The following is a 72089-nucleotide window of genomic DNA, read 5'->3' as shown; positions in this document are numbered from 1 at the left end:
AGTGATAGCACAATAGGTAGAGCATTTGTCTTTCATGCAGCTGCCCCAGGTTTAATCTGTGGCACCACCTATAGTCCCAGAAGTCTTCCCAGAGTGATCCCTAAGTGAAGAGCCCATAGATATGGTAAAAAGTAGTTTAGGACCAAGAGATAATGCAGTCAGTAGAGTGTTTTCCTTGCATGAGGCAGAATTGGGTTTCATCCTCTTGGCATCCCATAGCTTCCCATCTAAAAAATATTATATGATACATCATTGCGGTTCTACTCAATCATTGTGTTTATGGCAGACTCATTCTGGTGTGGTTGAAGAATAGTAGCAAGATGGGTCAACTATATCTAGACCTAGCTCAAATTTAAAAAAAAAAATGGTTACACTGTCTTTATTTTATCCTTCAATGTCATTGCCTGACTTCCTGTTTCCCAGGATTTGGCTTCTTTCTTTTAAGGAGTGTTGATCTACTACGTTATTAGCAAATAATGATCTAAGTGTTGATCCTGCTAAGGACATGAGATAGCACCTACAGAAATAAAATAAAGTGATAAGATTTGACCTTACTTAATATAATTTAGTACTTGGCAAGCCAACAAAGAAAGTTTTTTTTTCATGATTGAAAGTGAAGATAACAGATACTTCTAATTCCCCTTCAGAGTATATTCTGATACCAGATGTTTTAGTGCACAATAACAGCTTTTCTTATAGCAGTGAACATCTGTAGTCCTTAGACCATTAAGCATCACTTTCCCTCTGACTGGGCTAGGAGAGTTTGGACTAAGGATTTTTAAATGCAGTATACATGATATAAGACTCTTTTCCTCCTGATAATACATAAAACAAAGGAACTTTGCCATCTGACACTTTACTACAATTTGAATATCAATTCTCTAAATTAATTTATACAAAAATTAACCAAAAATTAAAATGAATTATCAATGCCCTTTTGTTCTTTGTACCATGACAATTTTTGTTCTGACTTCTTGTCTTTCCTTTGTTTCTTAAGGACCTGGGATCATCAGACATGGTGAAAGTTTGAAGTTAAATGTTACCAGTGAAGGATGGCATAGAAAATCATTCCAAAACATTCTTAATGACAAGTTTCATGTGGAAGAGGCTGCATGTTGTATGTATTTGTTGGAAAAGACAAGAATACTGTTGACAGAGGTTATAAATAGCTTACATCCTCTCAGGTCTTCCTAAAACTCTTGTCAAAAGTTACTTTATACATGGTGTTACCTTAGTTATTTACTATAATAAAAGAGTTTCAGTGCTTGTATTCTTATTTATATATTGATTACATATATATGTATACATATATACATTTCAAGGAAAGGACCCTGGCTATTTTTCTAACTCTATCACAGATCCAACACTAACTTCTGTTCTTATTATATCCTGGGAGCTGGAAATGGTACAGCTGATAAGGTACTGACTTTATATATATATATAATAAACCTGGGTTCCATCCTCAACACAACATCCAGTACCAGGAGCACCACCAGGAGTAATCCCTGAGCACTACTGAGTGTGTTCCCCAAACAAAGCAAAATTAAAAACTCTTGATCAAATATTTGTAGACTCTTGTCACACTCATAAATTTGCCTCCTTGCGACCAGTGGAGAAAAGGTCAGGAGATACAATTCATTACTTAAAAATTGAGTGCAGACAAGGAAATAAATAGCACACAACAATAATGAATTACTGGAGGCACGAGGGGAGTGGTGCTCATCATCAATCTGTAGCACTGTAGCACTGTCCTCCCGTTGTTCATCAATTTGCTCAAGTGGGCACCAGTAACGTCTCCATTGTGATACTTGTTGGTGTTTTTGGCATATCAAATATGCTATGGGGAGATTGCCAGGCTCTGCCTTGCGGGCAGGATACTCTCGGTAGCTTGCCGGGCTCTCCAAGAGGGACAGAGGAATCGAACCTGGGTCGCCACATGCAAGGCAAATGCCCTACCTGCTGTGCTATCGCTCCAGCCAATCAATCTAAACACCATCAATCTAAACAAAGAAATTCTAGTGCTTTGAAGATGTGACAAAGAGAGAGAAATCCAGAAAATGAGCTGCACATCAATTACATTAGAATAACTTTGAAGTGATCCAGAGTGGATTGTTGCTTAACCATGGGAGTTTTGCTGAAATAGTTTTCATATTTTTGTGATCTTTGGCTTCTACAGCATCAGGGAGAGTGTGTTGTAGTCCTAACTTTTGCATCTCCCCCAATAAAACTAATGGTTTAGTGACATAAGGGCCTGCAGCAGTTCACTCCTTGCAGTAGATGTCAAGACCTTTGACACATTCCCCTTTCCTCTACCTCATATTATACTCGAGAAAAAAGGAAGATCAAGACTTGTGAGTTAGTCTCCCTCTCTAGACTGCTGATCTTACCTTAATACGCGATCAGTTGAAACAACTTTCTCTTTAAAACCAAGTACTTTTTCAGGCATTTTGGTATCATCATTGACAAGGCTCTTCCCCCAAATCATATGGTAAATGGAGCAAAAGTTTAGTGGGGAAAAAATTTCTCCAACTTGATAAAGTACATCACAAACAAGACAAGGACCATGTGAAGATGTCCTTGACTTCTGCCTATCCAGACAACATGTATTCAACAGGTTCTCAGAGAAGCAGATTAGAGACTTAGCAAACAGAGTAAGTGAGGATACCTGGGGCAGATAATGGATAAGGAAGTGGAGAGGTGCAGGACTCCATCTTCAGCCATTGTGCTGCTCTGATATCTGTGAAAGGAGAAGAAAGAAGTTCTGGTGCACAGACCACAGCATAGCTCTGAGAAGGCCAAATAACCAGACCAAAGGATTCAGCCACAAAGAATCATTGCCTGGGGAGTGTGCCCTCAGCTTACATGTCACATCTACCTATACGCCTCCCCAACAATGGAAAGGTAGGTAATATCCTGACAGAAGATCCAAATTAAACACATATGTTGCTGCATAGTAGACTTCCCATAGACTGGATTGCTTTATTCATTTTTCCAGCTTGAGGTATCTTATTGCACATACTTTCTAAAATGTATAGATTTAAATTGATTATCAGTGGGGGTTTACCCCTTTCCTCCACAATCTTACAATTTTAGTTTGTTTAAATAGCAAGTTTGGGAGGATTAAAGAGGTCGTTCAAAGGGCTCAAGGGAATACTTTGCAAATAAAAGAATTAAAGTTTGATCCCTGACAACTGTACACCCTTTTGAGGTGGCCCTGGAATTCCTGAGCCTGGCCATTGGATTATCTGGTCAGTGTGATTAAAGAGCTTGGCACTTAGCTGACTAGAGTTTGATCCCTGATATCCGATACGAAGCACCTCTCTGAGCACAGAGACAGAAATAAGTCCTGAGCATCACTGGGTGTTGACTCCTAAACAAAAAACGAACAAAAGTAAGTATTTCCATGAGTGACCACCAGGGACCCTTAGTATTGCTTGGATGTTTCCCCCTGAATAAAAGAATTGCTTGAGCAGGCCCAGTAACGTCTCCATTTTGAGACTCGTTGTTACTGTGTTTGGCATATCAAATACATCACGGGTAGCTTGCCAGGCTTTGCCGCGCAGGTGAGATACTCTCGGTAGCTTGCTGGGCTCTCTGAGAGAGGCAGAGGAATCAAACCAAGCTCGGCCAGGCTGGCTGCACGCAAGGCAAACACCCTACCACTGTGCTATGGCTCCAGCCCAAATAAAAGAAGAAAGAATAGGTTTTTGTTGTTATTTATACTAATTTCTATACCCAAAACTAACTATGGGAAATAGCAATTGCTAAATAATTTATTGTTAAATGATGGTAAAAGAAAATGTCAATGATCAAGATCCTGCAAATAGCTAAAAATATAATGATATTGCACGAACCCTTTTTGCTACTCAAAATTACAAAGCAATGGGGATTTGGTCCTGCAAACAGGTCAACCTGTACCTGTGGGGCAAGTGCATTAGCAGCCAGATGGTGCCTTCAGGCTTCCTGACACCCCAAAATTATCACTGTGCCTTTGGCCAGACCTCAACTACTTGGGACCAAGTTTACCAAGAAATTAAATGGTCAAAAGTTAGGTATGTGGGAGACATGCCCACAAGCCACCTCTGGCTCAGCTGTACAAGCTCATTTATTGGCTTTATTTCAGAGACCCATAGATAAATCTCGAAAGATATCAAAAACCACAGTTCATTTTGGACCTGTGCATGGCTGAACAGATTGAGGGAAATCGGAGGGGGCAGGTTGGCCTGGTGGCCCACCGAAGCAGAGCCCCCAGCAGCCACTTGCTTCCTCAATCCAAAATCGTTGCCATACCCCCGGCCTGACTCCACCATCTCAGGATGGACCTCACCAAGATATAATCTGCTGAAAATTTTGGTATGCGGGTTTTGTGACTGAAATATCCAGTCTTCCTTGGAGTCAGGATGGGATACTTCCCCCACACCTCCCTGTACTTCCAGAAGCCTCAACGTCACATCTACATCCCAAAGCTGCCAATCAATTAAAAACTACTCCAGCCTTACTGACCTGATAAAAACACTGATTGCCGTAAACAAACACCATGACCTCTTAGCACCTGTATTGAAAACCACAATGCATAAAAGGAAAAGGAGAGAGAGCAAGAAGGAAAGTGCCTCCCATAGAGGGATTCTGGGGGTAGAAGGTGGAGTGTTGGGGTAAGTGATGGGGAAATGGGGGGCATTGGTGGTGGGAGGTGTGCACTGGTGGAGGGATGGGTGCTGGATCATTGTATGACTGAAACGCAATTATGAACTGCTTTGTCCATCTCACGGATATCCAATTAAAAATTGTGGAGTTCATACCCAGCTCAATCAGCTTAATCAACGACTGAATAAATAGCAGCACTCCTACATTTAAAAAATATTACAAAGAAAGAAATTAAATCCATTGAATAAATAGTAAAACAGAAATTTGTAAATATTTAATAAAATATCCAAGATCATGTGGCCTCTGACACAGGTGAATATTGTTGCAAAGTGCATAACGTCTCAACTATTCCAGAATTACATGCCACTGTAATTCAATGCACCTACATGTGTAGGTTTTCTTTATAATGGCTCATTCCTTTGAAGTAGCATGTGTATTTTCCATACACACATAAGAGAGGCTTTCCACTGTCTCTATTCAGTTCCGTAGAGTAACACTTGTTCTCAAATGTCTAGAAGGCAAGGGAATATGTCAGCTGAATCCAAGATTCTGAGTTTTGTTATTATCTCTCTAATGGTCTGCAAAACACTCATGGGTAATCTAATTTCCTGCCACAATTTCAACTTGCTTCCAATTTGATCACTGAATTGAAAGCATGAAGAGCTTTCCAATTTCAAAACCTGCCAAGTCCACATGAAAATTTTCCCACCTAGTCAATTGTTTATTAAAATCGTGTTTCAAGCCAAGAACTGATAAGAAAAATGGATTTAGTACGGATTTGAGACTTTAGTCTGAAATATTTGTCACTCTCCAAAGAAGTGTTTTATTTAAACATATGAAATATGTCTCAAAGTTTCAAATACAATGAACTTAATGAGTGATTCTAGACTGATTGTAAAATTACCCTCCACAAGATTATGCAGACAGAGCTAATAGGACTATATTATAGCAAGTATACTAACTTATGAGTTATTTTCATGGTCATTAAAGAAAACCTGGCATCAAGAATTTTATTTAAATATTCTTAAATAGGGCTGGAGCGATAGCACAGCAGGTAGGGCATTTGTCTTCCACACAGCCAACATGGCCACCCAAGTTCAATTCCTCCACCCCTCTCGGAGAGCCCAGCAAGCTACGGAGAGTATCTCACCGCACGGCAAAGCCTGTCAAGCTCCCCGTGATGTATTCGATATTCCAAACACAGTAACAAGTCTCACAATGGAGTCGTTACTGGGCCCGATGGAGCAAATCGATGAACAGCGGGAGGATAGTGCTACAGTGCTACAGTCTAAACTTGCATTGACACATTAGACATGAATCCAGTGAATTTTTAAATTTTTACTTTAAGATTATTCATTTTGTTCCTGCTATCACACACACACACACACACACGTATATATATATACATATATATATATATATATTTTTTTTTCGCTGTTGTTATTTTCGGTTTTAGAGGTCACACTCAGACGTATTCAGGGCTTACTTCTGGTTCTATGTTCGAAGATAACTCCTGGCAGGGCTCACGGACAATATGTGTTGCAAAGGATGAAAGCCAAATCAGGTGCATGCAAGGCAAACACCCTGTCCATTGCACTATATCTCCAGCCCCATTTTTATATTTCTTAAATACCTATTAATTCTATTTCTCTGATGACACTTGCTTATATCAGAAGCAAGTTTCTGGTCTGTTTCACACTGAAAGCCTCCATACTCAGTATGGTACATAGAAGCCAAAAATTCAAAAAAAAATTTTATCAACAAATAAGGTAGCCCATAGCTCATACACTGAGGAATGTTCATACCAAGAAATTTTACTCAGGAGCTAGAGTGATAGTACAGTGGGTAGGGCTTTTTCCTTGCACATGACTGACCTAGATTCAATCCCCAGGATATCATAGTTTCCCTGAGCACTGCCAGGCATAATTCCTGAGTGCAGAGCCAGGAGTAACCCTGAGCATCACAAAATGTGACCCCAAAAACCAAAGAACAAAAGGAAAAGAAATCCTATTCAGCAATTAAAACCAAAACCCTATCATTTAGTGACATGACATGCACAAATAAATAGAAAAACGGCAAACTAAAGCTAGAACCCCCAAAATGACTTAAATCATGCCAATGTAACAAAGGATGTAAGAATAAAATCCAATTTTTAGAAATGCACTATTAATTTTAAGTATAAATTATATGCCATGATTTATGAAAGAAAGAGTAGTCCCTCATAAAGAGTCATGATTTGTAGGGGAACAAGAGGTATCATCTAGAATGTCTTAATGATTTGCTTCTTAACCTAAACTTGGGGATGCACAGGCATATTCACTTTTTGAACACAAATTAAAATACACAAATATGTGGTTTTGTTTATTTGGTGTGCTTTAAATTTTTCTTGTTTTGTTTTGTTTTGCTTTGCTTTGGGGCCATATTCAGTGGTGCTCAGAAATTACTCCTGACTCGGCATTCAAGGATCAGTCCTTGTGGGGTTTGGGACCATATGTGATGTTAGTGATAGGAACCCAGGCTGGCCACATGCAAGACAAGTACCCTACCCACTGTACTATCACTGTGACTCCTATGTCTTTATTTTTCAATAAGCTCAAACAAGGAAACATGTGGGCCACACTTGCTAGCTCCAATTACTTTTCTGACTCTTACTTGCTCTCCTTCCTCTCTCTAATAAATTTTTTTCCCCCTTTATTTTATTTTATTTTTTTTAAAGTTGTAGATTTACAATTTTTTGTGCTTTGGTTTCAATTATACAATGATCAGATATCCATCCCTCCACCAGTGCCCATTTTCCACCACCATGGATAATATCCCTCCCACCCCCATCCCCCCATCCCCCCGTCTCTGTGGCAGGGCAATCCCCTGTGTTCTCTCTCTCCTTTTGGGTGTTGTGGTCTGCAAAAGAGGCATTGAGTGGCAAACATGTTCAGTCCATAGTCTACTTTCGACATGCATCTCCCCTCCTGGGAGGATCCTCCAAACATCCTTTATTTGGTGCTCCCTTCTCTATCTGAATAGCCCTTTCCTCTAGGATACCCGGCTGGCCTCTAAGTTATGGAGTAATCCTCCTGGTGCTGATCTCAGCTATTCTTGGGTATTAATCTCATACTTTGTTACTTTATATCCCCCAGATGAATGCAATCTTTCTATGTCTATCCCTCTCTTTCTGACTCATTTCGCTTAGCATGATACTTTCCATATTGTACCACTTGTATGTAAATTTCATGACTTCATCTTTTCTAAGAGCTACATAGTACTCCATTGTGTAGATGTACCAAAGTTTCTTTAACCAGTCATCTGTTCTTGGGCATTCAGGTTTCTTCCAGTTTCTGGCTATTGTAAAGAGTGCTGCAATGAACAAACAAGTTCAGATGTCACTTCGACTATACATTTTTGCCTCTCTGGGATATATTCCCAGGAGTGGTATTGCTGGGTCAAATGGGAGCTCAATTTCTAATTTTTTGAGAATCGTCCATACTGTTTTCCAGAAGGGCTGAACCAGTGGACATTCCCACCAACAGTGAAGGAGTGTCCCTTTCTCGCCACATCCACGCCAGCATCGGTTGCTTTTGTTCTTTTGAATTTGGGCCAGTCTCTGAGGTGTGAGATGGTATCTCATTGTGGTTTTGATCTGCATCTCCCTGATGATTAATGATGTAGAGCATTTTCTCATGTGCTTTTTTGCCATTCGGATTTCTTCTTTGAGAAAGTTTCTGTTCATTTCATTGCCCCATTTTTGGATGGGGTTGGATGTTTTCTTCTTGTGGAGTTTAACCAGTATTTTGTATATCCTGGATATCAACCCCTTGTCAGATGTGTATTCGGTGAATATCCTTTCCCATTCTGTAGACTGTCTTTGTATTTTGGTCACTGTTTCTTTGGAGGTGCAGAAGCTTCTTAGTTTAAGATAGTCCCATTTATCTATCTCTGTTTTCACTTGCTCGGCCAGTGGCGTGGCATCTTTGAAGATACCATTAGCTTCAATGTCATGGAGGGTTTTGCCAACTTTATCTTCAATGTACCTTATGGTTTCTGGTCTGATGTTGAGGTCTTTAATCCATTTTGATCTTACTTTTGTACATGGTGTTAGGCAGAGTTCTGAGCCTATTTTTTTGCATGTAGCCGTCCAGTGATGCCAACACAATTTATTAAAGAGGCTTTCCTTACTCCACTTCACATTACTTGCACCTTTATCAAAGATTAGATGAGCATATGATTGAGGAGAGATGTCAGTGTATTCAACCCTGTTCCATTGGTCTGCAGTTCTGCCTTTGTTCCAGTACCATGCTGTTTTAATTATTACTGCTTTGTAGTACAATTTGAAGTTCGGGAGGTTGATTCCTCCCATTTTCTTTTTCCCAAGAATTGCTTTAGCTATTCGTGGGGGCTTATTGTTCCATATAAATTTCAAGAGTGTTTGCTCCATTTCTTTGAAGAATGTCATGGGTATCCTTATAGGGATTGCATTGAATTTATACAATGCTTTCGGTAGTATTGCCATTTTGACAATGTTAAGTCTCCCGACCCATGAGCAGGGGATATCTTTCCATTTCCTCATGTCCTCTTTTATTTCCTGAAGTAGCGTTTTGTAGTTTTCTTTGTACAGGTCCTTTACTTCCTTAGTTAAGCTGATTCCTAGGTACTTGATTTTCTGGGGCACAATTGTGAATGGGATTGTTTTTTTCATGTTGCTTTCTTCTCTCTCACTGTTTGCGTATAGGAAAGCCATGGACTTTTGGGTATTGATTTTATAACCTGCAACTTTACTATACGAGTCTATTGTTTCTAAGAGTTTTTTGGTGGAAGTTATTGGGTTCTCTAAGTAGAGTATCATATCATCTGCGAATAGTGAGAGCTTGATTTCTTCCTTTCCTACCTGAATGCCCTTAATATCTTTTTCCTGCCTAATCGCTATTGCAAGTACTTCCAGTACTATATTGAACAGCAGTGGAGAGAGTGGGCATCCCTGTCTCGTCCCTGATCTTAGAGGGAAGGCTCTCAGTTTTTCCCCATTGAGGATGATGCTTGCTGTAGGCTTGTGGTAGATGGCTTTAATTATGTTGAGGAAGGTCCCCTCTATACCCATTTTGGCTAGGGTTTTCATCATAAAGGGGTGCTGGATCTTATCAAATGCTTTCTCTGCATCTATTGATATGATCATATGCTTTTTATCTTTTCTTTTGTTGATATGGTGGATTATGTTGATTGATTTCCGAATGTTGAACCATCCTTGCATCCCTGGGATGAATCCTACTTGGTCATGGTGTATGATCTTTTTGATGAGTAGTTGGATTCTATTTGCTAGTAGTTTGTTGAGGATCTTTGCATCTGTGTTCATCAGGGATATCGGCCTGTAATTCTCTTTCTTTGTGGTATCTCTGTCTGCTTTTGGTATCAGTGTGATATTTGCTTCGTAGAAACTGTTTGGAAGTGTTTTTGATATTTCAATTTCGTGGAAAAGCTTAAAGAGTATTGGGAGTAAGTCCTCTTTAAAGATTTGGAAGAATTCACTAGTGAATCCATCCGGGCCAGGACTTTTGTGCTTGGGGAGACTTTTTATTACCATTTCAATTTCCTTGATGGTGATAGGTCTGTTCAGGTATTCCAGGTCTTCTTGGTTCAGCCTTGGGAGTCTGTAGGAGTCTAGGAATTTATCCATTTCCTCGAGGTTTTGATGTTCCGTGGCATAAAGCTTCTCAAAGTACTCCCTGAGGATCCTCTGAATTTCTGTGGTTTCTGTTGTAATGACCCCCTTTTCATTTCTGATTCGGTTTATTAGGGTTTTCTCTCTCCCTTTCTTTGTGAGTTTTGCTAGAGGCTTATCGATCTTGTTAATTTTCTCAAAGAACCAGCTCTTGGTTTCATTGATCTTTCGTATTGTTTTTTGGGTTTCCATCTCGTTAATCTCTGCTCTGAGTTTTATTATTTCCTTTCTCCTGTTCGGGTTGTGCTCCTTTTTTTGGTCCTTCTCCAAGCTCTTAAGCTGTGAGGTTAGGTTACTTATGTGTGCTCTCTCCTCCTTCCTGAGGAATGCTTGTAGAGCTATAAACTTTCCTCTTAACACAGCCTTTGCTGTGTCCCATAAGTTTTGGTAACTCGTGTTCTCATTTTCATTCGTTTCTAGGAATCTTTTGATTTCCTCTTTGATTTCCTGTCTAATCCACTTGTTGTTCAATAGTGCACTGTTTAATTTCCAGGTGTTTGATTTAGTTTTCTGTTTTTGTGTGTGATTTACTTCTAATTTCAGCGCATTATGGTCTGAGAAGATTGTTGATACAATCTCTACCTTCTTAATTTTATGGAGGCATGTTTTTTGTGGCTCAGCATGTGGTCTATCTTGGAGAATGTTCCATGTACGCTTGAGAAGAATGTGTATTCAGCTTTTTGTGGATGAAGTGTCCTGTATATATCTACTAAGTCCCTTTCTTCCATTGTTTCCCTCAAATGAAGTATGTCCTTGCTAAGCTTGAGTCTGGTTGATCTATCAAGAGGTGACAAAGCAGTGTTGAAGTCTCCCACTAGTATTGTGTTGCTATTGATGTCTTTTTCCAAATCTATGAGTAGTTGTTTTAAGTACTTTGCTGGTCTCTCATTAGGTGCATATACATTTATTATTGTAAGTTCTTCCTGTTGTACAGATCCTCTGATCAATAAGTAATGGCCTTCACTGTCTCTTATGACCTTCCTCACTCTGAAATCAATGTGGTCTGATATAAGGATGGCTACCCCAGCTTTTTTATGGGAGCTGTTTGCCTGTAGGATTATTTTCCAGCCTTTGACTCTGAGTCTGTGTTTGCTTTGACTATTGAGATGCGTTTCTTGCAGGCAGCAGAATGTTGGGTTCAATTTTCTAATCCATCCTGCCACTCTATGTCTTTTAATTGGTGCGTTTAGCCCATTGACATTGAGAGAGATTATTGTTATGGGATTTTGTCCCATTGTTATGTTAAAATTGGGTGTATTTGAGGGGCCTTTCTTGCCTTAAAGTAGCCCATTTAGTTGTTCTTGTAACCATGGTTTTGAGTCTATGAAGTTCCTTAGCTGTTGTTTGTCTGTGAAACTGTGTGTTGTTCCTTCTATTATGAATGAGAGTCTTGCTGGGAAAAGTATTTTGGGGGAGGCATTTATTTCATTGAGTTTTTTTACTATGTCCCACCACTGTTTTCGGGCCATGAGGGTTTCATCAGAAAAATCAGCTGTGAATTTTAAGGATGCTCCTTTGTAAGAGATTTCTTTCTTCGATCTTGCTGCTTTCAGAATTTTGTCTCTGTCTAAGGTTTTGGTCATTTTGATCAGAATGTGTCTTGGGGTATTTTTATTCGGATTTCTTCTAGCTGGTACCCTTCGGGCCTCCTGAATGTGGTCACAAGTTTTCTTCAGCTCTGGAAATGTTGTAGCAATGATGTCTTTGACAGTTTCTTCTTCATCGAGGTTTTCTTCCTGTCCCTCTGGGACTCCAATAATTCTTATGTTACCCCTCTTGGCTTCATCACGATCTTCTCTTGCCATCTGTTCCCGAATTGTGAGTCTCTTTTCCATTTTCTGCTCTTTTCGGGAGAGTCTCTGAACTTCATCTTCGAGCTCACTGATTCTGTTCTCAGCCGCTGTTACTCTGCTGCTGAGGCCTTCCACTGAGCTTTTCAATTCGCCTACGAGATTTTTCAGGTCTGACATTTCTGATTGCATTTTCCTCATTTCTGCCTTCAGATCCTCTTGTCTTCTATTGGCATTGCTTTCCATTGTTTCTTTTAATTCCCTAAGCATCCTAAGTAGCTCCCTTCTGAATTCCTTGTCAGAGAGGTTGTCTAACACTACAGTACTGTTGGTGTCATCTGGGCTAGACTCTTCAATATGAATGTTTGGTGGGCTTTTGCGTTGCTTTACCATTGTGAGAGGTGTGGTTTAGTCCTTCACGTTCAGTGTTACTATTCTGCTTGATATGCAGTGTGAGTTAAGATAGGCTTATGAGTTATTGGCAACTGTATTTCTAGTGGCTGAGCTAAAATAGAGAAGTTTCCATCTAAGAAGTTAGCTTATGGTTCCTATGGCATATGTAGTGGGAAAATATTTCGCGGCCGCGTTAGCGGCCGCGGCTCCGGAAAGAGTCCCTGGCACTGGGCGAGGAGTTGGGAATGTCTCCTGTTTGGAATTGGAGCCGTTCAGCTTTGTTGCCCAGAGCTGGGCCTCTGTGCCCGTCCCACGCGGCTCAGGGGTTGAAAACCGGCTGTCTCGGGGCTTTTTCTAGCTGCGCGTGCCCAGAGAGGAACCCAGGCCCTTGGGGGCGGGCTGTACCTGTTGGAATTGGAGCCGTTCAGCTTTGTTGCCCAGAGCTGGGCCTCTGTGCCCGTCCCACGCGGCTCAGGGGTTGAAAACCGGCTGTCTCGGGGCTGTTTCTAGCTGCGCGTGCCTCTAATAAATTTTTTTGTCACTGCCCTCAGACATGACATAAAGGAGATGAATCTGCTGATCTCTAAACTGAACTTCAGTTTATGATTCTGATCTGCTAGTCTGTAGAATAGTAGTCTACAGAAATAGATTCTCATTTTTCCTAATAAATATTTTAACTTTTCTCAAAATTCCTGTCTTGAGATTTAATGTGATGCTTCAGAATGATTGACCCACTTTGCTGACAGCTACCTTCATGATTGATAAGATGATGAGCAGTTTTGGTGAGGAGAAAAGCTATTTGCTTCATTGCCTGATAACAAAATGTCTGTGGAGACAGAAAATTATGGGAAGGAGAATGAACATGGACTTGTCACTCAATAACCTAATAGTAATAGGATTGGGCATTAGAGCAGTGAGAAGTCCACATTTACAGTGTCCTTAAAAAAAGTAGCTGACCGAAATTTATAGAAAAAATAAGCATTATAACTTGATCTATAAAACTTTTTAGAGGTAAAGAGTTTCTGAGTGTATTAAGGGGAGGGGGCTTGCCATTCATAAAGGACCAATAATATAATTGACAGGAAATCATGAAGGAAAGCTGAAGGACTGGAAGGTGGTCACCACCATGCAGCAGGAGTGCAGGTCAGGACTTTCATAGGCATAGAAGCTCCATCCTATACCTAGAGCAGCTCCCTCACCCAGGTATACGTATATGAATGGAATCAAAGAGGTCAAGGGGCCAAAATCCTAGCCCTAACCCCTAATTCTAAAACAAACCCTAACCTTAACCCTAACAAACCTTCTCTGGTTCTAATAATAAACCTAATATTAATCCCAAACTCCTAGTCTAAAGACCAAACAACTTCTTTTTTTTCTTTCTTGTTTTTGGGCCAAACCTGAGCAATGCTCAGGTTTTATCCCTGGCTCTGTGCTCAGGAATCACTCCTGGTGATGCCAGAGGGACAATATGGGATGTCAGGGATTGAATTCATGTCAGCCGTGTGCAAGACAAGTGCCCTACCCGCTGTACTATGGTTCCAGCCCCCAAGACCAAGCAACTCTTTATCAGTTTTCACATCCAAAATAATGCTGCCCATTTTCTAAAAATTGGATAAAATGGGACTATTTTATTATATTTGTTGTCTTTATAGTCCTTGTAGATTAAAAATAATTTTAAAAATTTTCCATATGAATCATTTTAATTTAGCAAATTGCTTCTTTCGTTTTCATTCTCATTACTCCTTGGTACATTTGTCTTCATCAGGGTTATAATAATTACCTGTTGAAATATGAGACATTATAAAAAACATGAGAAATTACCTATTTTTATTCAAATTCATATTCAAAATGCCTTGATATGTAAAGGTCACATTAAAATTAAGATAGAATATTTAGCAATAAAATTATAGGAAAATCTGTTGTATTTTAATTTTAAATACAATTTTGCTATAATTTTGCAAAATACAGGAATGCTTACACTAAAAACTGTGCACTGCATTTAATTTATTGCTTTTAAAGAAAGTATAATCCTGTTGCTTTTAAACTTCTATGTCAAAGTCATCCATCTACAAATCAAGATAAACTGAGTTGTATCAGAGAAATGTGAGGTATCTGTCCACGTAATTCAATCTTGACAGAACAATTATATGCTAAAATAATTTAATGCAAAAAAGGCTTTCCACAAAATTACTATCTACTTAGAATGCACACTTAGAAATTTAGGAAGAACTAAACATCTTCAATCTCACAAAAAACAACTATGAAAAAAACATCAGCTAGTATCATAAAAACAATATTTAATGCAGTAATTAGAGAAAAAGAAAAAAAGGCACCAGGGTAGAATTAAAATTACTGCCATTCATAAATAATTTTGTACACAAAAACCAACATAATATGAAAGTAATGCAGTATATGAATATGTAATTTAATATTATATAGGACTTAAGCAGCATTATTTCTTTTTTACAAAAGAGGCTACCATATTTTAAGTGTTATACATATTTTTATATATGTATTCTTGCCATTATATTTAAATTTGTTTACATTTAAGTTTGGGCTGAAGCGATAGCAGGGCTGATGCAATAGCACAGCGGTAGGGCATTTGCCTTGCACACAGCCAGCCCAGCAGAGCCAGGTTCGATTCCTCCGCCTCTCTTGGAGAGCTCAGCAAGCTACTGAGAGTATCTCGCCCGCACGGCAAAGCCTGGCAAGTTACCCGTGATGTATTCAATATGCCAAACACAGTAACAACAAGTCTCAAAAATGGAGACGCTACTGGGCCCACTCGAGCAAATCGATGAACAATGGGAGGACAGACGACATTTAAGTTTGAATGCTCCCATATGTCACATTTACACATATATACTGAGTGTGTATACATAAAATATTTCTTTTTATTCACATAAGATAGAAATACTTATCACAGAGGGTTAATATCATCCTAATAGTAAAACAGATTCTGTTCACATCCATTCTCCATCACTAGACAACTAAATGGTAGATATCATTTGAGTCAATGTTGTTGCTTACTCAAATATTAGAAAACAGGAGATGAAGCTGAAGGAACTTTTAGGACACAGATATCTGGGAAACTAGATCTGAGACAGAAGGATGGATGGATGGATGGATGGACAGACAGCTTTTTCTGATTTTGAATCATTCCAATATAGTGTTCTGGCTTATTTCCCAATGGTTCTTGGAGGTTCATGTGGGGCAAGAAATTGAACCCAGTTCTCCTGCATGCAGAGTCTATTCATTAGTCCTTTGAACTGTCTATGGTCTGGGGGTGGATAATATTTCATAGAACATTGTTCAGCATTCCCCTCAGAACTGGTTTCAATTAAACATATGTCTTCAGTTCATCTTTTTCCCCCTGAGAATGCTTTTTATCTCTTCATCAAATTTGAATGACAGCATAGCAGGGTAAAGGATTCTAGGTTGAAGGTTTTCTTCACTCAATACTTTAAACATATTATTCTAGGAACTAGAGAATAGTGCAAGGGGTAAGATGCTTGTCTTGCATTTAGCTGACACAATAAAATTAAGATCACCATATTTAGAACATAAAATTTGCTAATTTAAAAATTTTTCAAAGAAAATTTGTTCAAACCCTGGTACCACGTATGGTCCTCCTCCAAGTATGGCCAGGAGTGATCTCTGAACACTAAAGAGTGCAACCCCAGCCCCCGAAACCAAATATATCATTCCAGTTACTTCTTGCTGCTAGAATTTCATGTGAGAAATCTGCAAGAAAGGATGGACCCTGATTAGGATTGTCTTTCAATTTTACCGTTGGCCTGGCTTTCTGGTTTGATTGGAGAAACTGTTAACAAACAGAAACATAGATGTGAAAACAGACTAATTATACATTCAGAAGTTTTACTTATTCTCAAAAAAACCACATTTTGTTATTAATAATTTGTGTTCAGAACTAAAGTTTTATAACAATCATCAAAAGGAGGATGTGGCATGAGAGATATTTCTATCAGACCAGAAGGGAAGTATGAATCATTTTCCTATGGATAGTGTTATTTGTTATATGGAGGACTATCAGGTTAACATAGGACCTGGATTCATTGGAAATCTCATATTCCATAAGTCTTTTGATTGATTGAAAGTAGAAGTGGAGAAATACAAAAGCATTGAGAGAGATCTCCAGATATTGATAAAGAATCAAAAAACTTTTGGTAAGAGTATTATGCTTTATTGGTACATGTAACCCAGGGCAGAATATAGGGAAGGAAAACAGGCTGCCTCTCAAAAATTCAAGTCCTAATGGAGAAGTGAACCAACAAGCAACCAAGAACAGTTTAATAATGTGACATGCAGGAAGAGATGAAAAAATAAATCATAGTTAGAGGAAGATGAAGAATGCAAAAGAGTTTTTTAAAGAGGTTAGTTTAAAGAAAAAGTTTGGACAAAAGTGACTGAGTGAGCAAAATGAAGATCTGTAGGAAAATATACCAATTGTAAAGGTGTTGGAGCACGATTATTCTTTGACATTTGAGAAGCACGAAGACTGCACTGTTGGTGCAGAATCAGAGATGAGTAGGGGGCTAGGTGACAGGGGAAAAAAACAAAGCCAGAATAAATAGATCATGTAAGGGTGAGTGATATGGTAATATTGGGTGTTTTTCCTTACTGTAACAGGGAACAGCTGTCATGCTGTCAGGGAAGGAAGTAAATGATCTTATTTTCATTTTTTAAAGGTCATTCTTACAAAAGTACAGAGTGGGAGAAAGGTGGAAGGAGTTCATTTTGGAAGGCATTTCCATAAACCACTTGAAAATTGGGCAGTTTATGTTTAGTTGTTAAATAACAGTTATATTTTGAGACATATTTTTGAAAGTATAGAAAATAAAACTTGCTCTTGGACTGTGTAAGCATAAAACTGGGTAACTACATAAACATGATAAGGGGATATTAAGGGAGACAAGTAATGCAGTTAAAACCAAGAAACCAGGAGCCTAGAAAATGGTTCAGTGTCTTAAACACTTGCCTGGCAAATGCAAGGCTTAAGTTCAAATCCAAGTGCTAGAACAAAGCCCATGGAGATTCTGACAGCTTCCCTCTTCAGGTTCCAGATTTGGGCAACAAGCTTTATTTCCAGTGCAGCACATGTGTTGAGGGGATGCTAGTGATCCCATTCTGGCAAAAGGGAAATTAGGTAGCAATAACAACTAACTGAAAAAGTGGCAAATGAGTCTGAATTTTAGTTAGAGACCAGGATTGTAAAACAGTTTTGTATTCATGGGGACAAAAATCAGATTTTAAAATCATGAAACTGGATAAGAAAACCCCAAGTAATATATGGCAACAAGCAAGACAGGTAGACAGAGAACAGAGACCTTCCAACTGGCAGATGTCTAAGATGAAAGGATGAGATAACTTCATAAGAGAAGAGGAAAACCAGGGAAAGTGTGCCACTTCAGAAATTCAAAGCAGAGAACGTATCAAGAAGAAAGGTATACCTTATTTTGTATATCAGTCTTGGGTTAGATGAAGCCCAGTAATTGGCTAATGTTTGTGACAGAATATTTTGTGGAAGGAAATATTGTTACAAATAAGAAACTAATGGTATGTAGTGAATTGTACATAGGATTTAAGGAACTAAGAGTCATGTTGCTTAAAGGTCTAGAGCATATGCTTAGCATGAGGGTGGTGTGCGGGTCAATCCCTAGCACCAGGTGGTTTCAATAACATCACCAGGAACAATTTAGTACCCACTTAGATTGGAGTAGTCCCTGAGTACCACCAGGTGTGAGCCCAGAACCCAAAATAGCCCCAACATGTTTATAGTTTTAATATATGATTTACAAAATAAAAATGAGTAATTTATAAATCATTAATTTTATAAGGTTGGAACTTATTTTCAACCAGCTGGCATGCATGAAACCCTGAATTTGATCCCTGAACAAGCCACAAAAAAGACCTATTATTGGTATTTTTTAATAATATCAGATTGTGGCTGAAGCAATACTACAACAGGTGGGGTGTTTGTCTTGCATATGGCTGACCTGGGTTCAATCAATCTCTAATAACCCACATGGCCCCCTAAGCCCTGAGTGCAGAGCCAGGAGTATTTTCTGAGCATTACCATGTGTGGACCCCAAATCAAGAAAAAGTAATAATATCAGATTGTTCAAAAGAAATATTGAACCTATGAACTGTTTAACTTTTGTTTTCCTTCAGCTATTTCCTCTGACCCACAAAATAGCTTCTCATACTAGAGAAGAGCACTGTGAATATAAATATTTCTATTCTTCTTCAGTGCCATGACAAGAACAATACTGGTATCACTAAGTATCCTTTGATCCTCATAACAAGTATGGGTTTATAAATAAAATAATCCCTAAGAAAGGAATACCAAATACCATTTATTTGAAGCAGGGGCATAGAGAGTAGCTAGGAGACACAGGGATGGGGTTAGGTCCCAGAAGTAGGAAAAGTTAAACTTCCAAGTATTGGTGGTGTCAGGTGAGGAAACTGGTGTGATGCTGAGAGCATGTCAGCAGGTGTTTGTGGCTACATTTTGGTAAAAATGACTATACCTTGTGTTGAAATAGCAATCAAGTCAGTGTTAAATAGAGCAGGGAGGGACAGGAGCAATAGAACAGTGGGTAGGGTGTTTGCCTTGCACGCAGTCGACCAGATTTCAATCCCTGGCATCCCATATAGTCCCCCAAGCACCGCCATGAGTAATTCCTTCATGCAGAGCCAGGAGTAACCCCTGAGAATTGCTGGGTGTGACCCAAAAAGCCAAAAAAATAGAGCAGGGAAAGAAGGAAGACAAAGTCCATCAGCTGAATCCAAGGGACTGGAGAGGATCAGGAAGATTCGCGAGGCAGCAACTGAAAGATTGGTGAGCACTCTGGAAACTGTCTAAATTTTTGCTAATAAGAGCTTTACAGTTCTAGAAAGAGGGAAAACCAGATGTTTATTCTAGGGAACTCCACACTCCTCTATCGAGGTACAATCCATCAGATCCTAGATTTAAGGCTGTGATCTAACTTCCTCTGATTGAACTCCCTTAGACTGAAGCAGTGGCTTGAGCATTCCTGATCAACTGATGATCAAGGTAGAGATAGTCTAAATTTACCATTCTTTAGCTTTTCTTGATGAAAACTGGTCCGAAGCAATGGAGAAAGCCATGTATTCATACAGAAAATCACACTTACCTTTTAAAGTTAATAAATTTATATGCGACATTCAAAACCATTCATTTCATACTAGGGGAGTTAGAATGTTAGTTGTGACTTAATACAGAGGACAAAGAAAGGTTCTCATATTAGATAGCCTTTATTTTATTTTTTAATGTCAGAATATTGCTATTTATTCAGTCATTGATTAGGCTGATTGAATTGGGCATGAACTCTACCTTACATTTTTTCCCTTTTTTTTTACATTTTTTTCTTTTTATAAATTTATTTATTGAATCACCATGAGAGCAGTTACAAAGCTTTCGGGTTTAAGTCTCGGTCACATAATGATGTAACACCTGTCCCTTGACCAGTGCCCATTTTCCACCACCTAAAACCCCAGAACAGCCTCCATCCCTCCCCCTCCCCCTACCTGTAAGGCAGATGATTTCCACATTACTCTATGTCTATTTTGATTACATTCAATATTTAGACACAGGACCCACCATTATTAAAATTTGGGATTTTACCCCAACACTCAGATCTGCTGAAAAGGCAACCGTAGACAATTTGTTTTCTATTGCTGATTATGAATAACATATGATGTTGCATGGCTGCAGTAGTGGCCACACGATTTTGGAATTCCAAAACTTTAACAATTAAATCTGGAGTGATATCTGTCAAAACCTGCTGGGTTCTGAGATTTGTTCCTGAGATTCTGGGATCATGGCCATTAAGCAGCTTGATCAGAAGCCAGAAAGGTGGTTCTTGGGCGTCGACTCAGGGTCTTGTTGGAGCCAGAAAGGCCATTCTTGGGTGGCGACTCCGGGTGTTTTTGGGGTGGGAAAGAAAGGGTTGGCTCCATCCCCATTCCTTGAGGCCTCGTGTGTCTCATCACTGCAGGGCCAAACCTGACTGTCCAGTAGCCTCTGGAAGATGGCAGCCACCGAGCCGCCAGGGGAAACAGGCCAAGGAACGAAATCTATTCCCACCTGGGGTGGCCCTGCACCGTTAACCTACTGCGGGGACCGGACACATTTCTACCAAAAGCCGCTGGTTTCTGAGATTTGATTCTGAGTCTCTGGGATCAAGGCCATTAAGCAGTTTGATCAGGAACCAGAGAGGCTTGCCTCCAATTATACAGCTGAGCGGGGTGGTTTTTGGGTGTGTCTCCAACATAGCTAACTTTTGGCCATTTACTTTCTTGGTAAACTTGGCTGCATGTTGTTGGTCTGACCGCAGGCACAGCAGCAATTTTGGGGTATCTAGAAGTCTGAAGGCACCATCAGGCTGCTGATGCACTCGCCTCACAGGTGTCAGACTGACCTGCTGGAGTCACCATACCCCAAAGAGAGCCTTTAAAGATACTTTCTTGAATAGAAACCAAACAGAAAAAAATTAATAAAATAAATAGCACTTGAAGTTTCTGAGAAAATAACTGTCAAAATTTCACCAGATTGTTGACATAAGTATCTATGGAATTTCAGGTTCTCAGAACTTTCACACTTGTCTGTGATTTTTGGGTTTATTTTTTTCCTGCTCATAATTCCTTTCTCTACCAACAGACTTACATATTCAAGAATCCAACTACTTGGGTAGCCAGTGCAACCACTATCAGGATTCCTGAAGAAGTGCAATTCAAGTTAGAGAGTGGTCACAGAATTTACAGAATGCAGACTTGCTTCAGACTTCCCTTCCACTGCGCCCATCCATGAGCAGTAAGTTAGCCATAGTCTCTTTCCTCTGGCATACTGGCCCCCTAAAGCTCCCGGATTTCTCTCTACACTGTCAGTGAGCAAAGCAGAGGAACCTGAACAACTTTCCTGACTAGCTAATACTAGCTTTTCCACCTAGCTGATGTTGCTATTCTTCAATCTAGACTATAAAAGGAATTACAACAACATCCATGCCTTTAATAGTTAGAATTCCTCTTCCTAAACCATTATCCCCCATAGCACAGCAGGTAGGGCATTTGCCTCACATGTGGCCAACCTGGGTTCGATTCCTCCATCCCTCTTGAAGAGCCCAGCAAGCTACCGAGAGTATCATGTCTGCACGTCAGAGCCTAGCAAGATCCCCGTGGCGTATTTGATATGCCAAAAACAGTAACAAGTCTTATAATGGAGACATTACTGGTGCCCGCTCGAGCAAATCAATGAACAGTGGGAGGACAGGGCTACAGTGCTACAGTGCTACAGTGCTACCTTTTTATTGTCCTTCTGGTTTTTCTAATATTCTAATCATGTCCTCATTCTCACTTGCAAATCACTTGTTAAAGGAACTTTCCTAATCTCCCTGTGTAATAACAATAGCCCCACTATTCCATGCATGCTGTTGGTGTCTCAGTTACTGCCTACTTCTTTATAATTCTCCTAACCAACTAAAATGCCTGAGAATTCAGTCATCTTTGTAACCCACTGGGCAACATGTCTGGAACAAGGTTTATATTAACTATTTGTTTCACTTTTTGTCCCATCCAGTTATGCATAGGGGCTACTCCTGGCCCTGTGCTCAGGAATCAGTCCTGGAGGTGCTCAGGGGACCATATAGGATGCCAGGGATTGAACTCTGGTCCATCATGTGGAAGGCAAGCGCCCTACCAATTGTAATATCTCTCCAGTCATGTAACAGGAATTTATTGAGTGAGTAATTATACAGGCTTATTTAAAAGCATTCTTCTTTTAGTGATATTATACACATTCTAACTCAGCTTTTCCAAGAAAGGAAATTTTTCACCTCTACTTTATTCACATCTGAATTATACAGTCTCTAAGAAATCTCAGTAGCTTATAATTCCTCTATCCTTTGACAGAATTTCTTCTTCCATCACATATATCCACCCCCAGAGAAATCCTAAAATATCAGAAGAGTTACATGCCATTTTCTCTCGAACTTAAAAACCATGTCATCTGTGAGAGTGATAATAGAAGCTCACACTCCAGAGTGTCTCTGAATCGTTGGTGATCAACTGAAACAGTCGAAAATTCTTCTTCAGTACATCCCAACAAAGTAAATGAAAAATGCAAAGCTCTTCTTTTCTGGGACATTCAAGAACTGTGTTTGTTCTTTTTTATTCAAGATAAATATTTTAGATTACTGCTCATTACACTCAAATAACAGAAGTAATACGTTTTTCCAACATTAATAGCATGCCCTTTAGTGCACTATGTTCTTCTGTAAATTTTATTTAACCAGCAAATATTATATGTGAAATTGTTCTATTATGGCAAAAAAAGGCCATAAAAATGAGAAAATTAAATAGAATACCTAAAACCAGAAACCAAGTGACAAAGGATTTGAAACTAAGTCCCATCCCTGCTCTGATGCTAAACCTGGACTGTACATTAGAATCCCTCTGTCCCATCCAGTCAGTACTGAGACATTTTATATAAATCACATGACAATGCATATTCATATAGATGACATTTAGGAAGTACATCTGTGAATCCTCTTTGCTACCAGAATGTCAGATGCAGAATGTCTTGTTATTTTTGCTTGCTTAATCGGCTGAAATATTCCCGTGATAAAAAGTCAAGATACCCGAGAACAGTCATTACTAGAGGTTGATGAAAAAAATAGATATCCACTCTGATATTGAGTGTGCTTTCTGATCACTGCTAGAATCCAGGTTTATTTCAAAAAAGGTAAGTAAGGAAGATTTTTTTTATCCATCTCTTCCAAAGCAGACAACAGAGACTTTTGTTAACTACTCTCCTTATTAATGCCTAGGTCTCCAGCACTGCACACAGTTACCCTTCCATACAATTCCCTTCTATCTGATGTTGAAGTTCAATCACTTGGTGTCCTGGTCAACTTTTCACTCTATATTGGGACACTCTAAATAACTACTTCACTTAAATCCTCACTTGGGGTCATCCAGTGAAATTATTCTCAGTGGGATTAGACCCCAAAAGATAGTAAGAACATGAGAAATTCTTATATTTTTCAGGAGCATGCGCATTTCATTGTGGGATGATGAGAGGCAATAACTTGCTTTAATATAATGAAAACCATATAAAATATTGACATAATGCACTGCACTGCACTGTACTGTCCTCCCGTTGTTCATCAATTTGCTTGAGCAGGCCCAGTAACATCTCCATTGTGAGACTTTGTTGTTACTGTGTTTGGCATATTGAATACATCATGGATAGCTTGCCAGGCTTTGCCGTGCGAGTGAGATACTCTCTGTAGCTTGCCGGCCTCTCCTAGAGGGGCAGAGGAATCAAACTCGGGTCGGCCAGGCTGGCCATGTGCAAGGCAAATGCCCTACCGGTATATTAATTCATTTTAATGATAATTTTTCTAGCCAAGCATGCATGAAATAAATCCTTTTATTTGTGATGAATAATTTTTTAATTATTGCATTCCACTTATTAATATTGGTTTAAGGCTTATGTATAGTTCAAAAAACTTGCATTTTTCGTTTCACTAATGTTTTATTAAGTTTAGGCTGTCCTCGCCGGGGCCCATTGGAGGGGAGCGGGTTGAGCTTTCCTCCCCGCCCAGACCAGGACTCCTGCAGCTAAAGACCTCCAGGACCAGCCACCACCATGCTGAGACCACTCTCCGCACACATGAAGGTACTGGCAGAGGGACAAAGCCACGCGGGTTCCGGGGCCGAGATCTCCAAGCCTACTCGGATTGGGGCCAAGCATCCCCCACCCAGATCCTCCAAATTCCAGTAGGCGGGGGTCACACCCACCACCTGGCCCCCTGGCGCCGTGTAATCCCATCAGCGGCCAAGACTCAGAGACTATAAAAACCAGCATTCGCGGCCGCGCTACATCTTATTATGACATCTTATTATCTCATTCCTACTTTGGACAAACTGGCAGGCTACCGAATGTAGCCTGCCCACAGGGCAGAGTCTGGCAAACTCCCCGTGGCGTACCCAATATGCCAAATACCAGTAACAATGATGGGTCTCATTCTCCTAAAGAGCCTTGAATATAATCTCAGGGCTAGGATGAAGGAGACGTTACTGGGGGCTGCTCGAGGCAATCGACGAATAACAGGATGATTTGTGATTTGTGAAGATAATAGTGATGAACTCTTGCAATTAACAATTTTATGTAGTAGTTCTATTTTAAAGAGAAGATGAAGAAAATTGATGTTTGCTTCCAAATATTCGGTAGAATTTACTGATGAAAAATGTTTTAATCATGTGTTTTATTTATGGAAGGGTGTTACTAACTCAATGTATTTCATAGGACTATTCAGCTCATCCATCTTACCCTGTATATGTGAATCTTGGTGGTCTCCCAAGCTTTCAAATACTATGGCATAGCATTCATTTACTACCTTTATAATGTTCTTATCTTCTCTAAATATTACTGTTTTTCAATTAGTATTTTCTTTTTTCTCTTTTATTTCACCTAGCTAGAAATTTATCAATTTAAATAGTCTTTTAAAAATATGAGCTTTTGGTCTTATAGATTTTGTTCTGTTATCCTCTTGTTGGAGCAATAGCACAATGGGTAGGGCATTTGCCTTGCATGTGGTTGACCTGGGTTCAATTCCTCCATCCCCCTCGGAAAGCCCGGCAAGCTACCGAGAGTATCTCACCCACATGGCAGAGCCTGGCAAGCTCCCTGTATCATATTGGATATGCCAAAAACAGTAACAACAGGTCTCACAATGGAGACGTTACTGGTGCCCACTCAAGCAAATTGATGAGCAATGGTAGGACAGTGCTACAGTGCTATCCTCTTGATTTTAAATTTCACTAATAACCTGCTCACTAAAATATATGCTCTTCTGCTTGCTTAAATTGGTTTTCCTTAAGTTACCTAAAATGGAAATTAGGACATTGATTTTAGTTTTTTCTTATTTTATAATGTGAGAATTTTATTCTATCAATTTCCCCTAAGTGCTACCCTTCTCCATATCCTTCACACTTAGAAAAATTTCATTTCATTTTTATTTAATTTAAAATATTTATAAATTTCACTGGAGATTCATTTGAGCTACGTTCTTCAGACTAATTTTTTAATTTACAGATATTTAGCACTTTTTACACTTTAATTCCATTATAGAACAGATTTTATAAAATTTCATTTCTTTGAAATAAAAGTAAGTTTTATGGTGAGAAATAGCACAGTGGTAGGGCATTTGCCTTGCGCGCAGCCAGCCTGGCCGAGCTGGGTTCGATTCCTTCGCCCCTCTCAGAGAACCTGGCAAGCTACCGAGAGTATCTTGCCCTCACGGCAACGCCTGGCAAGCTCCCTGTGACGTGTTTAATATCCCAAACACAGTAACAACAAGTCTCACGATGGAGACGTTACTGGGCCCGCTCAAGCAAATTGATGAACAGCAGGAGGACCATGGCCAGTTTATGGTGAGAACATGGTCTTGGTGAATTGGAGTTGAATACTATTGTAATATTGTTGGAATCAGGGTTTGGTCAGTTAAACAAAGTCAATTTAAGGTTCTGCTTACGTCTCCACTGATTTCCCAGTTCTATCAATAATCTACTGACTACTGATAAAAGATTGTTTATGTATTTGAGTATATTGATGGGTTTGTCTATTAATATCTTGAATAAATTATATGTTTTTTCCTCATGCATTTTGTAATTCCCTTAATTAATACAAGATTGGGATTTTTGTGTGGTCTTGGAAAGTTTTCTTTGTTCAGGTTTGCTTCATCCAAACTGATGTGCTACTCCAGATTCAGTTCATGTTACCATTCTCTAACTTCTGAACTATAACTTGAGACTATATATTAAAAGTTGGTCACTTGCTTTTTGTAAACCAACCTGTGACTTTGATTATGTATTTATAACATTTATTTATTTTATTTTCAGGCCTGGCCACACCTAGCAGCATTCAAAGATTAACTCCTCACTTTCTCAGGGGAACACATGTGAAATTCCAGGCCCACAGTTTGCAAGGTAAGCACCAAATCCGTTGCCACTATTTCCCCAACCCTTAGAACTTATTGAGAGTGAAGATTGATATGTTTGGATAAATGTCGCCAGGCATGACATTCTTTTCTGTTTGCTGCATTTGCTCTTTATTCTTTAACTTTTCTGATATTATTGGAGCTACCCAACATTTAACCTACTGTTTACTTTAACAATTATGCTTCTTGTTCAAAATTAACCAGAGTTTTCTCTAGAGCACATAAAATATAATTTAATGAATTGAAGTCTACCCTCAGCTAACACTATACTATTTCTCATCTATATGGTAACCCACAACAGTCTGCTATCACATCCCTTGTTACATTTGTCATTCATTCACTTATCTCAATAATATAACCATCTAATACATTATTATTATTTCTTACCAAATCATTGTTTTGATCAATTAATGGGTAATACAAATACAAGAGTTTTCATCTTTGTTTATTTTCTGATACTCTTTTCTATTATGTACATCATAATTTTTGATCTCTCCCATTTTATTTATTTCTTTTTTTATAGAGGAAAATGCCTAAGTTGAAATGCCTAAGTTTTGTCTGAGTAAACATTTCTTATCTTTTTAAGGACAATTTTTTGAGGGATAGAATTCTAGATTGGTGGCTTTAAATATTCCATTCTTTTCTACTTTTTTGCTTTCTAGTTTCATTTAAGTCTATTGTTACTATTTTCTTTGTTCTTAGACAGAAAAAAATTCCTTTCTTCCATCTGCTTTTTCTCAAGTTTTGCCCCTTACATTTTTATTATTTCATAGTGAATAAAATGTGCCTACGTGTTGAATAGAAAGAGCAATGGATGAGAAGGTGGGTACATAATAGATTTTAGGTACAGATAGATGATGCATATGTATGTAGATACCATTGTGTCTAAATTTATATTTCTTCTGCTTGGTGTTCTCCAAGTTTCCTTTATCTGTGCTGCAATGTCTAATTTTTTAAAATGTCTATTATTACTTTAATTTTTATCTCTTTCCTATCCTTCTGTTCCTGGTATTAAATTCATATTCATGCCAGTAAGATAGACACAGGAGTTAGACACAGTTTGTAGATCCCTTGCTCAGACACAGTGGCAACATGGAGTGCCCACAGCTTGATCCCATGCTGCCTTACAAAGTTCTACTCTCCCTGTGCCTTCACAGGGATCTCCAGAGACTCATACACAGCCACACTGGTAATAGGAGAGCCAACAAAGCCAACCCAGTAACACAGACTCAGGACCCAGCACTCATAACCAATTTGTATTTGAGTCAAATAGGTTATTTAGAAAGCCCCAGAAACACATGAGAAGAGGCCCAGCCTGAAGATGGCACAGGTCTACTCACCAGCCTCCATGCTAGGAGGGAAGCATACCCATGACCAGTGAGATACCTTCAGGAGTCAGAGCTCCATGCCACAGACAACACATTAGGAAACTTTAAGAACAAAGCACCTGTTTGTTTACAGGTCCAAAAACATACATTGTATTTTCTGGGCCACAAAGCAAAGGTATGCTTAGAAAGAACCTGGGCATTTGTCTTTATTACAGCCATTGTTGGAGATAGAGAATATAATTTTGTCTGCTCATTTTATAATTGATGAATTTACAACAGAAGAACATTTTAAAATTAAAAGTCTGGAAAGAGGACTACCAAGCAGCCCGAATGACCAGTCCCTTAAATATTTGATTTCTTATTCTTATCTTTATCCTTATCTTTATCCTACTTCTGACAGGCAGTTGTATATTCCAAATCACCTTCTTTGGATAGTAGACCTCTACAACCAAAGCTTAAGTCAGGAACTTGGCATTACAAAAGACCTATTGTCAGAGTCTACACCATAGAATACCATGCAATTTCTTTCCATAGCTGTACATGTAGATATGTTCTGAAAAATTGGCAAAACTGTCCCTCATCAAGACTTTATATTGTCCCAGCTCACAAAGGTGGTGGTTCAACATTTTCTATTGACTTCAAGAACCACAGACATCAGTTGAAATCTTCCTTGACTTGATTTCTGTCACTGTTTTTTATTTGAGGCTTTCTAGTTGAGGCAAGACCTTGCATTTCTTTCATCTGCCACACACAAAGTTACATTTAACCCTGTGGTTCTTCCCAGATCCTCTTAACCCGTTCTCCTATTCTTCGCCCATTCTTCAAGACAGGTATCTACTTGACCTGTGTATGTATCTACACTCTATTCTGCACATCACTGCTCTTGGCCTTAGGATACTAAACTCCTATATACTGCGTGGGCATCCACTTAGTTTGATTGCAAGGATCCTGGCAAGGAATCAGAATAATGTAGGAAACATATTACTTTTCTAGAACTGCTATAACAAATTATTACAAAGCTGGTGACTTAAATTAGCAGAAATGTATTTTCTTCTGTTCCGAAACCACAAAGTGCAAAAATCAATATCCCTGCATGAAAATAAGATGGGACCATGCTTTGTCCAGAGTCTCTAATGGAAAGTCCACCTCTTTCAGCTTCTGGAGGCTGACAGAATTTCTTGATTTCACATTCCTGTTCCTTTCTTTCGTAAGCAAATTGAGACTGTGCCTATAACACAGGGAGAAGCCAAGATAGTTCTGCCATCTCAAGATGTTTAACAAAAGCCCATCTGCAAAGACCATAATTTACACATAATTTAACATTTATATATTCCCACATAAAGTGACATTTATAGGTCCAACATACTAGAACCTGATACAAATAGCTGTCTTTACCCAAGGAAAAATGATGTGCGGTATCAAGGTTAACTTCATCATGTGACTCTCTTCTTGTTTCCAAGAAGAATTCTAGAGAGATTATTTTTCTCCCCATCTCTTTGAATTCAGCTATGTCCTTTCTCAAACATGCTATGGCATGCATCCTTATTTCCTCCAGGTATTATGCAATCACACTTGCATATTGAATTCCACCTGATCACCCTATTTAGAAATCATGATTCTTACTTATATTTTCACCAGTTATGACTTACAACTAACCTACAACGTTTTTGCATTGATATATTGCTTATGATATGTCTAATATCAATGTAGTTACATGAAAGCAGAGTCTTGATCTATTTTATGTCCAAATAAAATTATGTATTCAGAACTTGGAACAGAGCTTGGCACAGTACCCATTTGCTGAATAGCAAAGAACTTGTTGGTAGGGGTCTAAAAGGTTATGATATTCTGAAACAACAATTAGTAATGTGTATTAGTAATGTATATCCTTTCTCTTGAGGAGTTTATAATTTCTATGAAGCTTACAAACATATTCAGGTATTTATAAAGCATTACCATGATAGTAAAACCCGCTCCCGGAAGCAAATGAGGCAAATGCCACAAATGCGGCCGCGTGACATCTAATTACCTCATTCCTACTTTGGACAACCTGGCAGGCTACCGAATGTAACCTGCCCACAGGGCAGAGTCTGGCAAACTCCCCGTAGCATACCCAATATGCCAAATACCACTAACAATGATGGGTATCATTCTCCTAACCCTGAAAGAGCCTTGAATATGGCACTTTTTAAAAAATCTCAGTGCTAGGACGAAGGAGACATTACTGGGGCCTGCTCGAGGCAATCAATGAACAACAGGATGGTCATGATCATCGTGACCATGATAGTCATGCTTGTAAAAGCAAAACAATTGAGTTATATAAAAGGAATACAGCATAAAATGACTGAAAAGAATAACATATATGGTTATAAAACATTGAATTGCAAAACCAGGATGAAAGGCAAGGTAACGTATTTTATTTCACTGAATTAAGGAACATGTGTGCACTTGTACCTATGCAATTATGTTAACAGTCATTGCCTGAAAGGTGATGGAAGGAGACATAGTTTACATATATTCTTTTGCATTTGGAGGAATATTTAGAGTCATCCATCTGTGTAATTTCACCTATTAAAAATACATTGAAAGCATCAAAAATACATATTCCATTTTTCCCTTCATAGCACTCACAACCTACAAGGTTCTTGCTCCTCTAGCTTTGTCTCAGCTCCATCTCATCCTTCCTAACAGCTGCTTCTATTTCTAACCAATTTTTCACCTACTCTTCCTCATGCCAGACTGATGCACTTCTAAGACTGAACTTATCAAAGTACTAGTAATGATTGGCCCAATGCTTCATTTATATTTTTCAATGTCAAAATCTAGTTCTTTCACACTAAAAATCTCAATAGAAATAAATAGAAATTTGCTTTTGAGAGGGATATGATCTCAGTTGATAACTCCAGCTCTGCAATAAAGAAAGCATTTTCAGAAATAACTTGAATTTATATTTCAGGTGTACCTTTCATCTGATTGTGGAAAATCAATTTATCTCTCCTCAGCTTCCTGCTTCTCCCATCCACTAGTTCAGGCCCTCCTTGTCCGGTAGTGTCCTGAGTATTGCAAGAACCTTCAATGCTTTATGTTTATGTCACAGCAAAGTAGATTGATTTCTTTTTTAAAAACTTTGTGTTCCATGTATTATTAGTGTTTGGGTTAGTTACATGCTCAAGAATCATTTTTGATGGGCTCAGGATACTATATGGGTTGCTGGGGATTGAACTCAGGTTGAGTGTAAGGCACACATCCTACCCACTGTACTATTGCTCTGTCCTCAAGGCCTATCTGAAAGAAAAATAAAATGCTTTCACTCCATCTTCCTGGCCCAGGCAAGGACAGGAGTTTTTGTTTTACTGAAGGGGTCTGGATCCGCTTTCTTTTCAGTTTTCTGCTTCTTTTGACCTCCTCCACATACTGCTTTGGTAGTTGTTAAATGGTAGTTGTTAAATGGTTCACCTTGTACAGGACACTACTTCCACTACCCAGCCGTCGCCACACTCCAGGACGCTCTCCGGACCCGCGCGGCAGCTCCGGCCGAGACCCACGCACAACTGAAGACCCACAGAACAAGCCGTCACCACACTCCAGGACGCTTTCCGGACCCGCGCGGCAGCTCCGGCCGAGACCCATGCACAACTGAAGACCCACAGAACAAGGGATCGAATTGTGCACAGGAGACCCACCCTACCCAGATAAATACCCCACTGGCAGACTTCCACTCTCGACACTACTTCCACTACCCAGCCGTCGCCACACTCCAGGACGCTTTCCGGACCCGCGCGGCAGCTCCGGCCGAGACCCACGCACAACTGAAGACCCACAGAACAAGGTGACAAAGGGATTCTAATCAGGAGCCCCACCCTACCCTGCCCTGTCTGCTTCCATCAACCACCCAGGGATCGAATTGTGCACAGGAGACCCACCCTACCCAGATAAATACCCCACTGGCAGACTTCCACTCTCGACACTACTTCCACTACCCAGCCGTCGCCACACTCCAGGACGCTTTCCGGACCCGCGCGGCAGCTCCGGCGAGACCCACGCACAACTGAAGACCCACAGAACAAGCCGTCGCCACACTCCAGGACGCTTTCTGGACCCGCGCGGCAGCTCCGGCCGAGACCCACGCACAACTGAAGACCCACAGAACAAGGTAAGCGGAACTCTCTGAGACCTTGGACTCCAGGCTCGGCGGACCCAGGGACAGAGCTTCTCTGCTTGCTCTCACCACCACAGGTGACAAAGGGATTCTAATCAGGAACCCCACCCTACCCTGCCCTGTCTGCTTCCATCAACCACCCAGGGATCGAATTGTGCACAGGAGACCCACCCTACCCAGATAAATACCCCACTGGCAGACTTCCACTCTCGACACTACTTCCACTACCCAGCCGTCGCGACACTCCAGGACGCTTTCCGAAACGGCCGCGCGACACATCATAAGACACTAAATACCCGTCTTCTGGAATTGTCGTACCATATTTGATAGGGTTCAAATATGGTAACACCTACAAGGGTGATTAGAGGTCACCCCAAAAGCCTCTATACCTCTCGGAAAGACTGGCAAGCTACCGAGAGTATTCCGCCCGCACGGAAGAGCCTGGCAAGCTATCCGCTGTGTATTCGATATGCCAAAACCAGAAACTACAACTGGTCTCATTCACCTGACCCTGAAGGCTTCACCGACATGGCAGCACTGAGAAGGATGAGAAAGGAGAGGCCGACAAAATCTCAAGGCCGACCTAGGCTGCCACAACGAAGGAAGACAAAAATGATCGTCTGTACTTTCAATGCACGTACGCTAGCATCAGATGCATCCATCGAGGACCTGATGGTACAAGCGCGAATGATCAAGTACGACATCATTGGTCTGACCGAGACAAGAAGACACGAATCTCACTATGCCGTTTTCGACACTGGAGAAGAATTGTTCCTCGGAACATGCGATAAAAGAGGTGTTGGAGGCGTCGGTGTCCTTATCAACACAAACTTGGCCAACAGCATTGATTCATTCGAATGCCTAACAACCCGAATCGGACGTTTACATTTGAATAGATGTGGCTCACTGCCTGCAGTTTCTATCTTTGTTGTCTACGCACCAACATCTCATTATGATGAAAGAGAAATCGAGAAGTTCTACATGGAGCTAGAGAAGTTCTATAAAGAAGACCACACCTTCTACAAGATCATTGTGGGTGATTTTAATGCCAAGATAGGACCGAGAAGATCAGCTGAAGAACTTCACATCGGAACCCATGGCCTAGAACGGAACGAACAGGGTGAGAGACTGTCTGAGTTCATCATGTCGACCAAGACCATTCATGGTAACTCACAGTTCCAGAAGGCAGAATCTAAACGATGGACATGGGAGTCTCCCGGCGGACGATTCCACAACGAAATAGACCACATCATATACAATCGACGGTTTTGCCTGACTGATGTCGCTGTTGTCCCAAAATTTCGAACGGGATCGGACCACCGTCTCCTTCGTGCAAAATTCTACTTCACAGAGCGGGGAGAAAGGGCTGCAAAGTTCAAAAAGAGAACTCCCAGAACGACCACCAACTGGGAACTCTTTGGTACTATTGCGGCAACATGGGAAGATGCCATTGTTGACAACATTGACGAGGAATACAATCGACTGGTTCAGCACCTCCATGAATGTGCGAGGAACGCCAAGAGAGAGATAGCCACAAAAAGTCGTCTATCTTCGAAAACTCTTGAGCTAATTCGCCAGCGTGGTTTGGCGCATGCCTCAGGCAACCGCAAGCTAACGTCCGAGCTTGCAAAGCAGTGCAGAGATGCGATCAAGGAAGACCTCAAAGAGAGAAGAGCAGAAGTACTGGTAGATGCGGCAGAAGCCGGGAAAAGTATTCATAACGCCCGCCTGTCCTTCGCCAACTATAAGACCAAGATGACTGCCCTCCGACGTCCTGATGGATCCATCACATCCTCCAGAACGGCAATGGAGAAGATTACCCATGACTTCTACTCAAATCTCTTCGATAGCCATGTCCACTTGCCGACATACCAAATTCCACAGGATGGGTATGTCGTTCCCAACGTTCTCCCTTCCGAAATCCGACACGCCATTTCGTCAGTAAAGAAGCAAACAGCACCCGGCCCAGACAAGGTCAGACCTGAACACCTGAAGAACCTGCCGTCAGTACTCATCAATACACTGGCTCGGCTCTTCACTCGCTACCTGTCTGAATGCAAGGCTCCATCTCAATGGAAAACCAGCAGGACCGTACTACTGTTCAAGAAGGGAGACATCCATGACATTGGCAACTATCGCCCGATCTGCCTATTGTCTGTCATCTACAAGTTGTTCACTCGAGTCATCCTGAATAGGATTGGCAGAACACTAGATGAAGGACAACCATGTGAGCAAGCAGGGTTCCGCAAAGGATTCAGCACCATCGACCATATCCACACGATAACCAAACTCATTGAGGTTTCTCGGGAGTTCAAGATGCCGCTCTGCTTAACATTCATTGATTTAAAGAAGGCCTTTGATTCTGTTGAGATGGAAGCGGTCATTGAAGCCCTAGCCAATCAGGGCATTCAAGCCCAATACATCAGGATCCTCCGTGAGCTGTATTGCGGATTCACTACCAGGATCTCACCATTCTACAAAGAAGTGATCGTTGACGTCAAGAGAGGGGTGCGGCAGGGTGATACCATTTCACCAAAACTCTTCAGTGCCACCCTCGAGAACATCATGCGACGACTGGAATGGGAAGGAATGGGAGTGAAGATAGATGGTCGGCAACTACACCACCTCCGCTTTGCTGATGACATTGTTTTAATAACACCAAACATCAGCCAAGCGGCACAAATGCTGGCCGACTTTGACCATGAGTGTGGAAAGGTAGGACTACAGCTGAATCTTACGAAGACAATGTTTATGAGAAACAGCCTTGTTCCTGACGCCCCATTCGCTCTCAATGGAACGACCATCTCCGAATGCAACAGCTATGTGTACCTAGGTCGAGAGGTCAACATGACAAATGACCTGGCACCCGAGCTGCGCAGGAGGAAGAGAGCGGCTTGGAACGCCTTCAAGAACGTCGAAGAAATAGCTAAGAGGACGAAGAACCTCCGGCTCCGGGCACATCTCTTTGATTCCACTGTTCTTCCTGCATTAACATATGCCTCAGAGACCTGGGCCCTACGCAAACAAGATGAGAACGCCATTCAGGTCTCCCAAAGAAGAATAGAAAGAGCTATGCTTGGAATATCACGTTTCACTCAAATGAGAGAACGAATCCGGAGTTCTGACATCCATCGACGATCAAGGATCAGGGACGCTGTCTCATTTGCCAAGGTGTCGAAAATCAGATGGGCTGGTCACGTAATGAGATTTAAAGACGACCGTTGGACTAGAGCTGTTACTGATTGGATTCCACGGGATGTCAAGAGACCGCGTGGCCGCCCACCTACCAGATGGTCAGACTTCTTTGTCAAGGTCATGAACGATCGGTTTGAGGCCCTCCATGTTCCCGGAGCGAAGAGATGCCATTGGGCTACACTAGCACGCGACAGGGACAAATGGAGACGTTACTGGCGCCCGCTCGAGCAAATCGACGACTAACGGGAAGTTAAGTGATTAAGTGATTAAGTTAAATGGTTTTGTTTCCTTTTAATAACAGAAGTAACTAAATGTTATCTATTAAGTCAAAATATTTTTATCAGATCTTTTTGTTATGTACAAGTTACATTCATTTGAAATCCATCTGCTCACTCATTTTAAAGACATATGAGTGTATCAAACATGTCAGGTAACATTCTTGTTTGTTTTATTTTATTTTGCGGGTGGTGGGCCACACCCAGCTGTACTCAAGGCTTACTCCTGGATCGTTGCTGAGGAATCATTTCTGGTGGTGCCAAAGAGTCATGTGAGGTACTGGGTGAACCAACTTGGCAGCACCTTAAAGCCTGTATTATCTTTCAAGCTTAGACACTATTTTTGCATAGAATTATATTCAGATAGGAGTAAAAATAGATAATAGTTATAAACGCTTAACTTCCCGTTAGTTGTCGATTTGCTCGAGCAGGCACCAGTAACGTCTCCATTTGTCCCTGTCGCGTGCTAGTGTAGCCCAATGGCATCTGTTCGCTCCGGGAACATGAAGAGCCTCAAACCGATCGTTCATGATCTTGTCGAAGAAGTCTGACCATCTGCTAGGTGGGCGGCCATGCTGTCTTTTGACATCCTGTGGAATCCAGTCGGTAACAGCTCTAGTCCAGCGGTCGTCTTTAAATCTCATTACGTGACCAGCCCATCTGATTTTCGACACCTTGGCAAATGAGACAGTGTCCCTGATTCTTGATCGTGGACGGATGTCAGAACTCTGGATTCTTTCTCTCATTTGAGTGAAAAGTGATATTCCAAGCATAGCTCTTTCTATTCTTCTTTGGGAGACCAAATAGCGTTCTCATCTTGTTTGCATAGGGCCCAGGTCTCTGAGGCATATGTTAATCCAGGAAGAACAGTGGAATCAAAGAGATGTGCCCGGAGCCGGAGGTTCTTCGTCCTCTTAGCTATTTCTTCGACGTTCTTGAAGGCGTTCCAAGCCGCTCTCTTCCTCCTGCGCAGCTTGGGTGCCAGGTCATTTGTCATGTTGACTTCTCGACCTAGGTACACATAGCTGTTGCATTCGGAGATGGTTGTTCCATTGAGAGCGAATGGGGCATCAGGAACGAGGCTGTTTCTCATAAACATTGTCTTCGTAAGATTCAGCTGTAGTCCTACCTTTCCACACTCACGGTCAAAGTCTGCCAGCATTTGTGCCGCTTGGCTGATGTTTGGTGTTATTAAAACAATGTCATCAGCAAAGCAGAGGTGGTGTAGTTGCCGACCATCTATCTTCACTCCCATTCCTTCCCATTCCAGTCATCACATGATGTTCTCGAGGGTGGCACTGAAGAGTTTCGGTGAAATGGTATCACCCTGCCGCACCCCTCTCTTGACGTCAACGATCACTTCTTTGTAGAATGGTGAGTTCCTGGTAGTGAATCCGCAATACAGCTCACGGAGGATCCTGATGTATTGGGCTTGAATGCCCTGATTGGCTAGGGCTTCAATGACCGCTTCTGTCTCAACAGAATCAAAGGCCTTCTTTAAATCAATGAACGTTAAACAGAGCGGCATCTTGAACTCCCGAGAAACCTCAATGAGCTTGGTTATCGTGTGGATATGGTCGATGGTGCTGAATCCTTTGCGGAACCCGGCTTGCTCGCATGGTTGTCCTTCATCTAGTGTTCTGCCAATCCTATTTAGGATGACTCGAGTGAACAACTTGTAGATGACAGACAATAGGCAGATCGGGCGATAGTTGCCAATGTCATGGATGTCTCCCTTCTTGAACAGTAGTATGGTCCTGCTGGTTTTCCATTGGGACGGAACCTTGCATTCAGACAGGTAGCGAGTGAAGAGCCGAGCCAGTGTATTGATTAGTACTGACGGCAGGCTCTTCAGGTGTTCAGGTCTGACCTTGTCTGGGCCGGGTGCTGTTGGTTTCTTTACTGACAAAATGCCGTGTCGGATTTCAGAAGGGAGAACGTTGGGAACGACATATCCATCTTGTGGAATTTGGTATGTCGGCAAGTGGACATGGCTATCGAAGAGATTTGAGTAGAAGTCATGGGTAATCTTCTCCATTGCCGTTCTGGAGGATGTGATGGATCCATGAGGACGTCGGAGGGCAGTCATCTTGGTCTTGTAGTTGGTGAAGGGCAGGCAGGCGTTACGAATACTTTTCGTAATGTAATAGTTATAAAACAAAATTACGTTATTACAATTACTAAAGTCAAGAAAAACATTTAATATTATGCTTCTATAACACATACCTTTGCATAAATAATATGGATCAACATCTGGGTGTGTTCCTTCTGCTCCAGGTTTTTTAAGTTCTACTTCCTTCCCTGACATGTTGTTACAAAATCAACTCTGGGCTAGCCTAGGAATGACAAAAGAGAAATATGCAAAACAATGAATTGCAGGGCCAGAGCCATAGTACAACAAGTAGGATGTTCACCTTACACACCGTAGATCCAGGTTCAGTCCCAGGCACTGGTCTCCCAGGCACTGGTCTCCCAAGCACAGTTAGGAGTTATCTATGAGCATAGAGCTAGGAATAATTCCTGAGTACCACCAGGTGTGCCACCCCCAAAAAATTCAAAAGTAAATAAATAAAAAGAAACAATATGATTTGTTTTAAAAAGAAAATGATAAATTGCTGTCTCAAAATATTGCCAACCAGGCACATGTTAGAATTGCATTCCTTAAAATGAAACAAGGGAATTAAACATGAATTGGTTTTCCCATTATTATTTAAAATAACTTGCAATTGAAAGTGAGGCTATATTTTAGTTTTTCTCATAATTAACTCTCTGAACCCCTCAACTCACCCCAATTCTCTGTTCTGACTAGGATTCAAAATTCTGAAAATAAACTTCTGTCTAAAGATCCTCTAGTACAAAGGCTTTTAGTTCCACAACTAAATTGAAATTACTTTGTCTGGACTAAAAATGATGCCACATCTCCAAGCACAATACCTCTCAGAGATCCCGGTAAGCTACCAGAGTATCTCGCCTGCATGGCAAAGCCTGGCAAGCTACACGTGACATGTTCAATATGTCAAACACAGTAACAGCAAGTCTCACAATGGAGACATTACTGGGCCCACTCGAGCAAATCGAAGAACAATGGGAGGACAGTGCTACAGTGCTACAGTGCTTCAAGCACAAGGGCCTTGCTCCAATTTTATTTTGCTTGTCACAGTTGACTATACTTATGTTTTCTATATGCTCAAAAGGCTACCAATCAAATCGTTTAATTGCCCCATACCCCTTTATCTAATTAATGTAGAAAGCTCTAACATTAGAACTCTGCATAAAAAATCAAATAAAAATATTTCCCATACTTGTTAAGCCAGAAATATTTCATTTTCCAGTTATTTATATTGTGTTACTAAGTTGAGATGCTTTAGTCATAAATATAACCCTTATAAGATATATTTCTAGCCACCACTGCTTCTTTCCCACACTTTTGGGTAAGACTAATCTCCTGGCTGACATCTCCACGGTCTCCTTGGAACCAAAGGAGGTTTCTATCCCAACAGTCAGGTCCTAGCAGCCTCCATGTCTGATATCACCAGATGAAGTTCCACAACTCCTGAACTACATGATAACTCTACTCATCAAGTCTCACACTTATGCAGCTATACTTGCTGTCTCTGGGTGAAAATTGGCAGGGAAGAAAAAAAGCCATTCCCAGGCTAATCCATCAGAGACGCCTGGAGTTGGGGGAAGCTACAAAATCACCCTTAGCATAGCAAAAGGAGTACAAAATGTACAATGGGGAAGATATGTAGAAGCCCAACACACTCAATGAACAAAATAACATGAAAGACTCAACCTGCACCAACCATTCTCTGTAAAGCCTCCAAGAAGGACTTTAGTAGCATGATGGTGTGGTTGTATGATGACCTCAAAGAAACTATGGCACAGGTAATCAGCAAAACACAGGAAAGTATGAGAGTTGAAGTGATATAAATGAAAAGTATGATAGGGGATTTTTAAAATGCCACAATAGGTCTGAGAAGCAGAATAGCAGCCGTGAGGAAAATATTCCTCCATGATGAAATGGTGGAAACCTCTAAATCTTTTTTGTTTTGTTTTGTGGCCACACCCAGGAGTAATCAGGGCTTACTGCTGACTCTGCACTCCTGGCAGTGCTCAGGGCCCTATATGGGATACCAGAGATCAAACCTAGGTCAGCCATCTGCAGGTTAAGTACTCCATCCTCTGTACTATGACTCTGGCCCCAATGGAGGAAACCTCTGGAAAACAACAGAAAATGGAGAAAAGTCTGAAAAAGAAGTGAACACACACCAGAAAACTATGGGACCTAAAGAATAGGAAAGCAATTTAATGAAAAACCAATACTTAAATAAATAACAAATAAGAATTTTCCAGAGTTGAGGAGAGCAGGCGTCCAAATTCAACATACCCAAAGGGTCACAGCAAAGATAGACTCGAAAGAAAGAAAAAAAGAAAGAAAGAAAGAAAGAAAGAAAGAAAGAAAGAAAGAAAGAAAGAGAAAGAAAGAAGAAAAGCAAAAAGAATTTCAAGACACATTGTACTCAGAATGACAAAATCCAAAGATAGAGACAATATTGAAAGCAGCAAGATGAAAAAAGAAACTAACATATAAAGGGAAGTTCTTAACATTCACAACAGAGCTGTTGAATAAGACTCTAATGAGCCAAAAGAGAATGGGGATATATAGCCCAGAAACTCAATGAAATGAATACACTCTCAAGAATATGCTATTCAGCTAGATTATCATTCATATCTGAAGAAATACTACAAAGCTCAGGAATGGTGAGCTCTATTATGTTCCTGGTTTTTCTAATCAATTTTATGATAGTAATGTATTTGGTGTAAAGGTCATTTGATTCCCTTAAACCAAGATCTGGTGGTTGCATGAAATTGTATAGTCATTACTTTCTTCATGGAAATACATTATGTCATAAATAAATTTAAGTTACAAACATTATAACTTTAAAAATAATAGGAGATCATAGTTTTTATAGTAGGTTTAAATTTCTTCAGTTGGTGAAAAGTTTGATAGAAGATTAAGAGTGAGTTCTAGTTTTCCTTATCGGTATGACAAATGATTTTTGTTCATGACATGAACCATTAACCAATGCCAGGTTTCAGACATCTAAAATAGTGTCCAAATGAAATAGCACATGAATCAAGACCATCAATTGAGAACCCTTTCATTCAGAGGAAGGAATTTCTATTTATATATATATCATTCTCTGACAGCATCAAAGAGAAAAATCTAATTGCTACATATATAATGTCTTGATATAGCTTTAGAAAGCAAATGCATATTTCATTACATTTTGATGATTAAGTAGTAAAACATACTGAAAATTGTCTACAAATCAGATAACCAAGAACTGATATGAATTATTTTTTAAAGTTGGTTATGACTGGTACCAAATTGAGTATTCTGAAATAAATATAAATGTAGAGAGGATCTCTCATGGCTAAGAACCCCCAGGCACTCTTTTTGGTGGGAGAATAAATTCTGGGGAGCACTTAATGTGAAAATCATTTCTGAGTTCTGCTTTTCTCCACCCTTTCCAATTCATGATTTCACCATTTTCTGCTTGTCAATGTGATTCTGTCAAAGAAATAAAAGCGATGAAAGAAATAAGGGATGCAATTTCATGGCTGATTTTGAGAATACAGTCTTTCTTCTGATTAAGGTAAATTCATGCTTAATTGTGAAATTAAAAGAAAGTAAGATAATGGTCTCAAACTACAAAATGTTGTGTTCCAGCAGCCAGATCTAAGAGTCAGAATATTTCAAACTAAAACTTAAAATTTTATCTGACCATATATTTTTTAATGAAGTGAAAACTCTCTGTGCTCTCAAAAGTGATTTGGTTAATGCAGAGTACAAGTGGCATATTTAGAATTATAATGAATTGCCACACCACCAGCTCCTATGCAGAATCCTTTGAGAAGTTAAAGTGCACTTAAATGAAGGCCAATTGATCCTCAGAAATATGCAAATTGTTATTTTTTGGTCTTTGTTAAGAATCTAACCAGAAAGAATTTCATGAAGGAAAATCTGCTAGCAGATTAAAATCCACACAACAGAAATACCTTTATATCTACTTTGTTGGCAAAAGTAATAATTTTTAAATTTATTTATTTATTGAATCACTGTGGGAAAAGTTGCAGAGCTTTCAGGTTTAGGTCTTGTTCATGCAAATACCAAACACATTTTCCTTTACCAATACTTATTTTTCACCACGAAGAACCCCAATAAACCCCCACCCCGCCAACCCTCCCAATGCCCGTGAAGCAGATGAAGCCATGGCTGTGCCGGAGAGCCACTCGTGGGCGGCAACTGGTGACCTCAGCAGGGCTTGAAGGACAAGCCAGGAACGCCCCCCTTCACATGAGGTTTTAGTCGCCCCATCACAACCAGCTCATACATGGCTTTCCACAAAGCTCCCAAGTATCTGCCATCTTTCTTTCCAGAGGGAAGAAGGCGGAAGGGACCAACACCCTTTCCCCTCCGGGCAGACATGGTGGTGTGGATTAACGCATAGTCCGTTCACTTTTCTGCTGCAAGCTGCTGGGCTCTGCATTAAGTCCTTGTGCTTCTGGATCCATGGCCATGCCGGAGAGTCGCTCGTGGGGGGCAACTGGTGACCTCGGTAGGGCATGAAGGACCAGCTGGGATCGCCCCCCTTCCCATGAGGTTTTAGTCGCAAAAGTAATATGGTTTTATCTTATATATTATTTGCCAATTTTGACTTTCATTTGAAAAAAGACTTCAAGGAAAGTAATTTGATTTTATAAATGTATCAAAGGACTCTGACTTTCTACTGCTTGCATTTTTAACTAAAAGACTAACAGAACAAACTGTGGGCCTTGAAGGACTCAGCAGCTGGAGGGACAGCACTGTAGCACTGTCCTCACATTGTTCATCAATTTGCTCGATAGGGTACCAGTAACGTCTCCAACGTGAGACTTATTGTTACTGTTTTTGGCATATCGAATAATCCACAGGGAGCTTGCCAAGCTCTGCCCTGCAGGCGGAATACTCTCAGGAGCTTGCCGGGCTCTCCAAGAGGGACAGAGAAATCGAACCCGAGTCGGCTGCGTGCAAGGCAAATGCTCTACCCACTGTGCTATTGCTCCAAAAGAGGCTACAGGCAAAGGAGAGACCAGTAATAACTGAGTTTCTCTGGTAAGCTTTTTGTAAGCTGTGGCTTTCTAGATAAAGAGAGGAAAATTCAGAGCACTGGCAGGCTGATGATTTTCTCCAGAGACATTCTGGGAGAACAAATAAATCTGAGAAGATGCCTTGCCAGACTGTCAACATAGCCCCACTCCTGCCACCAAGGGCACAATGTTAAAAATCAAAAATATGAGAGGAATATATGGTTGTATTAACATGCTGAGTATATGGTTCAGCAACAGAACATATTATCCCATGTGTGAGATCCTGAATTTGAGTCCCAGAAAAAAGGATCCTGTAGGAGTTTAGGAATACAATAAATTATGCATAAAGAATCTCCATAATAGTAGCGATACCTTTTCCCGCAGAAACCATACAGGAAAAAGGGAAAAGGAATGTTGCATTCAAACTTATAAAGGAAAATTTTTTGTTTTAGTGCTCAGGAGCTACTTGTGGTATGAAGCTCTGGGATTTTTGCCCAGATATACTTGGGCTACTCTGAAGTTCCTTGGCTGGAACTCAGGCTTCCTGCATGCAATGCATATGCACTGGTTCTTTGAACTATCTCACCAGTGAGAAAAAGAGCTTTAAATCAAGAATATTCCATTCTGCAAGATTACCAGCAGAGTATAAGAAAAAGAATTTAGCAAGTGAACAAAACTTAAAGCAATTCATCACCAAGAATATGCCTTACAAAGAATGAAATATTAAAGGATCTTTTATAAAACAATCCCACCAAAATTACATAAGGCAGGAGAGAGGAGGAGAAGAATAAAGATAAGACTCATTAAAATAAATGTAGGGGGTATGGTGCTGCCAGCAGGTCAATCTGTACCTGTGACGTGAGTGCATCAGCAGCCTGATGGCACCTTCAGACTTCCAAATACCCCAAAATAGCTGCTGTGCCTTTGGCCAAACCCCAAAAACTTGAGGCAAAGTTTATAAAGTAAGCGGCCAAAAGTTAAGTATGTGGGAGACACATGCACAAACCACCTCTGGCTCAGCTATATTGGAGGCAAGGCCTCTCTGGTTCCCAAAGACTCAGAGACAAATCTTGGAACCCAGCGGTTTTCGGCAGAAATGCATCTGGTCCCCACAATGGGTTACCAGCAACAGACCACCCCAGGAGAAAGAGGATCTTTGTCCCTCAGCCTGCTCCCCCTTGGCGGCACGGTGGCCGCCATCCTCAAGAGGCCATTGGACAGTCAGGTTTGGGCCCACAGTGACAAGACTTGTGGGACCTCACGGAACTGGGACTTTCCTCCCCGCCCCAAGGAGACCCTGAGTCGCCACCCATGAGCAGTCTCTCTGGCTCCAGATCAAGCTGCTTAATGGCCATGATCACAGAGACTCAGAAAAAAATCTCGGAACCCAGTGGCTTTTGGCAGAAATGCGTCCAGACCCCGCAGTAGGTTACCAGCGCTGGGCCACCCCATGTCGGAATAGTTTTTGTGCCTTGGACTGTTCGCCCTGGTGGCTCAGTGGCCGCCATCTTCCAGAGGCCTTTGGACAGTCAAGTTTGGGCCTGCAGTGATGAGACACACAGGGCCTCACGGGATGGGGGTGGAGCTGGCCCTTTCCTCCCCACCTAAATGAGACCCCAAGTGGCCGCCCACGAACCGTCTCTCTGGCTCCTGATAAAGCTGTTTAATGGCCATGATCCCAAAGACTCAGAAACAAACCTCAGGACCCAGCAACTTTTGACAGAAATGCGTCCGGTCCCCACAGTAGGTTACCAGCACTGGTCCACTTCAGGGGGAAAGGGTGCTGTCCCTCCACCTGCTCCCCCTTGATGGCTCAGTGGCCGCCATCCTTCAGAGGTTATTGGACAGTTAGGATTGAACCTGCAGTGATGAGACACGCAGGGCCTTGTAGGATGGGGGTAGAGCTGGCCCTTTCTTTCCCGCCCCAACGAGATCCCGAGTCGCGGTCCATGAATGGCCTTTCTGGCTCCTGATAAAGCTACTTAACGGCCATGATCCAAAGACTCAGGAACAAATCTTGGAACCCAGCAGGTTTGGGCAGAAATCCCTCCAGATTTAATTGTTAAATTTTGGGAATTCCAAAATCGCTCAGCCATTATTTCGGCCGCGCGACATCATATGTTATTTATAACCATCAATAGAAAACAAATTGTCTACTATTGCCTTTTCGGCAGATCTGAATGTTGAGGTAAAATCCCAATAATGGTGGGTCTGGTTCCAAATATTGAAAGTAATCAAAGTAGAGAGAGAGTAATATGGAAATCATCTGCCCCACATGTAGGGGGATGGTGTGGGATGGGGGTATACGGGGGGGTTTGGTTGTGGCAAATGTGCACTGGTGAAGGGACGGGTGTTTCATTGTATGACTGAGACTTAAACCAGAAAGCTTGTAACTGCTCTCACAGTGATTCAATAAATGAATTATAAAAAAGGGGAAAAAAAGTAAGATGGAGTTCATGCCCAATTCAATCAGTCTTACCAATGGCTGAATAAATAGCAATACTCCTACAAAATTTTTTTAAAAAAATTAAAATAAAAAAATCAAATAAATATAAACTCAACTCACACAATACTCCAAAATATAGACTTTAAATATAAAGGTCAGGATACCTTTATAACAAAATCTATGCAAGAAAAACAGAAGAAACTGAAGAAAGAATTCAAACACAGTATACAAGAATAATGTTAAAGTCCAAAAGAAGGCAATGTCCAGAAGCCAGAAAGCATAAGAATGTCACAAATCAAGAAAATAATGGAAAGAAATAACAAAATGGTAATAACACCGTATTTTTTCTTTCATTTAGGCACTGTGTTTTACAGTTCTTTACAGTGGGTTTTTCGGCATGCTATGTTCCCAGCTCCAATCCCAACCCCACCACCTCATGTCCCTATCCTTTTACCACTGACCTCAAACACCCTCCCCATGACCAGACTCCTTCCAATTGCATTTCTAAGCTTAGTTATTGCATTTTGGGTTCCCTAATAGTGTTGGCTGGAGTGATAGCACAGCGGTAGGGCGTTTGCCTTGCACGCAGCCAACATGGCCGACCCAAGTTCGATTCCTCCGCTCCTCTTGGAGAGCCCGGCAAGCTACCGAGAGTATCTCGCGCGCGAGAGAGAGCATCTCGCCCACACGGCAGAGCCTGGCAAGCCACCCGTGATGTATTCGATATGCCAAAACACAGTAACAACAAAATCTCCAATGGAGACGTTATTGGGCCCGCTCAAGCAAATGGATGAACAACGGGAGGGCCTTTACTTTACTCGAGCAAATAGTGTTGGATGAAGTGGTTTAGATACATATGGGTGCTTTCCCTTGAGAGGGACTCAAGGCTCCTAAGCCGTGTCCCTACATTATTCTCATTTATTTTTATTTCTCTCTTCCCTGACATTTTTGCTTCTGTACTATAAGTTAGTAGGGTTTTTTCCTGCCTTTGCTTCCTATGATTCTCTAGACCTGTTTCTCTGTATTTCAACAACAGTGAGAACATATAGTGTTGACCTTGTGAACGGAAAATGTCAGAAAGGATAAGAACAGTCTGTGTTGGCAGGGAAGTGGAAAAGGAATTTTCATGCGCTGGTAGTAGAAATGTTGTTGGGCTCATCCTCTACGGAAAACATTATGGACATTTCTCAAGAAATTTATAGCTGAAATGTGACCCGGCAATCCCACTGCTTACTAGCTACCCATAGGATTAAAACCATTAATTTACTTCTTAGCAAAATAAAACAGGTTTTGGAAGTAATCTAATTGCCTAATGACAGGTGACTGGCTAATGAAGTCATGGTATATATACAGGATAGAATATTACTCAGCCACATGAAATGATTAAGCCATGAAATTTTCTACATTGTAAATGCTATGGAACTGGAGGATTTTTATCTTAAGTGAAATAAGTCAGAAGAGCAAAGCGAAACACCAGGTATTATTAATTAATTAATCTGTAATATATAGAGTAATATGACTAGGAAAAATAGCAAAATAACAACATTATTTTAAGCATCAGTTATACTGTTCAGCGGTAGAGCTTTGTATATGTGAGGACTTTGATTCAATTATTGGCACAGTATGGTTTTCTGCTGACTACAAAGAACAATCCTGAAACATCAAGGTGAAAGTAGCCTCCAGCACCACAAAGTGAGACCCAAAACCAAACTAAACATGTATTTGAAAGTTGATATTTCATTTATCTTACCTATTAATGGTCTGAATTCGCCAATTAAAATGCAAAGAGTGTCAGTGTGGGAAGACATAGTACAGGGATTAAGGCACTGATTCTAGATGTGGCTGACCCCAGGTAGATTCTGGCACCATATACTAAGCACTGGTAAGAGTGATCCTTGAGTATATAACACACAGTAAACCCTGAACACAGCCATGTATGACCCAAACCATTAGCCTCTCCCCCTAAAATAAGAGGGACTGAATGGATTAGAAGCAAAAAAATTACAATTTACTAATTATGAGTAATACATCTTAGCTTTAAAGATAAATATAAATTACAAATTTAAATTTAAGTTTGGAAGAGAATGTAACAAGTATGTGAAACTTGAAAAGAAGGTACAACTATATTTATGGCAGGTAACAGATTTCTAGAGAAAGGGATAATAATAGATAAGTGTGAGCGATAGCACAGCGGTAGAGCGTTCACCTTACACGCGGCCAACATGGCCAACCCGAGTTCGATTCCTCCGCCCCTCTCGGAGAGCCCGGCAAGCTACCGAGAGTATTCGATATGCCAGACACAGTAACAACAAAGTCTCCAATGGAGACGTTACTGGGCCCGCTCGAGCAAATCGACGATCAACGGGAGGGCCTTTACTTTTTACTTTAAGTGTGAATATTATGTAAGGACTAAGTCTTTGTATAACAATATTTTGATTAGCAGTGATTAATATCTATTTACAAATGAAGGAACATGCAAAAATTACTAGTTAATAATTATTTTTATAAAGTAAATTGTCACTGTCCTCCAGTTGTTCATCAATTTGCTTGAGCGGGCCCAGTAACATTGTGAGATTTGTTACTGTGTTTGGCATATTGAATATGTCATGGGTAGCTTGCTAGACTTTGCCGTGAGGGCGAGGTACTCTCGGTAGCTTGCCGGGCTCTCTGAGAGGAGTGGAGGAATCCAACTTGGGTCAGCCATGTTGGCAGCATGCAAGGCAAATGTCCTACCCGCTGTGCAATTGTTTTGACCAATGGCACACCCCAAGTCACAGTCAGACTATTCCAAGCCATTCTATTCCTTTGAGCCATTTATTTGATCCCCAAACCAAAAACAAACCAATCAGACTAAAACTACTAGATATCTATCTAGATATCTATCTGAGTGCATCATTCCTATCTTAGTGCACATTAGTCACAGTCCATGATATATTGACACTAGCCCACCCGCCACCTTCAGGAAAATTTTTATGCGAAGAGTGACGCTGTGAAATGGACAATATCCTTAATGCTATCACAAATTTCTTCTAGATTTCAATTTGACTCTGAGAGGTTTAAGATTTTCTTAAAGAAATGGGAACCTGACATTTTAGACAGATCAGTGTGCAATCTTCCAGCCTACCAGCATATTTTATATCAAATAACTGTGGTCTTGGAAGCTTTGAAAAGGGCAAGAATCTTGCTTAGGCAGACTATAATTTCAAAGGCTAGTACGCAATGTATGCTAATGAGGCAAAACTGTTCATTTAAGAAGTTTACTTGAAAGTAATCTGCCCCAATTTAACAAAAAAAAACAACAGAATGGGATGCCTATTTTTAATTAACATGCAGAAATCTCAGAAGGTCTTCAAGAATTCTAAATACCTTCATAAAATAATCATTGCAAAAGGATCCTAAAAATTTAATTCCCAGGAGTTAATAGACAAAAGACTGCTTGACTCCTGCTTGCCCCTTTCTCTCTTTTACCTGCACATTCACTGTGTATTGATCCTTTCTGTGAATTGTCTTCCCAGCATGAGAGACTAATGTGAAAGATCAGTTTTTACAGCCACTCACAGGCCAATCAATTTGGAGACTCTCAGAAGCATCCAGAAAGAGCTTTTAAGACAATAAGCCAGCAGGAACCAAGATGGGAGACTTCTTTCCTCAAAGTAACCCTCTTTTCTTCAAAGTACAAGTGGTTCTTATGGGGTGAGGGGAGGAAATACGGAGAAGCACATTTTCAGAATATAGGGGTTGCAGACTGGCGGGTTCCAGAATGACACATAAAGTACCTCCCAAGCTGCCTGCCCCCACTCCCCCTGCACTCAGTTAGATCTGCAATACCTAAGAAAAGGAAAGATTGGGCTTTGGGGGGAGCATAAATGAGACTTATTAAGCTTTGAGGGAAGGGTTAATTTTGCCTTGGACCTGAGAGATAATGCAGCTGGAGGTAGGAGAGCAGGGCCATTGATTAACAACAAAAAAAAAAAATGCATCACTGATTGTGGCCCAAGATCCCCAAAAAGTAGCTATAAATCTTATTAAGAAACTCACTAAGTAGCTATCCCTAAGTAGTTCAAAAGTTTAAGTTTCACAAAACCTGAGGTTGAATATTCTTAGATTTAGATTTTTTCTATAGTTTGATTTACTTTTGTGCAGTTAAAATTTTTTTAGAAATAGAAATAGGGATACAATATTTGCATTAAAAAGAGTTGTGGCCGGCACGGACCCCAGCGCGCCCAGCAGTCCACCGGCTCCCCCATCCAGGTGGGTTGGAGGAGCCCAGCGGAGGCCCGCCCCTGACCCCAGAAGCGCTGCCCGCCCCCCGAGCCCCGCCGGAGGACAGCCCGGACCCCAGTGCGCGTCCAGCTCTGGGACTGGCGCGCCCAGCAGTCCACCGGAACACCCCATCCAGGATCCTGGGAGGGAGTGGCCTGGGACTGGCTAGGGGCGTGGCCTCTAAGAACGGGGCGTGGCCTCCTAAAAGTGGGCATGGCCTGCTTCCGGGCAGGCCGCAGGTATATCACTCACTCCAAGCAATTTGGACCTTCATCCTTTCATCCTTTTCATCAACTTGTTACCTAATACCAACCAAAAATTTCTCACCTCTTCTACTACAATTCAACAAAATCCCACGCGCCTACTCCATTTCCAACAAAAGTCCTGTTTGAAATAGCTATACAAGCTCAGTAGTAAATAGCACCTCCTCCAAAAGTTTCACTCAATGTCAGTTATAAAACAAAGAATAATGCCTGATTGAGAAGAAGGCCAGACTCAGAAAGGTAGAAGGTGCCCATCTATCAGCAACAAAGCTGAACGGCTCCTGGCAGTCTCTCCTCACTCAACCAGAACAGTAACAGCGAGTGTGAAGGACCAAACCACACTGGTCACAATGGTAAAGCAATGCAAAAGCCCACCAAACTTTCTTATTCACGAGGCTAGCCCAGAAGACACAACAGTACTATAGCGTTAGACAACCTCTCTGACAAGGAATTCATAATGGAGCTACTTAGGATGCTTAGGGAACTAAAAGAAACAATGGAAACCAATGCCAATAAAAGACAAGAGGATTTGAAGGCAGAAATGAGGAAAATGCAATCAGAAATGTCGGACCTGAAAAACCTGGTAGCCGAATTGAAAACCTCAGTGGAAGGCCTCAGCAGCAGAGTAACAGCGGCTGAGAACAGAATCAGTGAGCTCGAAGATCAAGTTCAGAGACTTGTCAGAAAAGAGCAGAAAATGGAAAAGAGACTCACAGTTCGAGAACAGATGGCAAGAGAAGATCGTGATGAAGCCAAGAGGGGTAACATAAGAATTATTGGAGTCCCAGAGGGACAGGAAGAAAACCTTGATGAAGAAGAAACTGTCAAAGAAATCATTGCTACAACATTTCCAGAGCTGAAGAAAACTTGTGATGACATCCAGGAGGCCCAAAGGGTACCGGCTAGAAGAAATCCGAATAAAAATACCCCAAGACACATCCTGATCAAAATGACCAAAACCTTAGACAGAGACAAAATTCTGAAAGCAGCAAGATCGAAGAAAGAAATCTCTTAAAAAGGAGCATCCTTAAAATTCACAGCTGATTTTTCTGATGAAACCCTCAGGGCCCGAAAACAGTGGAGGGACAGAGTGAAAACACTCAATGAAATAAATGCTTCTCCAAAAATACTTTACCCAGAGAGACTCTCATTCATAATAGAAGGAACAACACACAGTTTCACAGACAAACAACAGCTCAGGAACTTCATAGACTCAAAACCGTGGTTACAAGTACAACTAAATGGGCTACTGTAAGGCAAGACAGGCCTCTCAAATACACCAAATTTCAACAGAACAATGGGACAAAATCCCATAACAATGATCTCTCTCAATGTCAATGGGCTAAACGCACCAATTAAAAGACATAGAGTGGCAGGATGGATTAGAAAATTGAACCCAACATTCTGCTGCATGCAAGAAACGCATCTCAATAGTCAAAGCAAACACAGACTCAGTCAAAGGCTGGAAAACAATCCTACAGGCAAACAGCTCCCAGAAAAAAGCTGGGGTAGCCATCTTAATATCAGACCACATCGATTTCAGAGTGAAGAAGGTCATAAAAGACAGTGAAGGCCATTTCCTATTGATCAAAGGATCTGTACAACAGGAAGAACTTACAATAATAAATGTATATGCACCTAATGAGAGACCAGCAAAGTACTTAAAACAACTACTCATAGATTTGGAAAAAGACATCAATAGCAACACAATACTAGTGGGATACTTCAACACTGCTTTGTCACCTCTTGATAGATCAACCAGACTCAAGCTTAACAAGGACATACTTCATCTGAGGGAACCAATGGAAGAAAGGGACTTAGTAGATATATACAGGACACTTCATCCACAAAAAGCTGAATACACATTCTTCTCAAGCGTACATGGAACGTTCTCCAAGATAGACCACATGCTGAGCCACAAAACATGCCTCCATAAAATTAAGAAGATAGAGATTATATCAGACCATAATGCGCTGAAATTAGAAGTAAATCACACACAAAAACAGAAAACTAAATCAAACACCTGGAAATTAAACAGTGCGCTATTGAACAACGAGTGGCTTAGAATGGAAATCAAAGAGGAAACCAAAAGATTCCTAGAAACGAATGAAAATGAGGACACGAGTTACCAAAACTTATGGTACACAGCAAAAGCGGTCTTAAGAGGAAAGTTTTTAGCTCTACAAGCATTCCTCAGAAAGGAGGAGCGAGCCCACATAAATAAACTAACCTCACAGCTTAAGAACTTGGAGAAGGACCAACAAAAGGAGCACAACCCTAACAGGAGGAAGGAAATAATAAAACTCAGAGCAGAGATTAATGAGATGGAAACCCAGAAAACAATCCGAAAGGTCAATGAAACCAGGAGCTGGTTCTTTGGGAAAATTAACAAAATCGATAAGCCCCTAGCAAAACTCACAAAGAAAGGGAGAGAGAAAACCCTAATAAACCGAATCAGAAATGAAAAGAGGGTCATTACAAGAGAAACTACAGAAATTCAAAGGATCCTCAGGGAATACTTTGAAAAGCTTTATGCCACGGAACATCAAAACCTCGAGGAAATGGATAAATTCCTAGACTCCTACAGACTCCCAAGGCTGAACCAAGAAGACCTGGAATACCTGAACAGATCTATCACCATCAAGGAAATTGAAATGGTAATAAAAAGTCTTCCCAAGCACAAAAGTCCTGGCCCGGATGGATTCACCAATGAATTCTTCCAAATCTTTAAAGAAGACTTACTCCCAATCCTCTTTAAGCTTATACATGAAATTGAAATATCAAATGCACTTCCGAACAGTTTCTATGAAGCAAATATCACACTGATACCAAAAGCAGACAGAGATAACACAAAGAAAGAGAACTACAGGCCGATATCCCTGATGAACACAGACGCAGAGATCCTCAACAAACTACTAGCAAATAGAATCCAACTACTCATCAAAAAGATCATACACCATGACCAAGTAGGATTCATCCCAGGGCTGCAAGGATGGTTTAACATTCGGAAATCAATCAACATAATCCATCATATCAACAAAAGAAAAGATAAAAACCATATGATCATATCAATAGATGCAGAGAAAGCATTTGACAAGATCCAGCACCCTTTATGATGAAAACCCTAGCCAAAATGGGTATAGAGGGGACTTTCCTCAGCATAGTTAAAGCCATCTACCACAAGCCTACAGCAAGCATCATCCTCAATGGGGAAAAACTGAGAGCCTTCCCTCTAAGATCAGGGACGAGACAAGGATGCCCACTCTCTCCACTGCTGTTCAATATAGTACTGGAAGTACTTGCAATAGCAATTAGGCAAGAAAAAGATATTAAGGGCATTCAGGTAGGAAAGGAAGAAATCAAGCTCTCACTATTCGCAGATGATATGATACTATACTTAAAGAACCCAATAACCTCCACCAAAAAAACTCCTAGAAACAATAGACTTGTATAGTAAAGTTGCAGGCTATAAAATCAATACCCAAAAGTCCATGGCTTTCCTATACGCAAACAGTGAGAGAGAGGAAAGCTATATGAAAAAATCAATCCCATTCACAATTGTGCCCCAGAAAATCAAGTACCTAGGAATCAGCTTAACTAAGGAAGTAAAGGACTTGTACAAAGAAAACTACAAAATGCTACTTCAGGAAATAAAAGAGGACATGAGGAAATGGAAAGACATCCCCTGCTCATGGGTCGGGAGACTTAACATTGTCAAAATGGCAATACTACCGAAAGCACTGTATAAATTCAATGCAATTCCTATAAGGATACCCATGACATTCTTCAAAGAAATGGAGCAAACACTCCTGAAATTTATATGGAACAATAAGCCCCCACGAATAGCTAAAGCAATTCTTGGGAAAAAGAAAATGGGAGGAATCAACCTCTCTAACTTCAAACTTTACTAAAAAGCGGTAATAATCAAAACAGCATGGTACTGGAACAAAGGCAGAACTGCAGACTAATGGAACAGAGTTAAATACACTGACATCTCCCCTCAATCATATGATCATCTAATCTTTGATAAAGGTGCAAGAAATGTGAAGTGGAGTAAGGAAAGCCTCTTTAACAAATTGTGCTGGCATCACTGGATGGCTACATGCAAAAAAATGGGCTCAGAACTCTGCCTAACACCATGTACAAAGGTAAGATCAAAATGGATTAAAGACCTCAACATCAGACCAGAAACCATAAGGTACATTGAAGACAAAGTTGGTAAAACCCTCCATGACATTGAGGCTAATGGTATTTTCAAAGATGACACGCCACTGGCTGAGCAAGTGAAAACAGAGATGGATAAATGGGACTATCTTAAACTAAGAAGCTTCTGCACCTAAAAGAAACAGTGACCAAAATACAAAGACAGTCTACAGAATGGGAAAGAATATTCGCCGAATACACATCTGACAAGGGGTTGATATCAAGGATATACAAAATACTGGTTGAACTCCACAAGAAGAAAACATCCAACCCCATCAAAAAATGGGGCAATGAAATGAACAGAAACTTTCTCAAAGAAGAAATCCGAATGGCAAAAAAGCACATGAGAAAATGCTCTACATCATTAATCATCAGGGAGATGCAGATCAAAACCACAATGAGATACCATCTCACACCTCAGAGACTGGCCCACATTCAAAAGAACAAAAGCAACCGTTGCTGGTGCGGATGTGGCGAGAAAGGGACACTCCTTCACTGTTGGTGGGAATGCTGACTGGTTCAGCCCTTTTGGAAAACAGTATGGACGTTCCTCAAAAAATTAGAAATTGAGCTCCCATTTGACCCAGCGATACCACTCCTGGGAATATATCCCAGAGAGGCAAAAATGTGTAGCCGAAGTGACATCTGCACTTGTTTATTCATTGCAGCACTCTTTACAGTAGCCAGAAACTGGAAGAGACCTGAGTGCCCAAGAACAGATGACTGGTTAAAGAAACTTTGGTACATCTACACAATGGAGTACTATGTAGCTCTTAGAAAAGATGAAGTCATGAACTTTACAAACAAGTGGTACAATATGGAAAGTATCATGCTAAGCGAAATGAGTCAGAAAGAGAGGGATAGACATAGAAAGATTGCATTCATCTGGGGGATATAAAATAACAAAATATGAGATTAATACCCAAGAAGAGCTGAGATCAACACCAGGAGGATTACTCCATAGCTTAGAGGCCAGCCGGGTATTCTAGGGGAAAGGACAGTTCAGATGGGGAAGGGATCACCAAATGGAGGGTGTTTGGAGGATCCTCCCAGGAGGGGAGATGCAGGTTGAAAGTAGACTGGACTGAACATGTTTGCCACTCAATGCCTCTTTTGCTGATCACAACACCCAAAAGGAGAGAGAGAACAAAAGGGAATGCCCTGCCACAGTGGCAGGGGGGGGTGGGGGGATGGGGGGGAGGGATATTATCCTGGTGGTGGAAAATGGGCACTGGTGGAGGGATGGGTATTTGATCATGGTATGACCGAAATCCAAGCACATAAATTTGTAAATCCAAAACTGTACCTCATGGTGTTTCACTAATAATAAAAAAATAATAATAATAAATTAAAAAAAAGAGTTGTGAGAGAGATACCATTTCTTCCCCATCTTCCCTGAAAGTGAACATCTATGCAACCAGTTCTATTAGGACATCAAAAGCTTTCCACTTAGAGTAAGTGAGGAAAGCCGAGAGAGAATATCCCTCCAAAACCCTCCCTGCACCCACGCAGAAGGGGGTCTTCAGCACTTGAGCAAATGTCTCCATGAAAGAGAGACTGTGAGTCCTGTCCCTTAGTCTAAAAGAACACCTGGCGAGCAATTAGTCCGGGTAAATGCCAATCCCACAGGCTCGTCCTTCAGAAGCTCCTCAGCCTCCCGCCAGGTAATTGCCATCCTGCAGTTGGACTGTCCACTGCCCTTTGCAGGAATGGGCATCTGTGCACACCCCACTCAGGCTTGTGGCCCACCTGCACCTCCCAATCCTGTCGACCAGAGGAAGGGAAGCTTCCCAGCTGGGGCCACCAGCTCCGAAGTGCTTTCCTTACTACCACGTCGGGCCTTTTCCTCTTGGACACTCAGACAGGTGCAGATGGGGGTGAGCCTTTGGGGGACAGAGGCCCAGTGCTCTCAGAATTTCTGGATGATGTGGCTGGACCCCGAGCACAGGCGTCGAGGCTGCAGCCTGCCCGGAGAGCAGGGGATGCACGTCCTGCGGCGCGCAGGCTCCCCACGCTGCTGCATGTGTCTCACCTCATTCAGTGCAGCGTTCCCACACATCACGCTGCTCTTCGTTGCAACCTGGAGGAGGCTCTTAGCGGTGAAAATACTTTCTTGTTGGGCAGCGATGTTGGCATTGCAGTGTTGGTACCTTGCTCACGTCCACCGGCTGGTTGAGCGACTCGATTCCTCCCACCTTCCTTCAGCTGCAGGCGTCTTCTGTCGGGAGCGAATACGCCTTTCAGCGCCTCTGCCATCTGCTTAGCCAAGGGTTCCATCCCCGAACCTCTTGCCTGGGATGAGACCAGGCCTCCGCCATAGGCATGGCTTTGGGGCCCTGATAGACTGAGCACACAGTGGACACACCAGCTCGTGGTCATCCGCGCAGAAGGGGCTCAGAACCTGCTTGTGCTCCTCACACCTGCGCCCCTTTTGCTGCTTCACCTCGTGCTCCTGGAGCTGTGCAGGAGTTGGGCCAAGGCCCACCGGCCATCCCAACTGGGGAGTTGGCACTGCAACATTTCTCCCGATGGGAATGCCCGGCAAACGAGGCAAGGGAACGTGTCCTGTTGGGGCTGCAAGCTGGAGTCACAGAAGATGTGCCTTCAGTCAGTGGTGATGGGGTCATTGAGGTAGACCAGGCAGACGGACAGATGACCCCCTACCCTCAATGTGGCCAGGACTGCAGACACTTCCAACTTCAGATGTTGCTCGGGCAGGACTCGCGTGGATTTCTCCAAAAGGCTGAGCTCCTCGGACTCCCTCCACCAGCAGCTTAGCACAGCTGTGATGGCAAAGTCCAGCTCAGTAACTGCTAGGACCAGGAAGAAGTCTGTCAGAATTGCGGGTCCTGTGGCTTGGCAGAGTCCTGAGATGCTGGTCTTGAACTGATTCTCCTTCACCCTGGCACATTCCCTGGTGTCTGCAGCAACCTCTGCGTTTATTTCACTGCAGTGGGTGGAGCTTCAGTAAATCACCCAGGAGCACTGACACGGAGCCAAGAGGGTCTGGACTGACAAAGGGATTTTCAGAAATGTGATTGAACTGGTATAAAACTGTATGGAGCTGTGTGTGCAAGGAATCTTTGTTAATATTCAAAGCCTAGCTTTCACAGTGAATTCCTTCCTTAATTTTCTTCATGGTTCTCATTCCCAGCTCTGCTGAGAAAACACCACACTGCTGGTGTTGGGGATATATCGAGCAGGTAAGGTGCTTGCCTTGCAAGGGGCTGATATAGGCTCAATTCCCAGGAAGAAATATGTGTGCTGAAAGTAGATAAAGGACCAAACGTGATAGCCTTTCAATATCTATATTGAAAACCATAATGCCCCAAAGCAGAGAGAGAGTAGGAGATAAATTATCTGCCATAGAGACAAGGGGAATGTTGGAAAGGTGTGGGGGGGTGGGAAATGGGGACATTGGTGGTAGAAAATGTATACTGGTGGAGGGAAGGGTGTTCAACCATTGTATGACTGAAACTCAAACATGAAAGCTTTATCAGAGTGATACAATAAATAAATAAATTCATTGCAATTTGTTAAAATTCCAATATCATTCTTCAAGGATACAGTATAAACACTCCCCAAATTTATCTTGAACCATAAAACTCTCTGAATAGCTAAAGCAATCTCCTTGGAAGAGACAAGAGGCATTGCATTTCCTGACTTTAAGTTATACTATAAAATTCAAGTAATCAAAATAGTGTGAAAACTGAATAAGAGCAAACACTCAGAGTAGTGGGATAGAAGTAAGGAAATAAATCATCATTTACAAGGAGACTTAACTTACTACAAAAGTGCATGTAATGGAGAATAAAAAGTATTTTTAAAAAATAATAAATATTGAAAAATAGCTAACCACATGAAAAATAATGAAATTAAGCCATCATATACAAATTATACAAATTAGATCATCATATACAAAAGTTAATTCAAAATTAAGTCTTGTATGTTAGACCTGAATCCATGAAATACACTGAAGAAAACATAAGCAAAACACCATGATACCATGATATTCTGATATTATGCTTTCAGAGGCATCTTTATAGGTCTGTAAAACAGATAAGCAAATGGAACTGTGATAAATTAAAAAAATACTTTTGTACAAATAAAAGAAATAATTGCTTAAACTAAAAGGCATCTAGCTGAATGGTACAAATATCCATATACCATTTATCTGGTAGAAAGCTACTTTTTAAGATATTTAAAGCACTCACAAAACTCAACAATATATAAACAAATATCCCAATTAAAAATTATGGGTAAGAGTTGAGCAGATGCTTTTCCAAAGAAGACATATGGGTGATCAACAGGCACATGACAAAATTCTTTGTCAGTGATTATCAGAGAAATTAGCAAGTCAAAATTACAATGAACTCTTAGCTCATATCTGAGAGAATAGCCTGTAATCAAGAAGGCATAAAAGAAGTATTTTTAGGGATATGACCAAACGGAATGCTTATTTATTGTTAGTGAGAGTTTAAATAATCTCAGCTCCTATGAAAAACAAGGTATTATCATAGCATATATGTTTACATAGATATACAATGGAATAGTGTTTAGCTAAAAGATAAAATGATGCTAGTATATTACTCATATGTGGTATATAGGAGCAAGGGAATAGATTATTCCTAATGAAGACAAACCTTTAAACCTGAAGGGAAAACCAGAGGTTACTAGGGTGGGAGTTGGGGGAATAGAGGATTGGTCCTCAGAACAGAGGTGCAGATATATATTGGCACTTTGGTAATAGGGGCCATATGGGAACTATCTCTGAAAATCATAAATGTTATACTCTTATATACTAATGTTTTGAAGGCAGGCAGACAAGTGAGGCCCTGGCAGTATGGATTAGAAAATGTCTGTATTAAAGCTAAACATGTGGGCCTTTGAAATACAGAAACAAATTGAGAAAGTCAGAGACCCTTTGGGATGCAGAAGTACCAAACTCGGAGCTTAAACTGCACCCCCTGAGCTGAGAGACCCCTGATACAGGGACACCCAAAGATTAGCAAAGACCCTCACTAGTGTCACACTCTCTTCTTTACAATAACAACAAAATTTTAGAGGCATATTGGGAAAATATGATAAAAGTAACTTTATAGAGGCAAGTGGAATGCATTTTCCATTCTGAATCTCAATGTGGGATGTGTACTCTCCCTTCCCTCTGAAGGAGATTTTGTACCTCTGCATGTGTTCCTCCCTCTTTCTCTCCCCTCACATTTACTGAATAAATTTATCTTACTTCACTAGTCACCACTTTTCCTGCAGTTCATTATGGGAGAGTAAATGGACAGGCTTGAGAAACCTGGGCAGAAGTCTGAACTGTTCTTCTTTTCCTGGAAAGAGCAAATTTCTTGCTCCAGTCAGAGTTCCACAGCTTCCCAAGAAAGCAGGTGATAGCATTGTGGGTGACTTTAAAAGAGGATATGAAGGAAGACAGCCATGAAAAAACAGTGCTTCTACCTCTCTGCTTAACTCACTTTGGCCACCCAAAGAAAGGTTTGCTCAGAGTTAGGACTGGATGATTTTTCTCCAAGCACTTATAAGGCACAGAAGCTTGAAGTCCACCAGCCCCAAGTGGCAGCTGCCGAAATGCTCCTGAATCCCACTTGTTTTGCATGGCATGGGAATGGGTCCCCTCCACCCATTCTCAGGGATGCATGGACTCAGGCTGGAGTGACGAAGTGCTCTTGGCAGGAAGGGAAACTCAGTCCTCACCACTGTGCATGCATTCTAGATCTGTTACCTTCCCTCACAGAAAAGAAATAAAGAATTCCAGGAAGAGCCAAAATAGTTTTTATTCAAAGAATGTAGAAAAAGGTGAGGAGAGAGAGAGAGAAAGAAAGAGAGAGAGAGAGAGAGAAGGAGAAAGAGATAAAGTGGGAGAGAGGGAGAGAGGTATTCAAGGAGAACAGTGACTTATTCAGAGTTGGGGGAAAGCAGAGAATGGTTATTTACAATTTCTCCTAATTGTCTTGGTCTGGCATCCTACACATACATAAAAGTTAACCAAGGGTGACTGAGGTGTGCCTAGTATAAAAATGTTCACATGACCCTTCTCAAGGTTACTCTCTCCCACATGCTCCTCACATAAGTCAACTAGAGAAAATATCACCTCCATAAGAATTTAAAAATAATAAACCTATTATGATTTTTTAAAATTCTGTGGATTTTTGTCTCAGAACTTTAAAAGTTCTCTAGTTGGTCTCCACACTGCTGCATTAGGGAACTGGACTATACATTGCAGGAAACTATGTTAAGTTTGGTAAGTTTGTACAGAGATGAAAGACAATGATTATTTTATTTCCATAACCGACTCAAAACTCTGCAAACTTATTTTATCTGTGCCCAAAATTGCAAACTTTCTTTCACGTCGAGTTATATTAGTTCTTCTCTTAAACAGTGAAAACTAAAATTAAAAATTAATGAAAAACACTGCCAAATTCTAGCAGTTTCTTAGAGCTTTACTCTTGACTTTTTATTTTATATATTTTTTTTTGCTTGTCCATGGGGAACACATCTGCTAGTAATCAGGGGTTACTCCTAGTTCTGAGCTCAGGGATTCCACCTGGAACTGTTCAGAGAAGTACATGTAATGTCCCAGATAGAATTGGACTGACAATGTGCCAGGCAAGTCCTGTACCTACTGTACTATCTCTCTGACTCCTACTCCTTTTTAAATTTATTTTTTATTGAAATTCTATGCTTTAAATACTATTTATAATGATTCCAACACCATGCACATCACCAATATACCCACCCATCATCCTACCCCAAGGACCCCAATATCTCTCCCTCTCAGCCCCTCCTTCTCCATCCAATATTTGGATCAGTTCTTCTATTATGTTATCTCTGGCTTCTACTTTTTAACTTTAAGCCCTACTGACTCAGGAGCCTAAATATGAAGTCCTGGGAAAACTGGCTAAGTCGGTTATTTTTCTAGAGTCAATTTTCCTGAAACTGTGTTTCTGAAACAGATAAAACAAGAACAGAAGGTAGACTTCTGCTTTGTTCCTTACTTTTCAAATCCAGATCCTGTGATTGTTAATCTTTCTCACCACATATTGGGAGTGGGAAAAGTATAAAACAATGTTTTCTTATCTTTCTTAATTTGTGTTCTTAATTTGACGTGGTAAACATTGGACTCCCCAATATAGGGAGAAGAATGTGTTGCACTCCATTTGCAGCTAGAGTTACATAAAGTAGTGCCAAATCTCTTTATTTTTCCCACCATCTTTGAAAATAGCTCTAGTTCTTGGGAGAGTAGTAGCTTTTGCAATCTCTCTTGGAATACTTTTTGGGTCTTCAGAGTTGTTCTATGTTGTTTGAAATATTTATTATTTGTCCCAGTTAAAACACAACACAATACTGGAGAGGATTTTGTTGTATTTTTTTAGTAGTTCTAAGGTCAGGTGTTAGTCACATTGAAATATATAAATACATATACCTATGGTGCTTGATAGAAAGATATTTTAGGCCTTTGTGTACCAAACTAAATGAAACTAAGTACCCAGAGGGAAATAAAAAGTACTTCAAAGACAAATATTTCTAAATCTAGAACATAGTAATCTTTTGATTTCTATCTTAGTTGAATATTTCTCTGACATACAAAAGCAAATTGAAGATAATGATGTTTAATGGGTGAATCAGCCTCTTGATGTCATTCATGCTGCATCCCATCTTTGAGAAATTAATTTTTAAAAATAGTCCTTGTAAGAACAACAAAAAAGTCTACTTCTTTTCCGCCTTTTTACCGAAACCTTGCTCACCTCATTCATTTGAATAGCTTTTTATAGATATTTTCAATGTTATTTTAAAACGACTGGACTTGGGAACAAGAGTTTAGCAAGGGATAACTTGGAGTTCTTTCCCTGGGCCTTGAGATGGAAATTTTCTACCTAAAGTTTTCTAAGAACACTTCTTTAAAAATATATAAAAAGATAAATTCCTCAGATATGGAAGTTGGGGAAAGGAAAGGTTATTTGGAAACCTCTTAAAAGAACGTCTCTTGGAGAACCCGACAGGCTGCCGAGTGTATCCTGCCTGCATGGCAGAATCTGGCAAGCTCCCCATGGCGTATTTGATATGCCAAAACCCAGTAACAATGATGGGTCTCATTCCCCTGACCCTGAAGGAACCTCCAATGTGGCTCTTGCTCTTTAACAAATTGTGCTGGCAAAACTGGATGGCTACATGCAAAAAAGTGGGCTCAGATCTCTGCCTAATGCCATGTACAAAAGATCAAAATGAATTAATGACCTCAACATCAGACCGGATTCCATAAAGTTCATTGAAGACAAAGTTGGCAAAAGCCTCCATGATATTGAAACTAATGGTATCTTCAAAGATGTCATGCCACTGGCCAAGCAAGTGAAAACAGAAATATACAAATGGGATTATCTTAAACTAAGAAGTTTCTGCACCTCAAAAGAAAAAGTGACCAAAATACAAAGACAGTCTACAGAATGGAAAGGATATTCGCCAAATACACATCCGACAAGGGGTTGATATCAAGGATATACAAAGTACTGGTTGAACTCCACAAGAAGAAAACACCCAACCCCATCAAAAAATGGGGCCAGGAAATGAACAGAAACTTTCGCAAAGAAGAAATATGAATGGCTAAAAGGCACATGAGAAAATGCTCTACATCATTAATCATCAGGAAGATGCAGATCAAAACCACAATGAGATATCATTTCACACCACAGAGACTGGCCCACATCCAAAAGAACAAAAGCAACCGGTGCTGGCGCAGATGTGGTGAGAAAGGGACCCTCCTTCACTGCTGGTGGGAATGCCGACTGGTCCAATCCTTTTAGAAAACAGTATGGACAATCCTCAAAAAATTAGAATTTGAGCTCCCATTCGACCCAGCAATACCACTCAGAATATATCCCAGAGAGGCAAAAATGTATACTCGAAGTGACATCTGCACTTGTTTGTTCATTGCAGCACTGTTTACAATAGCCAGAATCTGGAAAAAAACTGAGTGCCCGAGAACAGATGACTGGTTAAAGAAAATTTGGTACATTTACACAGTGGAGTACTATGTAGCTGTTAGAAAAGATGAAGTCATGAAATTTACATACAAGTGGTACTACATGGAAAGTATCATGTCAAGCGAAATGAGTCAGAAAAAGAGGGATAGACACAGAAAGATTGCATTCATCTAGGGAACATAAAGTAACATAATGGGAGACTAACACCCAGGAGTGGCCGAGACTAGTACCAGGAATTTTGCTCCATGACTTGGAGGCCAGCCACACATGCTAGGGGAAAAGGAAGCTCAGATATAGAAGGGAGCACCAAATAAAGGGTATTGGGAGGATCCTCCCAGGATGGGAGAAGCATGCTGAAAGTAGACTATAGACCAAACATGATTGCCATTCAATGTCTCTCTTGCAAACCACAGAACCCAAAAGGAGAGAGAGAGAGAGAGAGAGAGAGAGAGAGAGAGAGAGAGAGAGAAGAAAAGGGAATGCCCCGCCACAGAGGCAGGGTGGGAAGGGCGGGATGGGGGTGGGAGGGATACTGGGACCCGTGGTGGTGGAGGATGGGCACTGGTGGAGGGATGGTTACTTGATCATTGTATAACTGAAATCCAAGCACAAAAATTTGTAAGTCTATAACTGTACCTCGTGGTGTTTGACTAATAAAAAAAAACAAATAAAAAAATAAAAAATAAATATAAAATAAAATAAAATAAAATCTCAGGGCGAGGACGAATGGAGACGTAACTGGTGCCTGCTCAAGGAAATCGATGAACAACAGGATGACAGTGATTCAGTGATACAGTTTTAGTTTCAAGCTCTGATCAGGAAACCTTAACTTAGTCCATCTATGTAAGTTAAAGCAAGCTATTATTTTTCATAAACCACTGAGTTTTATGTTTATCATATATAACAACAATGCATATAATATTGGATGTGTAGCATCATTAGAGTATCAGTACATACAATATGAAATTTGTCAGCAGGAATGATGCTTTAAGATGGTGACTGTCAACTGTCTTAAGAAAGATTCATGAGTAACTTAAATATAACTGTTAAGAACAAGTAAATTAAATACAGGTAAATAACATCTAAAATGATAAATAAAATTTTTGTCAACAAAATTGTTCTTTATGATATGTATGTGTACTTAAAAATAATAATTTAAAATTTTTTTCTTTATAACCTCACACCCCAAAATAAGGTTAAATAGTATTCATTAACTATTCAGGTGCTTTCCAAGTAAAATAAAACATGGAAAAATTAACCACTAAAAATCAGTTTATCCCCTTTTAGCTTCTTTATTCTCCCCACTTCTATTTGGTTTGGGGCCACCACCTGCAATGTTCAGGACTTACTTATTCCTGTCTCTGTGCTCAGGGATCACTCCTGGCTTAGCTCAGGGGATCATGTGTGTTGTTGAGTGTCAAACCTGGCTCAGCTGCAAGGCAAGTGCCTTACCCTTACCCTTATCTCTACCCTTATGCTATTTCTCTGGCCCCCTTCACCTACTTTTAATGATTAATGATTGTGTGTCACTGTCCTACTTTTTTGGAAAATAGTTGTAGTCTTATATTATATTCTAAGCAATATTAAAATGGAATAAAGAGTAAAATCCAATCCCCCTAAAAATATTAGAGAAAAATGCAGGAGAAACCTTATTTTGATGTAAGGAATACCTTTTCAGAGAAAATATTAAAAAAGAGGAAATAGAGGATGGAAAGTGTCCAATTTCAAAATCCTGCATGGAAAAATTATTCATAAAATTATAAGAAAAGATAAGTAACCATTTGAACACAAACGTTGAATATTCATTCAATCTCCATTAATGAAAGCAATACTTTATGGTTACATATGCAAGAAAATAAGTCAAAAACTAGGTAGTCTCAGGTGAACAAGGAAACAAATCTCATCTTTTCTTACTGCAGCTTTCAAGAAAGTCAGAAGCAGAGAAAACAAAAAGAAAAGCAAGTTACATAATGTATTGTGATGAGACCGGAATAAAATTGGGCATAGAACAGTTGACTCTGCAGAGTTTCTTGATTTTACAGTTTACCATAGGCACATACAAAAAAAATTAAATGCCCTTCTGTGGGTTTTTTTCAGAGCTTCCAGAGTTTTTCAGAACCAAACCAAAAATCATCTCCAAATATTTCTACTGAAGATCTCAAGTCATACCTGGAGCATATGCAGACCCCAGAGGATCAGGATATTTTGGTGACTGAGAACACAATATTTTCTCTACCCAAGGAGAAATTTATCCATCCATTTCTAAACATGTGGGAGTATGACCTGACCCTCATATAGGCATTGAATGAATACAACTGCCCAAAAAAGCAAGCTACCCAATCACCTTTCTTCCTGAATGCTGGAAACCCTGACATAACATTTGCTCCAATCAGCAAACTAGACAGGAGGGTGATCTTTGAAACACTGATTTCTCCACTAATATCTCCACTAAGTTTGTTATTTACTACATGTAATTAACTCCTTTTTTACCTATTCTTGTGCTGATGATATCTTTGGGTTTGGCAATCACCAAACAGAAAATTCACTGACTTAGGTCACAGGATCACTGAATAATGTGGAAAATGGGAGATTTTAGGATTTGGACTTGAGTCAGGGTTAAAAAAAAATCAATGAATCAATGCAGGTGCATCTTGTGAAAACAGACTTGAATGAGAGAGGACAAGAACAGATTGGAACTCTCAGAGCCAAAGAAGATCCAAGAAGCCAAACTGGACCCTCATCCATCACTCATGGCCCCTACCTTGATGTGGCTGATATCCTGCAGGGAGAAGTGAAGCCATTCACTGACTGGGAAACCACAGAGACACAGGACCAGGACTCGCAGCAGGGGAGTTGCTGAGGGGATGGTCACACTGCTTCTTGGCTGTCAGGTAAGCTTACAGCCAAGCTTACAGCCATCAGTGACGCTGTGAATCACTTGTTTCTTTGCCTGTGTCTACAGAGCACTGGAATGGTTCTGCTTCATATCAGTCTTCACATTTTGTACACATTTCTGTTGTGCACAACAATTTCCTGGAAGGAATTTTGAGAAATGCACTTCTAGCTTATCTAAATTGGCACAACATACCATCACAATGTAGAATAACTTACATTGCACATAGACCACCAGGTTAAAGTCTCCTCAGCCACTCCAGGAGAGATCCCTGAGTTCTCCTAGTCAGGAGTAAACCTGGAGCACTGCCAGGTGACCCTGTGGTACACATTTGCAAAACTTAAATAATTTAAGATACATTTGATTTGAAAAGGAAATAACAGAGTGTAAAAAACTCCAAGGGTGGTCAGGGGATGGCGCTGACGGCTCTGCCCCTGACCGCCCAGGTTCTGGGGGACCCGGCCACCCCCTGAGACAGGGCGGCCCGGGCCCTGGGGAAGATGGCGGAGTAGACTAGAGCCAAGACAATGGATTGATCAGAAAGCCGTTTATTCCATTCTCACCCCCGTTCACTCCTGTCTCTCTCTCTCTCCTTCTCTCCTGGCCCTCAATCTGGAACCCCTCTTTCCTGGCTCTGGCTCTGGATCTCTGTCTGATTTTCCCCCAACCCCTCCCTAACCAGCCCACTCTTACAGTCTACTTAAATTCCCACAACCTTGAGGGGCTGGGCTTAAGCACAGGTGTGGTCACAATCAATAGGGATAAAGTTCTCTCCCTCAGGGGATGCTGCTTCTAGGATTCTTGAACTCCCGAGAAATTTCAATGAGCTTGCTTATCATGTGGAAATGGTCGATTGTGCTGAATCCTTTTTGGAACCCGCTTGCTCACATGGTTGTTCTTTATCTAGTGCTCTGCCAATCCTATTCAGGATGACTCGAGTGAACAGCTTGTAGATGACAGAAAACAGACAGCTTGGGCGATAGTTGCCAATGTCATAGATGTCTCCTTCTTGTATAGTAGTACAGTCCTCCTGGTTTTCTGTTGGGACAAAACCTTGCATTCAGACAGGTAGAGTGTGACGAGCCAAGCAAGTGCCAAGCTTTTTTTGATGAGTACTGACGGCAGGTTCTTCAGATGTTTGGGTCCAACCTTGTCTGGGCTGGGTGCTGAACTGTTCCTCGAAACATGCAGCAAAAGAGGCATCGGTGATGTTGGTTTCCTTGTCAACATGAACTTGGCCATGAGCATTGATTCATTCAAATGTCTAACAACCTGAATTGGAAGATTATACCTGAATAGATGTGGCTCACTGCTGGCAGTTTCTATCTTCGTTGTCTACGCACCAACATCCAATAATGATGAAGGAGAAATTGAGAACTTCTACATGGAGCTGGAGAAGTTCTATAAAGAAGACCACACCTTCTACAAGATCATTGTCAGTGATTTTAATGCCAAGATAGGACAGAGAAGATCAGCCGAAGAACTCCACATCGGGACCCATGGCCTAGAATGGAACGAACAGGGTGAGAGACTATCTGAGTTCATTCCATCATGACTTCAGAGGGCAGTCATCTTGGTCTTGTAGTTGGCGAAGGACAGGCAAGCATTGAAAATGCTTTTCCAGCTTCTGCTGCATCTGCCAGCACTGCTGCTCTTCTCTCTTTGAGGTCTTCCTTTATTGCTTCTCTGCACTGCTTTACAAAATTTAGAATAAAGAAGATCTATAAAGTTCATATATTTTTCCATACTGGAGAGTTTGTTAAGTATGCATAAAACTCTAGCTTGGAATTACGGCATTGATCACTTTAGAATATAAAACTATTAATAATTAAGTTATTATAATGTAGATTTCTGAAGAGATAGCATAGCTGGTAGGGCGTTTGCCTTGCATGCAGCCGACCCTGGTTCGATTTGTCTGCCCCTCTCAGAGAGCCGGGAAAGCTACTGAGAGTATCTCGCCCTCATGGCAAAGCCTGGGAAGCTACCTGTGATGTATTCAATATGCCAAAAACAATAATAACAAGTCTCACAATGGAGACATTACTGGTGCCCTCTCGAGCAAATTGATGAACAATTAGAGGACAGTCCTATGTTAAGACAGTGCTAATGTAGATTTCCATCTATGGTAAGATTCATTATACTGGCATGAGTTTGAGACAGGCATGCATACTATAGTGAATGAACATATTAATTGTGAATCAAAATTCCACAGATTAAATGATGACAATACTTTCTCAGTATCAACATATTAGATTTCTCTAATTTTCACTTTGAAATCTACAGCTAGTTGGATTAAAAAGATGAAGTTAACATCTCTGCAGTGTTCATATCTGTAGTCAATATTGTAAATTTACTAGATTGTGTGCTGGCAATCACAGTGGAATAGTAAAATGCAAATTTCCAGGGAAACCAAACTTAGTGAGAATTCAGAGTGCAGCATCTCAGAACATAAGCATCCATAACTCATCTATTTGCCAAATTGCAGGAACGAGTATTGTCTCTGTGCTCTCCTAATAAAGATTTAATTTGTAACCAGAAGTCAATTAGATTTCTTTGATAAGTGTTCTTTTGTGTTACTTAATATTATTGGGTTTTGAGTCACAACCACAGCTATGCTAAGAGCTTATTCCTAGCTCAGGGATCTCTCCTGGTGGTCCTCAGTGACTGTATGTGTTGCCGGGATCATACTCATGTCTACAGGGTACAAGATATGCACCTTGACTGCTAGACTATCTCTCCAGTCCCTGATGGTATTTTTATATACAATCAGATTCAAAGTCATGTCCTAGGCTAGGGGAGTGGACGCAGATGGTTATCACAAACTAATTCTAGAAATGAAGATCCTATAATCCAAGTGTATGTGTTACATGCATTTGTGGTCCATATTCAAACCATAATTATTTCTTTTGCGATAACTTTTGAATTTAGATATATTTGCATGTGAGAACAAATGTATTGTTGAGATATGATATCTTATTGTTCACACCCAGATTCAGATGACTCTGCTCTGCATTGCCCAAGAGCAATGAGAAACTGATGTTGACATGGACTGACTTAGTAAATGCCATATGGTTTCCTATAGAAACAAGTAATTGAAAAATCAGGACTCAAATGTACAAAAAATATTGCAGAATAAAGTAGAAGCCAGATCAATTTCTTTTATTCTTCTCCTCTCCCTTTCTCTCTTCCCACCACTCTCTCTTTCTTTATCTATCTGTCTCTCTCTGTGTGTCTTTCTCACTGTGGTTTTTTTTTTTTTTGGTTTTGGGGTCACACCCAGCTGTGCTCAGGGTTCATTTCTGGCTCTGCACTCAGCAATCATTCATGGCACAATTTGGAGATCCTATGCAGTATTGAAGATCAAAGCAGGCTATCAATTTATTATACATCTTCAGAAATAATTCTCATACCTCTAAAATATTTGATAAATGTGGAACTTTTCTGCCAAGCTACCTGATTGCTGTTGGATTGCCTTATGTTTACAGAGAGCAAAGTTTTTTAAGTGGTGGAAAATTAACCTTTAATTTTTATTCAGAGTTCATCAAATTCTGGAGGGGATTATGCAATCCTTTCAAGTCTGCTGTCAGTAGGAATTACTTTTTAAGCTATAAATGTCTCAATGAAAGTTGTATACAAGAGAAAGAAATGACATGAACATAGATCAAAGTAAAACTGTTAGAAAAAACTTCCATCAAAAGACTGAACCTTGCTTTGATAGATAAAAGAAATGGAAGAGTACATATGTCTCAACCAAAAATATAGATAAGAAAACCAAAAAAGTTGTTGCAGGGTTTTCAGAAGCCCATTGAAAAAGATTGTGAGTGGGAATGTGTGTACACTCAATATTGTATTTGTCATGTTTTAGAATCCAAATGTGAGAAACAATGTTGTTTATTGTTTGCTTCCAATGTTGCCTATATAAAAATATATACATTTGCATAATATACTGATTGCTCCAAAGTGAAAATATTTTTTTTGTTTGGAGGACACACCCAGTGATGTGTCTCTGCACTTAGGAATTTGTTCTGGCAGCGTTCAGGGAACCATATGGAATGCCAGGAATGGAACTCAGATTGCTGTGTGCAAGGCCGGTGCCCTACCCACTGTACACTCACTCCACTCCCTGAAAATGATCTTTTATAGACCAGTATGTCTGAAATGGAATAGTGAAGAATTGCAGACAGATATGATGTCAAATACAAGAAGTGAAGTCATATGAGAATATTAGCATAACCATGTGTATGTTTGTAGGAGAGGGGGAAGTCTCCAAGGAGCTAAGTCTGAAGATACATGTATCAAGGACCCCCTTTTTAAAGAAGGATTCTCCTCACAATGGATGATCAACTATACAAGCATACTAGAAACAATGTATTGGAACGGAGGTCCTAGCGACAGCTTTATTCATCTCTAACAAGTCCATGATTTTATTCACTAACAGTAAAGTCATTCTCAATAAGCTGTGGGGTCCTTTACATGAGAGGCTATAGCTGGTATTGAATGTGTTGTTATCTGGGACTGACACAGTGGGAATAAACACTGTAGATACAATTCTAGAGTAAGTATGATGAACAAAACTCCCCATACAAGAAGAAATAAAAAATAAAACCTTGTGAAAAATGATTGAACTTCATTTCCTTTGAGTTATATTAGATATTCTATTCCAGGGATCATTCCAATAATTTCTTTGAAATACTTTATACATATTCCCTCAAAATTTATAATACATTAAAATAATTTTTAAAATAAGTATATGAAAAGAACATTCAAATTCTTCTTGATTCGTAAGATCTAAAGTGAAATTATTTTGGCAGGGAGATATTCCTCGATGATATATAACCAACTCATCTTAAACCTGAGAATTAAACACCAACTAGAAATTGTTCTCATCTTTCAACTATTGCATGTAATTTATGTGTGTCTGTCTGTGTAGTTTAAGACTTTTATCTGCAGGGCTGGAGTGATAGCACAGAGGGCTGGAGTGATAGCACAGCGGTAGGGCGTTCACTTTACAAGCGGCCAACATGGCCGACCCGAGTTTGATTCCTCCGCCCCTCTCGGAGAGCCCAGCAAGCTACCGAGAGTATTCGATATGCCAGACACAGTAACAACAAAGTCTCCAATGGAGACGTTACTGGGCCCGCTCGAGCAAATCGACGATCAACGGGAAGGCCTTTACCTTTGGGCTGGAGCGATAGCACAGCGGGTAGGGCGTTCGCCTTACAAGTGGCCAACATGGCCGACCCGAGTTTGATTCATCCGCCCCTCTCGGAGAGCCCGGCAAGCTACCAAGAGTATTCCATATGCCAGACACAGTAACAACAAAGTCTCCAATGGAGACGTTACTGGGCCCGCTCGAGCAAATCGACGATCAACGGGAGGGCCTTTACCTTTACCTTTACCTATCTGCAGGTTGACTCACTGAACAGTCCTGATCTATGGATTAATGAATAAATCTCTGAGGAAATGCAAGCCAAGTAGTTAAAATTCATGGACACACAGCTACCACGGCTCAAACCTCTGGGGTGCTGTGGGGATGTGGCAGGGCTGAGTACCGATCCTGCTGAATCTCCACCAGCTGCAACCATACCCCACTGCTGTATCATGCCAGTGACTCAACTCTACCACTTCACTAACAGCCCATTCCATAGATCCTGAAATGTCTGGACCGAGTTACTACATATCCTAATTCCTCTATTCTGAAAATCCAGTAGGAGCACACCAAGTTAGATGTGAAAGTAACATAGATGCCAACGAAACTTAACAAATGAAAACAATAACACAGAAGGCTCAACCAGCATCAAAAAGAACAACTTCATGATAAGATCTAACAATTTTCACATTAAAAATTTATCTTTATACTTATTGATTTTAATACTGGAGTTTTGTTATCTAATCAATTTTAACTCTAGAAGTGCATCAACAGCTGTGGCTCTTGTTTACATTAAATTAAAAAAATAATACAAAAGACTTTTATCTGCCAAATAAATATATCACATTTTTTCTTTCTTGACATCCCCCTTCTATGTTACTAAAATTTATTTTTGGACAAGATTTATAATATGTAATTTATAATACAGATTTGTAATCTATACGTAAAGCATTATCCACACCTTCTCTAGCAAAGAAGCCAGAAACCCTCTATCAATCCTCAAAAATGTGTTTAAGAGTGTGGCTAGGATTGTAGTAAAGAAGAAACCCTCTACACACCTCCACCCTTACCAGTAAAATTTCTTCTTAATTATTCCTTTCACTTCACTCCCCCAATTTTTTTCTTTTTTTTTTTTTATTAGTGAAGCACCATGAGGTACAGTTGTAGATTTACAAATCTTTGTGCTTGAGTTTCGGT

Source organism: Sorex fumeus, unplaced genomic scaffold, assembly GCF_029834395.1.
Source record: "Sorex fumeus unplaced genomic scaffold, SorFum_2.1 ptg000063l, whole genome shotgun sequence".
Taxonomy (NCBI): domain Eukaryota; kingdom Metazoa; phylum Chordata; class Mammalia; order Eulipotyphla; family Soricidae; genus Sorex; species Sorex fumeus.
The sequence above is the reverse complement of the archived record's forward strand: the minus strand, read 5'-3'. Positions refer to the sequence as shown.